Source organism: Tenrec ecaudatus, chromosome 1, assembly GCF_050624435.1.
Source record: "Tenrec ecaudatus isolate mTenEca1 chromosome 1, mTenEca1.hap1, whole genome shotgun sequence".
NCBI lineage: Eukaryota > Metazoa > Chordata > Mammalia > Afrosoricida > Tenrecidae > Tenrec > Tenrec ecaudatus.
This window is the reverse complement of record NC_134530.1, coordinates 64,076,202-64,146,646: the sequence shown is the minus strand read 5'-3', so window position 1 is coordinate 64,146,646 and position 70,445 is coordinate 64,076,202. Positions and strand designations below refer to the sequence as shown.

Here is a 70,445-nt window from a genome sequence, read left to right as displayed (position 1 = left end):
TGTGTGTGCGTGTGTGTTTCAATATGGTGGCTTATCTCTGACGCATTTTGTCACTGTGGGTTTCCCTCCTGAATATTTGTTATGGTTTTCAGTATATGAAACCCAGGAGGGATGAACTTGTAGAGATTACAAGTAGAATACGAGTTCCTGGGGCGCAGTGGGGGAGGGTGGCAAAGGGAAGCTGACATCAAGGAATTCAAGAAGGAAGAAAATGTTTTGAAAATGATTGTGGTAGTAAAAACTGTACATTGCCGCTCAGTGTGATCGAACTATGGAATGATATGATATCTGTATTAGTTCCCAATAAAATGGGTTTGAGGGGGGAAACCCCCCAAATTGTAAGGTTAACCCCCAGAAAAGTCTGCATAACCTTAAAAGGGAAGACAGAAAGAAAGAAGTAAATAGTTAGCATATGGCCATTGGGCATTAATTAAATATACAGTTATAATAAACAAGGGGGGAAATATGTGTAGCTACTACAGCCCTTGCTTGTTTCTCTAACCGAGCAGGGAAACTGAGCTATCTAGAGACAGGTCCGTGTAGTGTAGATGGATGGATGATAGATGAAACGTTCTCCCTCCAGTACACAGCTCATGATTCCTTTGTGACGCTGTGGCTGTGGTGAGGGGCTGTGGAGCCGGTTCTGACCCACAGCGACCTTGTGCACAACAGAACAAAGCACTGCTCGGCCTCTGCCATCTGCACACTTGTTACGTTTGAGCCCATTGTTGCAGCCGCTGTGTCAATCCGTCTCCTTGAGGGCTGTCCTCTCTTTCGCCGTCCTTCTACTTGGCCAAACAGCATGTCCTTCTCCAGGGACTGGTCTCACATGACAACCTCTAAGGGGCATCTGGCCTTACGTTTTCCAAGGCAGATCAATTAGAGAGAGAGAGATTTATATATATAAATCTTCTTTCTTGACCCACTTTACGGTTGCTTTGTTCTCTGTCAGCCAGGGTCTTGCTTTATTCTGGTTAGTTGTGCATGAGCTGCACTCCTGGGCATGCAGTGCAAAGAGGGACCCAGAGAATGCTCTGGGTCCCAGACGTCGCCCTCGCTGTCCACTTCCTGGGGCGCCTCTCCATTTCCCCTCGGCAATCAGGATTTGTTTCATTGGCCAGAGAGTCGCCCTCTCTTTTGCTGCTTGGTTTTGTGGCTTGAGCAGTCCCCAAATAGTCAAATGGTATTTTGTGACCCCTGGTGGACACTTTCCTTCCTTGAGAACTAAGATTCCACAACAGCAGTTGATTTCTCCTATCCTGGTGATAGGAGAAATAGCACCATATATTGGTGACCAGTTCATAACCTTTACTACACACTACAGGGTCGCTATGAGTCAACATCACCTCTATGACAGTGACTATAAGGCATCCTGATGGCTCTGGCAGGTAGGTGTTGGACTGCGAACCACTTGGTGGTTCAAATCTACCTGCTGCTCCTTAGGAGAAAGGTGAGGCTACCTGTTCCCGTTCCCCAAGAAACCCTATGTTGGATTGCTATGAATTGAAATCAATTCAATGGCGCTGGGTTTGTGTTTTGGGTATTTGGGGGGTTTATAAGGTAGAATGTTATTCTCTCAGATGTCGTCTCTTAACTGGCTCACTAACTGCTTCTTCAGAAGGTTATTCAATCACTCTCTAGGCAAATGGCTTTCGGATGATGGAGATAAACCAGAGAACCAGAGAATTTTATGGGTAGGAGTCCATTGCGATGAGCCCAGCCCCGAGCGAGGGCTTCCCACTCTAAGCAGAGCTGGCTCCATTAGTCAGGGAGCACAGACGGGTTTCAGCGCCTGTGCCCGCCTCAACTAGTTCAGCTTCCATCTGGGTAGTGCTGGGGAGACGAGGAAGGGGAGTCATGTCCTCCAAGAAGCTTCCTGTGATGTGCTGTTACCCCAAAGGTTGGAGGTTCTTGTCCACCCTGAGGCCTCAGAAGAAAGTCTAGACAATCTCTCTCCCAAACCAGCCACTCAAAGCCCTACAGGGCGGAGCTCCGCATGGGGCAGAGCTCCACACGGGGCTGCCCTTAGATGGTCACTGGTGGGTCCACTAAGGGCAGAGGAAACAGAGAAGCTGCTCATGTGCCAAATGCTTGTCATTCTTGGTCTCATTTCAAATATCTGTGACATGGGCCTGACACTTAGATCTGCCCTTCCCTCCATTGGGGGACCTGAGGGAGGAGGTAGAGGTGGCTGAGACAGCTGAAGCAAGAGTACAGGTGGGGAGACGCTTGTGTGGAGTCCATTCATTTCTTCAGAAGATCGCTTTGTGCAAACTTACTAGATACCGAGAGAGCCCTGGTGGCGCCATGGTTATGAGTCGGGCCCGACCACCAGCCAGCTCCAAGGGAGAGCACAGATGGCCCTCCAGTGGCTCCTGGTAACATGAACATGTTGTAAAGCAGGGACTACCTGTACATGATTGGAAGTGACATTTTCTCGTTATTGATTGGTCATCTTTTGAGTGTGTGAAGGGGAGGGAGGTGAAACGAATGGGCCCTAGGTGACAGTCATGAGCTCTTGAGTGGACAGTGGGCCATTGGTTGATAGGTGGACACCTATAAGTCCTAGTAAGAAGCCCTGGTGGTGTAGTGGTTACATGTTGGGCCGCTAGCTTCGAGGTCAGCAGTTCGAAACCACCAGCTGCTCCAAGGGAGAAAGATAAGGCTCTCTACTGCCATAAAGAGTTATAGTCTTGTGTGTTAATCTGGGTAGACTAGAGAAACAAATCCATAGACACAGTATGTGTTTAAGGAAGAGGATTATATACAAGGGCAATTGTTCATTAAGAAAACATTCCAACTCAATCCAGTCCAAGGCCATAAGTCTAATATTAGCCCATATGTCTGATACCAATCTATAAAGTCCTCTTCAGACTCATGAAACACATGCCATGAAGCCACATGCAGCATGACCACAGCCAGTGGGTAGAAAGTCCTTGGGTCCAGTGGCATAGGAAGCATCTCAGCGCTGGCAGAGGTCTTTCTGTGGCTTCTCCGGTTGCATCCATGTGGCTTGTCCGGCTCAGGGCACTAGGGTAGTTCCATGTGTCTTGTCAGCTGCAATGTCTCCCAGGGAAGTCAGCAGAGAGAGAGAGGTGTCTCCCACCTCCAAGGAGGAAGTACCAGATTTCCCAGAATTCTCAGGAGAAGGCCATGTCCACACAGAAGTCTCATTGGCTATCTCTGGATTGACAGGCTAGATTCCACCTCTACACTCTTGCTCCTCAAATTCACACCAGATTAGGTGACTACCAGTCTTGGAAACCCCCAGAGGCAGTTCTACCTTGCCTTATGGGTCGCCATGAGTCAGAATTGACTCCATGGCAGTGAGTTTGGCTTTTGGTGAGCCCTGGTGGCAATGTCAGGGAAGTGATGCATTGCTAGCTGCTCCTCAGAAGAAAGATGATGCTATCTGCTTCCATGAAAATGTATTGCCAAACCCTATAGAGCAGTGGTTCTCAACCTGTGGGTCGTGACCCCTTCGGGGGTCAAACGACCCTTTCACATGGGTTTCCTAGACCATCCTCTATCTGTCTCCAGGTGGCTTTGCCCACATGCAGATATGCCCACATACAAGTACCCGGCATGAAGGCTGTTACCCATGCTACACCATGCTTCAAGACAAAATTTCATTGATTTGTCATTAGAAAGAAATGCTTCACAATATATAATTATATTGTTTTGTGATTGATCACTAAAATACATCCTGCATATCAGATATTTGCATTATAATTCATAACAGTAGCAAAATTAATTATGAAGCAGCAACAAAAATAATTTTATGGTTGGGGGGTCACCACAACATGAGGAACATTAGGAACTGTATTAAAGGGTCGAGGCATTAGGAAGGTTGAAAATCACTTCTATATAGGGCGGTGTAGTGAGTTAGGTGTTGGGCTACTAACCACAAGGTCAGTCAGCAGTTTGGAACCACGAGTCACTCCTCGGGGAAGAGGTGAGATGTTCTACTTCCACAAAGCTTTACAGCCTCGGAAATCCACAGGGTGCCATCACGATCGGGTCGCTAAGAGTTGAAATTGATGTGATAGCCGGGAGTGAGAGTTGTGAGTCAGAATCGACTTGAGGGCAGTGGATTTTATTTGGGGGGTTGGGTGGGAAAAACAGCGTTAGAGGGATTCTTCGTGAATTCTAATTTGGACTGATTCAATTTGAGACGCCCGTGTCCAGGAGTACAATAGTGACATGGCTGTTGCTAAGGGAAAGGTGGGCTCCATGAGAGATGCAGCAGTTACTCCCCTAAAGACTTCAGCCTTGGAAAGCCTGGTGCCAGTCTCCTCTGCCTCACAGGGACACTACGGACAGGAGTGAGTCTGGTGCGGGGATTCTCTCGGCAAAGAGCAACTAAAGCGTGGCCAGTGGCTTAGAACAGATGTGTTACAGCAGCGTAACAACCAAGGAGAGCTGAACCCGTGGAGAGGCTTAAGAGGAGCAAGAGGAGCACGTTGCCATTGGGGTTGGTAAAGCGGAGGACCTTCCTCTCCTGGACCAGAGATGAGTTGGTGGATTTCTGAGGACAGAGCCAAACTGGAGTGGGATGAAGACTGATGGGAAGTGAGGAAATGGACACATCCAGCTGAAGACTCCATGGAAAAGCCTTGCTGGGAAAGCACCACAGCAAGGGTCGGCAGCGAGGGGAGGCTAGCCTATCGAGCTTGGGTGAAGCGTTCGTTTTATTTTGCTTTTTGAAGCAAGACTAACCAGAGCATGTTTGTGTGCTAATGGGAGTCCTTTGCGAGAGAAAGTGTAACAATCAGGAGAGAAAAGATAACCAGAATGAAGTCTTTCCCAAGTGTGGTAGTTACGTCATCTTGTGGCAACTTGAGGATATTAAGAGTGAAGGGGTGGGGTCTAGCCTGTCAATCAGGTCACAGCCTGATGATGTCTCCTTGTGGGCGTGGCCTTCTCCTGAGGATTCTGGGAACTTCCACTCTCTCTGACTTCGTTTTCCTGGGGACAAGCCATGTGGAGCTATGCTGAGACCTGAGCAAGCCATGGGGAGGAGACCAGCGGAGACAGTCCTGTGATGCTTCTGCTGCCACTGGATCCACTGGCCTGTGGTCTTCTTGCACTCAGCATCATTGCATGTGTTACGTGAGTCTGAAGAGGAATCTATAGACTCGTATCGGACATATGGGCTAATATCGGACTTAGGGGCTTGATCTGGACTGGGTTGGGATGTTTTCTCAATATGCAATTGCTCGATGTGAGCAACTAGAGAGAAAGAGAGAGCTCTATAAAGCTCTCTCTTATACATATGAGTGTCTCTGGATGTTTCTCTAGGCAACCTGTACTAACACATGGAAGGAAGAACTTGGGGTACACATTGAAAAGGAGCATCTTGCTTTAGCTGGGAGGGAAACACTTCATCATCGTGGGATAGGGCAACTGGATCCAGATGTGAAGAGTTTGTAGATCTGGTGAGAGACCATGGAGTCCATCTTTTATTCGTCACAGCGTGTCAACAGAATGGCCTCATGAGCTGTAGCCATGCCTTAGAGAAAGCCATGGGAGATAGTCCAAATGCCATGGACACACTCACGATCAGTGGCACCCCACCGACACATGACAGTCACCTGGGAATCATTCTTACCACCTCCTCCCCCTCATACCCCCAAGACAGTTATGGTGAGAAGAATCGCCATGAATGGTAACAGTTCCAGGTCTCACGGCAGGTCAAAATCTCTGGTCACCTGTGATGTTCAGAAACCAGGATGGTTTTCCGCCAATGGGATCAGCATTCGCTCCTGATGTAACAAACCACTCCGTTCGCTGAATGGAAGACCACTCACGGCATAGTCTGCTCACGGCCGGTGAGGACTTGGCGCCATACAGCCATCGGAGCCCCAGGCTTCCCTCACCTTCGGGCTGTGCCTTCTTCCGGGGCCTCCAAGCTCAGCAGATTGCTGGAGAAGGGGAAGGGTCATGCAGGGAAGGTGTGCATAAGTCAGGCCTGGGAGAGCAGGCCATCGATGCCCCTTGCCTTCTCTGTCAGATCTCAGACGCACATCCAAACCGCAGCATCCCCTGGGGAGGGACCAGCCGGGCACGTGAGGAAAGGAGCCTGCGCTTGATGACAGCCCTCGGCGCTCAAGTCTCCCTGGTGACGCTCCAGTCTGTGAAGGACAGAGGTCAGCGGGGTCCCCGTGCCTCCAGTACCCCCTCCACACATCAGCTCCCATCCCTACCAGAGATGCCTTTCTCTGTGTCACCATGGCCACTCTGGATGACACAAGTGTGACACGAGTGGTGCACTCTCTACCTGTCCTGACTGATGAGCCATTCACCTCACTAGCAATGCACCAGGGCTAGGGTCGCACTGAAGCCGCATGATGATAATTTTTGCTGAAATAATACATCTGCTCTTTGGTCCCAAGATCCAACGACATACAGTTCAGCATTTGGGGCTGAGAAGCAAGAGCGTCACAGTTGGATCTTTATTTTAACCTCAGAGTCAGAGTTGTCCTTCCTTATGAACATTTTCATTGAGTCGTTTCTGACTCCCGTCTTTATTTACTTGGATAAAAGTATGCTGCCTTTCATCCCGGGTGTTTAGTTAGTGAACTCTTCCCACATGCCTTGGATTTTACTACAAAACAAAACGTGCCCTTGAACACTTACTATTTACACAAGTATAATAGTATCCCGACATGAAAATCCGAACGCAAAGGCTAAACTATGTCGAAGCGCTAACACAGGAGTGCTCTGAGAGCAAAGATAAACGCACCGTCCCAGAAAGCTCCAGGAAAAAGGAGCCGGGCAGCGAGCACGGCCTGCGGTGACTTGGGGGCGAGCCAGCCGGCAGCGCTGCTAATGTTTCTCAGAAGTCACTATTTTGGGAGGCCCATTTATCAAAGTGCGTGGCAGTCTCCTCCAAAGTAATGAGTTTATATTATAATTCATATTTATAAATAATTAATCCCACTATTCATCGCAGCGACGCTTTGCAGTGTGCCATTGGCTCCGTTAGGATTTCAGCATTCCGTCGACGGTCACCACCTTGTGGGTGCAGGTGCTCAAGCAGCCCAGGGGAGCTACTGTGGGGGAGGGGGAGCTGGCTTCATCTGCCCAGGTGGACCTCCCCGCTCCTACAAGGTCTCCTTTCCCCTTCGGACGATGTATTCAGAGGACGCCTTGGGGTGTTTCTGTGGCTTCTTTTCCACAGAAAAGGCATTTCCCTGGACAGTCAAACCTGTGTTTACTCTGGCGCCCACTCTTGACCATCCAAAGCACCTCCCCTCACACAAGCCTATCTGCTAATCTGCCTTTACTTCTCCCTGCACTTGAATGAATAGGCCAATGAGTCAGTGTTCCCAAACGGCAGAGGACACAACCTGCGGGTTGCCAGGAGTCACCCCACAGCTTCTGATGTTGAGCAAACCTGAGAGGCATGGAAGATAGACACTGCGACTCTGCCCCAGGTCCCCTCTCTGCCTTCCACCCCATTCTGCATGGCCAGACTCCTGACATAACTGCTAGGCTCTGTCCCTAGACCAGGGGTGCTGAGCCAGGAACCCATCCCAGTCCAGGTCACACTGGCCCAGGTTGCCATCTAGTCTCAGTAAAAAGCCAGAGCCTAACTCCAGGCACTGGGAACCAACCAGCTTCCATGTGTTGAGCCCTTACCATGTGCTGAGGACTGGCTTTGTACTTTTTTCCGCTCATTTTCTGCTCACAACAAAGCTTTTGATCGTCAAGCCTTTAAGATAAACAAGTTGCCATCTAGCTGAGAAGTAACAAAGCCCATATGGAAGAAGCACACCAGCCTGTGTGATCACGAGGTGTCAAAGGGATCAGTTATCAGGCATCAAAGAACAAAAAATTATGTCACTGTGTGCTCATCTCCCCAATATGATCACTGTAGACAAATGGGTGAATAAGCAAATGTGGCGAAGAAAGCTGATGGTGCCCGGCTATCAAAAGATATAGCGTCTGGGGTCTTAAAGGCTTGAAGGTAAACAAGCGGTCATCTAACTCAGAAGCAACAAAGCCCACATGGAAGAAGCACACCAGTCTGTGCGATCACGAGGTGTCAAAAGGATCAGATATCAGGCATCAAAGAACAAAAAATCATATCATTGTGAAGGAGGGGGAGTGTGGAGTGGGAACCCAAAGTCCGTCTGTAGGCAACTGGATATCCCCTTATGGAAGAGTCACTGGGAGGAGACGAGCCATTCAGGGTGCAGTGTAGCAATGAGAAAGCATACAAATTTCCTCTAGTTCCTAAATGCTTCCTCCCCACCCACTATCATGATCCCAATTCTACCTTGCAAGTCTGGCTAGACCAGAGGATGTACACTGGTGCAGATAGGAACTGGAAACACAGGGAATCCAGGACGGATGATCCCTTCAGGACCAGTGGTGAGAGTGGCGATACCAGGAGGGTGGGGTAGAGATCAGTGACCGATTATAAGGATCTACATATACCTCCTCCCTAGGGGCCAGACAACAGAAAAGTGGGTGCAGGGAGATGTTGGACAGTGTAAGATATGACAAAATAATGATTTATATATTATCAAGGGTTCATGAGAGAGGGAGGAGTGGGGAGGGAGGAGGGAAAATGAGGAGCTGATGGCAGGGGCTTATGTGGAGAGCAAACGTTTTGAGAATGATGAGGGTAACAAATATACAAATGTGCTTTGTACAATTGATGTGTGTATGAATTGTGATAATAGTTTTATGAGCCCCCAATAAAATTATTTAAAAAAACCAACTTTTGATCTAGGACCGCCGATCCTTTGAGGAAAAGAGCAACCAGCAAAGGGAAAGTCTTCATGGGAGCAAGGGCGGAGTTGGGATTTGAATCTGGTGAGGACAGCCCTGTTCCCTCTCTTCTTTGGAGCCTGCCACAGAGCAAAAGCTGGACCATGAGTGGAAATCGGCCCCAGAATTCAGTCTTATCACGTTATTGTTCAAGGAGAAGAGACTCATCTCACTAAAACCAAACTCAGTGCCATCAAGTCAATTCTGACTCACAGTGACCCTACAGGATAAGAGAGAACTGCCTTGTGGGTTTCTGAGACTGTGGTTCTTAAGGGAGTAGAAAGTCATGTCTTTCCCCTACGGAGCAGCCGGTGGTTTTGATCTGCTGACCATAAGGTTAGAAGCCGAACATGTAATCACTACTCCAACAAGCCTTCCCTTTTCACTAAGTGGCTATCTGCACAGTCCCCTCACTCTGGTACCTTAATACAGTCAGTTCCTAGATGCCCCAACATAATTCAAGTTTTATCCCAGTTTTAAGAGTCCTGGGTGGTGCCAATGGTTTGTGATCTTCCACTAACCTAAAAGCTGTGGTTCAAAGCCACCCAGAGGCACCTTTGAAGTAAGGCCAGGTGATCTTCCATCAACCAAAAAAACTCTATGGAACAATTCTTCCCTGTACCACATAGAGTTGCTATGGGTTGGAATCAACTAAAGGACAATAGGTTTGGTCTCTTTGGGCTTTAGCCCAACTTTCCAAAAGAGGACACCTGGAAGTTAGGTTAAGATGTGGTCAAGACCACAAAGTGAATGAAGTATCTGTTGGAGCTGTGATCCACCTTACCATCTCCTTGTACACTGTCCTTACCCTTGCAAGAAAGAAGAGCACTTTCCAGGTTGGCTGGCCTCCTCTCCTCAAAGGCCTTCAAAATCTTCTAGTCACTCAAAGGCCACTTCAGTGTGAGCTCACAGCCCCTCTGCTGGCACCTGCTTCTCACTGCACTTCCAGTCTGACCTTGAATGGCCTCTACTAAGCAAGAGTCAATGACTACAATGCATGGAAACCACATCTGGCTAACTTCAGGGGAGAAAGGGGTGGGAAGGAGGAATGCTGGAGGAAGACATTGGGGAGGACATGTTAGAAGGCTCATAGTGGGATCTCACGGACTCAAAAGGTGGAACAATCAAGAAGTTGTTGGTAGCTGGCAGTAGCACACTGTCCGTTCTTTTCCAGAGCACAAAGAGCCCTCTCCAGAGGAGAGCCCATGTTGGGCCACAAAGCAACCCTTCATACATTTTAAAACACGGAGATATTGCAGACCATGCTCTCTGATGACAGTGCTATAAAATTGGAAATCAGCAATATGAAGAGCAAGGAAAATATTAGATCCCTGGAGAATGAACAACACCCTGAGTCATTGAAGAAATAAGGGATGGAGCTTTTAAATTCCTTGAAACAAACAAAAAAGAAAAGAAAAATACAACACAGCAAAACCTTTGGGATACAGAAAAAGCAGCATTCAGAGGGCAATTTACAGCAATAAACACACATCAAAAAAGAAGTAATTTAAACTGTTGAATACAAATTTGGTTATCTGACATGTAAGAATCCTACCTAATTAACTCAAAGAGAAGTTAGTAAAAAGAAACAAAACCAACACCTTAGTCCAATGCCTTCCACAATTAGAACAAAAACAATAAAATAAGTGTTTAGAAAAGAAATAAGGATAGAACAGGAGTGAACGAGTCAGAAACAAATGCAATAGAAGGAATCAAGAAGAGAAGAAGCAGGTTCTTTGAAAGGATTAACAAAGTGAACACACCACTTGACAAAAGTAAAGAAAGAGATACAAATTATCGTGAATAAGGAACAAAACAGACAACATCATAACAGAACCAACTGAAATGAAATAAAGAAACAATACAATGCAGTGAAGGACTGTACACCTGCAAATCTGAAAACCCAGGAGAAGTGAATAAAGTGCTAGAAACGCACTATCTACTGGATATATCACAGACTGACGTAGAACATCTTAACAGACTCATAACAAAAGAAGACATAGCTCTGCATAGGGCAAGATATGACAAAATAACAATGTATACATTACCAAGGGCACATGAGGGAGGGGGGAGCGGGGAGGGAGGGGAAAAAAAAAGAGGACCTGATGCAAAGGGCTTAAGTGGAGAGCAAGTGCTTTGAGAATGATTGGGGCAAGGAATGTGCGGATGTGCTTTATACAATTGGTGTATGTATATGTATGGATTGTGATAAGAGTTGTATGAGTCCCTAATAAAATGTAAAAAAAGAAAATGATTAGAGCAAAGAATGTACAGATGTGCTTTATACAATTGATGTATGTATATGTATGGATTGTGATAAGAGTTGTATGAGCCCCTAATAAAATGTTTTAAAAAAAAAGAAATCACAACACACACACACAAAAGACATAGATAAGGCCATTAAAAAACTCCCAACAAAAAGATATCCAGGACCTGATGGTTGCCTTCATCAGATAATTCTACCAACGATACAGAGAAGAACTGAGACCAATTGTACTCAAACTATGCCAGAATATGGTAAGGGGAGGCAAATTCCCACCATATTTTATGAAGTAAGCATAACCCTGGCACCCAAACTAGGCAAAGACATGACCTAAGCAGAAATGATTGGCCAGTATGCCTTATGAACACAGATGCAAAAATTCTCAACCAAATTCTAGCCAATAGAAACCAATGACTATATATAGATATGTATGTATGTATGTGTGTGTGTGTGTGTGTGTGTGTGTGTGTATTCACCATGATCAAGTACGGTTCATACCAAAATGGTCAAGGATGGTTCAACATGGAAAAGCAATCAATGTGATCCACCATATAAATTTACAAAAAGGAAAAAGGCATTTGACAAAATTCAACACCCATCCTAGATAAGAGCACTGAACAAAGTAGGAATAGGAGGGAAACTGCAACTTAATACTGAACATGTACAAAAAACATCTCACTCAATGAGAAATTGAATGCATTCCCCCTGTGAATTGGAACAAGACAAGGACGTGCTTTATTCCCCCGCCCCATTTATTTAGCATTATTCTGGAAACCTTAGCAAAAGCTACTAGACAACAAAAAGAAATCAAAGGTATCCAGATTGGCAGGTGAGAAGTAAAACTCTATTTGCAGATGTTATGATCCTAGCGTGGGGAGGGAGGGGATAAAGGAGAGCTGATATCAAAGAGCTCAAGAAGAAAGAAAATGTAGAGAAAAGATGATGACTGCAACTGTACAATCATACTTGATCTAATGGAACTATGGATTGTAATAGTATCTGTAAGAGTGCCTAATAAAATGTTAAAAGAAAGAAAGAAAACCCTAAAGACTCAACAAGAAAATTATTGGAAATAATTAAAGATTTGCCAATAAGTCAGGATAAAAGACCATAAAACACACAAAAATTTATCAGAGTCCTGTGTACTAATGAAGAGACCTCTGAAAAAGAATTCAAGAATACAATACCATTTACAATAGCCACCCACAAGATGAAATACTTAGGAATAAACCTACCTAGACAAACAAAAGACTTGGTCAAAGGAAACTACAAAACAACACGATTAAAAAAAACCAATAGAGACCTACATAAATGGAAGAATGTTCCATGTTCATGGATAGGAAGATTTAACATTGTGAAAATGTAGATACTACACAAAGCAATCTATAACTATAAGGCAATTCCATTCTAGCATCATTCTTTAAACAGATTGGAAAACTGATCACCAATTTTATATGGAAATGAAGGAGGCCCAGGATAAGATGAGTAGTGCTAAAGAAGAACAAAATAAGAGGTCTCTCGCTTCTCAAACCCACTACATACATCTCAAAACCTACCTCAAAACCCATTACATGGCCACAGTAGTCAGAACATATCCTCGTATGGATACAACAATAGATAACATAGACCAACAGAACAGAAAACCTAAAAGTAAATTCATCCACCTAGATAAAACTGATTTTTTTTGTCCATTAAAAAATCATTTTATGGGGGGCTCTTACAGTTCATATAACATTCCATACACATCAATTGTGTCAAGCATATTTGTACATATGTTGCCATAATCATTTTCTAAACACTTACTTTTTATTTGAGCCCTTGGTATCAGATCCTTTTCCCCTCCCTTCCCACCTCTCACCCTTGTGAATTATCCATTTATTCACTGAACTGTTGGTCTTTTTATTATTTAAGTGTTCTTTTAATTTAAAAAATCATTTAAAAAATCATTTTATTGGGGGCTTGTACAACTCATCACAACACATACATCTGTCCATTGTGTTGAGCACATCAGTACAATTGTTTTTTTTACACAGGGCTGAAACACATTAAATGAGGAAGAGATGGTCTCTTTAACAAATGGAACTGGCAAAATTGGATTTCCATTTGCAGAAGAATGAAACAGGACCCATACCTCCATATACAGAAATGAACTCAAAATGGATTAAAGACCTAAATGAAAACCCTAGAGCTATATAAAGATTAATGGGAAAAAATTAGGACAAATTTAGGGTCCCTAATCCATGCCATAAAGCATGGAACACACACACAACAGAAAAAGAGATGGCTGAGATCTCCTAAAAATAATGTGCATCAAAAGACTTCATCAAAAGAGGAAAAGAGAACCCTCAGAAGGGGGGATATCTTGGCAATGATGTTTTAGATTAGTGCTTTTCAACCTTCCTAATGCTATGACCCTTTAATACAGTTCCTCATGTTGTAGTGACACCCCCCACACACACCATAAAATTATCTTCGTTGCTACTATGGAACTGTAATTTTGCTACTGATATGAATCAGGTGACCCCCCTTGAAAGGGTCATTTGACCCCCAAAGGGGTCGCAACCCACAGGTTGAGAACTGCTGTTTTAGACAATAGATTAATCTCTAAAAATCTATAGAAAATGCCAACACCTCAATAAGAAAAGAACAAGTAATCCAATTTAAAAATGGGTAGAGGACATGAACAGGCAGTTTACCAAAGAAGACATCCAGGTGGCCAACAAACATGAAGAAATGCTTTCAATCTCTTGCCATTGGAAAGATGTAAATTAAAACAATGATGATGTCTTTGGTATCTTAAAAGTGTCCACATAAGCACAGAAGAAATAAAAATCTCTTTATTAGCATGTGACACAATCTTATACATAGAAAACCCCAAAAAGTTGATTAAACAATTGTTCAAACTAATTGAAAAATTTGACAGCATAGCAAGCTATAAGCTCAACATCTAGACATCAGTTGGATTCTTGTATATTAAGGATAATGATACTGAAAAAGATATCAAAAGAACAAAATCATTTACAATAGCTACACTAAAGACAAAATATTTAGGAATAAATCCTACCAGAAAAACAAAGAGTTATACAAAGAAAACTACAAAATACTCCTTCAAGAAACAATAAGGAAAATAAAAAAGAAGAAACATAACAAATGTAACAAGTTACCATGTTCCTGGATAGGCAAACTAAATATTGTGAAAATGTTAATATTACCAAAATTATTATGTAAATTCAATGCGATTCCGATACAAATCCCACCACAGTTTTTCAAAGAAATGGAAAAACTAATTACCAATTTTATATGGAAAGGAAAGAAGTAAGATAAATGAAAAACTATTAAAAATAAAAACAAAATAAGAATCCTTTCTCTCCCAGACCTTCAAGCCTACTATATAGCCACAGTAATCAAAAAGGTACAAAGATAGATATGAAGACCAATGGATTGGAATCGACAACACAGAACTACAACCAAGTACCTACAGACATCTACTTTATTATGAAGAACTAAAACACATTAAATGGGCAAGGGACAGCCTTTTCAACAAATGGTGCTCCAAAAACAGGATCTTCACCTGCTAAAGAATGAACTGAGATTCATACCTCACAACCATGTATATAAAAAAAACTCAAGATAGATCAAAAACCTAAATATAAATCACACAATCATTAAGACCATAAATGAAAAAATAGGAACAAACTTAAGGACCTAATACAATGCATAAACACACTACCAAACATAATGAAAAATATTCACACTATGGAAGACAAAATAAAGAACTGGGACCTACTGAAAATACAACATTTATGCACAACAAAAGACTTCATCAAAAGAGTCCACAGAGAACCCACAGATAGGGAAAATATATTCAGTAAGAATACATCAGATAAAGGGCCAAATCTCTGAAATCTATAGAAAACTAAAACAGCTTAACAAGAAAAATACAAATAATCCAATCAGAAATGGTCATGAGATGTGAAGAGACAATTTACCAAAGACCTCATACGGGTAGCCAACAACCATATGAGGAAATGCTCGCCACCATTAGCATAAGATTAATACAAATCAAAACAAAAATGAAATATCACTTCATACCAATGGTTTTGGAAAAATTCAATAAAACAAAATAACAAACACAGGGAAGGATGTGGAGAGATCGGAACATGTTTACATTGCTGGTGGGGCTGTATATTTGCACAGCCATTTTGGAAATCAGGATGACACCTCCCCAAACAAATGCAAATACAACAACCTCTACTAGGCTTATACCCTAAAGAAATCAAGAATATGTACACCTATATTTATTGCAGCAGTTTCTACAGTAGCAGAAACATGAAAACAATCAAAGATCCCAAGTATAGAGGAATGGATGAACGAGGTCTGGTACAGTCATACTATGGAATTTCATGCATCAACAAAAATTAATGCTAACTCCCTTAAACACCACAAGACACAGACAACACTAGAGAACAGTATGCAAACTCGGTCAAGCTTACAAAAATAGTATCACCGTTGCTGTAAGGAAAGACAAGAAGAAATGTGGCTTGTGCACCAACAGAAAAGACGTTGGCTGACTCTGGGAGGCTAGGGGTTGGGGTCGGATCAGGCATGGGTGAAGGATGGGGGAGGGGAGTGAAAACAGGAGGGTTCAACAGGAAAAAAGAAAATAAAAATTGCTCCATGAAGCTGATACCAAGGGCTCAAGTAGAAAACAAATGTTTTGAGAATGATGAGGTCAACAAATGTACAAATGTGCTTGACACCATGGATGGATGGATGGATTGTGATAAGAGTTGTACGAGCCCCCAATAATATTTTTAATTGCTCCATGTAAAAAATAAACCCTGCAGATTCCTTCTCCCTCAGATCTAAATATTGGTCTGAGTGGCTAAAAAAGGAGGCCACGTAACACTGAAGTGGACTTGGAGTCTTTAGTGACACACAAGTTCATGTCCAACATGTGGAGAAAACCAATGGTGAGATGCCACCTCACACATGAAGGAAGGCCCAGGCTTCCATGGAGGGAGGCCTTCACCTTTGCGCATTGGGAGTGAGGCCCACCCACATTCTCCTGTCTAAAGATCATTCCCTGCAGTCTTCCCCCATAGGGGTGCGACATTAGATGTGCCCCTTACAAGCAATGGCTCTTCACGATGACGCTGGACGCCCCTATCCACAGGAGCAGATGTGTTGCTACTGTTCTCCCCACCTGTGGGACAATCGACTCCCTCCTACTCGACCCCAGCACTGGTGTTAGATTGCTCCAGAGTGAGCTCAGGGACATCTAGGTTAGGACACTGACCTCCTTGTTAGGCATGTGGCTCTGTGTAGTTAGGGAACGGGGCGGGGCTTGCATGTCCCAAGACTATATAATTTGGTGAAAGAATACATTCCTTCACCCTCTTGATTCTGACACCATGCAGGGGATAAGGACACTATATTCTTTGTCTATCTCTTATTTCTCCTTAGAACCCATTCCATTGGGGATGGGGTGGGGAGGTGGCTGATTTCTTTTCACACAAGAATGGATAACAGAGTAAAAAAATAAGATGAAACAGAACATAAATGCTGGAGAGAATTCGGAAAGATGGGAACTCCTCATCCATTGGTGAGACTGTGAATCTGCGCAACTACTGTGGAAATTGGCATGGCGTGTCCTCAAACAGTTGGGAATAGAAATTCCATATGACCTGGAAATTGCCGAACTTGGGAATTTCCTAATATATTTTAAGGATACCCCCAAATCTCATGAATCAATTCTTGTGGGTTCTTCATCCAGTGTTTTAGGGTAAGGAACTATTTCAATATCGAATGCGTCACGAGTGTTGCTAGTAGGTTTCCCATTCATACATGCATAGGGTTATTCCAATCAACATGAGTTTCAGCATGTCTCTGGGGTCAGTGGACGGCTGCAGATGAGCTCTCTCGGGAATGCCCTTGTCTCCGTCTGATTTGGGTGCCTTCAAAGCAGTGGCTTCCCAGGGGACCTGCTGGGCCAGTGACCAGGCAGAGAGGTCAGCTCATGGTGACTGTTTTCTGGGATTCCCAAAGGGTAAGTTGGATAGATTTCATCCAAAGGCACAGGACAAACCTGGGGCTTATTCTGAAAAGCTTTCTAAGAACAATGACAGCCTCCTTGGTGAGCTGGGAAAGTTGTGCTGATGCATTGTTTTCCATCACAATAATGCCCCTGCTCCTTCCTTGGGGTTAGCAAGGGCTATCTATGAGACCTTCATTGGGAAGCCTTCTCTCAACCACCCTACAGCTCTGGTCTTGCCCCTTCCAGGTTCTTTTTGCTCCTCAAACTCAAAGAATATTGAAAAGGGAGCTGACTTGAATCCCCTGAGGATGCCATTTGAGTCCCCAGACTGCCATTTTGACAAGGAGGGAATCCGAGAATCAGAATTTCCCAGGAAGGGGGAGAGTGGAGGAAACACTCCCTTCAGAAGCGTCTGGACCTAGATGGGTGAGATGCCCAGAAACAATAGGTCCCATTTGGTGATGTTTGTCCTCTAAAGGTTTCTGTGACTTTGTAACAGTCCCTTTGACTGGCCTTCACACCCCCACAAGGAAAGAGGAGAGGAGCGAATGCCAGCACTCCTGGCGGCCCTCTGTACGGAGACTGAGTGGTGAAGGCAGAGAGACTCCTGGACCAGCAAACACTACAGGAAGCGGGCTGGAACTGCAGCTTCTTCATTTATTTCATTGTGTTGATGCCGACTCATAGAGAGCCTGTAGGAAAGGGCAGACGGCTTCTGTTGGTTTCTAAAGCTGCCACTTGTTTTTTTCCTTAATCATTTTATTGGGGGCTCATACAACTCTTATCACAATCCATACATCAATTGAATCAGGCATATTTGTACATCTGTTGCCCTCATTCTTTTCTAGACATCTACTTTCTATTGAGCCCTTGGTATCAGCTCTTTTTTTTACCCCCCACCTCCACCCCACAACAGTCACTCTACCGGAGTCTATTGCCTCATCTTTCTGTCTGGACTTTCTGCATCTGACCCTTGTCGATCCCGTCTCGGTTTTATTCCCATCCCACTAGACTGTCCCCTCTATTTCCACATGTTGGAAGTCCGCAAACTACATTTCTCCGATTCCATTACCAACAGCTTCCTGTTAGGTTTGGCCAAGGAGTGGCACTGATGGGAACTTGGGTGAAAGAATGGAGAGAGAAGCTTTTTCGTTTCTCCACGCAGGGGTATCAAGCAGCAATATGGGGAGCAGGGGTATCAAGCAGCAATATGGGGACCAGCTCCTCACTTCTGCTCAAGCAGCAGGACTGTCCCGTAGTGGGAGTGGTGACAACAGGCATGCCAGCCCCCTCAGCAGGGTGGCACTCAGGAACTCTAGCTCTGAGGGGAACAGTAACAGCAGTCGGTGACTTCAGGTTTCTGGGCTGTCGCCCCAACAAGCGTGTGCTCCTGGCTTCCTGCAGGCCGGTGCTGGTGGTGAGGGTCTCAGTGCCTACGATGAACATGGGCTCTGGGTGCCACAGATTTCGATTTTGCCCCTGCCCCCCCCCCTTAAACCTGGTTGTAGCCTCCAGCAATTAGAAATCGCTGAGTAGCATCATAGTCTGTGTTTTTGCCCCCACCAGTCCTTCCAATACTTTTGTGTCCTGTGTTTTGTATAAAAATACTAGGCCGGCTTTGGTCTGTGAAGGACAGGGATGTGTGCCTCTACCAAGCGCTGCGCCTCCCCCACTTCTGCCTTTCCTTGCCACTGGCTGGAGATCCTGGGAGATGGAGGAATGACAAGGTAAGACGCCTACATTGCCAAGTCCCCAGAAGGAGGAGAGTCACCCCGACACCCACTCTAGACTGCTGGGTAAATAAGAAATAAACTAGTTACGTCAAGGCCTTGTGTGCTTGGATCTATTTGTTGTAGCAGCTTAGCCTTTGCCCCGACTCAGCGCATGGAACAACCATGATTTACGTAGTTGTGTGAAGATGTAGCTTATTTGTGCCTTTGCTAAGCACTTTATCCTCACCGACTGTCCACACAGAAGTTCTCACTGTAATTCCTGTTGGCAGACTAGAAAACTGAACTGGAGGGAGGCTAAGCCACTTGTGCAAGGTCTATCTTGAAAGCATATCTCTGTCTGCCTGCCTGCCTCTCTCTCTCTCTCTCTGAAGGAGAGATACTCCAAACTTCAAAAAGTTTGTATGAAATGGAATGAAAAGATAATAAAAATTTCCCCAAAACTCGTTGGGCCCTTTGTGATAGTTAAGGTTTTGCGTAATCTAGCTGGGCCAGGAGTCTCAGAGCGGTGGCAGTTAAGACATAGCAGTCCCCATGAGGAGAGCTAGCACAATGCGACCGCCTCCAGGATGAGAAAGGCGCTCCGCTGGAGTAGGGATCTGCACCCTGTGCTGTAGCCCAAAGGCTAGCAGTTTAAATCCAATGGCCATTCTGCAGGAGAAAGATGGGGCCTTCTTTAGGAAAATAAAACACCCAAAGGGGCAGCTCGACTCTGTCCTATCAGATTCCTAGGAGTCATACTCCATGGCAGTGGGTTTCTGAGTCAGTTATGAAATGAGCAGACAGTCCGTTGAAAGGCTCCTCGTGCTTGAGGCCTGCTTCCAACCTCAGTGTATGCCGTGGGAAAGCTTGCTTACCCTTTTCACTGGGACTGGATCCTGCATCCGGCTTGTCAGTGATCACCTGTGTTTTGGATTGAGCTGCTCCTGAGAGTCATGAGTAGTCTATCATCTTACCTACCGACCTTAGGTGCATTCGCCCCTGTAGCCAGAAGCCTGAGAGTTGATCTGCCTAGCTGGGATTCATCAGTCCCTGCAGCTCTGAGAGTCCAGATGCCACCAACCTACATCCGATCCATGCAACTGGAACTTGCCCACTTCCTCAACTGTGAGAGGCATTTTTTTCTCCAGATACATTTGAGATAAATAGATACATTGCACGGATTGTACTTTTCTGGAGAATAGAGCCTAAGACACCCGTGTGTGTGTGTGTGTGTGTGTGTGTGTGTGTTAAAAAAAAACAACAGACCACTGCCATTGAATTAGTTCCAATTCACAGGACTTTATATGGGGTTTCTGAGATGATAAGTCTTTATAGAAGCAGACAGCTATATGCATGTTCTTAATATACATCGTGTATATATATATATATATCATGTTATGTATGTTTTCTGAGGGACTGTTAACCAAAAGGTAGGTGGTTCATACCCACCAGTCGCTCCCCCAGGGAAGGCGGTGGCAGTCCACCTTGGAGCCAGTTCTACTCTGTCCTGCAGGGTTGCTGCGAGTTGGAATCGACTCGGTGGCATGCACCGACAGTGAACGTGTGCTTTGAGCACTGTGTTTGCTTCAGCTGTCTACATGGAACCACAGCTCCAATAGCAACTAGAACGATCAGAGGGGCAGCGAGTTTATGTGACCGGGGAGGAACAACTCAGCAAAGGAAGGTGAGACTGGTTGACAACTCGATGAATGTCGTCGGGGCCACTAAATTGCTCGTGCAGACCCTGAGGAATTGGTGCAGACGCCGCTGTGTGTATCTGAAACAGCAAAAGTCAGATGAATTACCCAAAAAAGGTGTGTGTGTGTGTGTGTGTGTGTGTGTGTGTTGGGGGTGGTGGTGAAACCAATACTCAAGGGAGCAAAGCCAAGCCCTGGAGAGAGGCCAGCTATTAATCACATGGTCTAAGCCCCTGAAGCCAGCCAGCTATAAAATCCAATCTACTTTTGTTTTTCTCCCTTGACAGGAGCTCTCGAATGATCTTTTTGCCTAACCCACTGTGGGTGGGTTGGCTTTTCAGTCACTTGGAACAATGACTCATAACTGATAAAGAGAAATATGACAAACGCATGTCTTCTCAGCAAGCAAACAGAAGCCGCTTCTTGATAACTGACATCAAAAGTGCAATTGTGGGAAGGGATTGAGGGCGGCTCACAGGATCCAAGCAGAGGCAGGGGAAGCAGGTCTTGGAAAGGACATGCTCCCGAGTGTCCGGAGGAGTCCAAGTAGCAGGGACAAATAGACAGGACAGTGCCCTCAGGGCAATCAGGGCACTGTCCCGGAATAAATCAATGCTAACTGTCTGCCATCCACTTGTCACTCAAGATTCGGATGAGAAAAAGTCCATTTAGCCTTGAGTCTGGTCCAAGAGGAGACAGGATACTCGAACTAGGAGTCTCGCTAAGACACACTAGGAGCTGGGTTATTCCCCAAAGTTAATTTTTTCTAAGCACTTTGCATACATTAACTGCTTTAATCCTCAGAATAGCCCTGAGAGATGGGTATCATCCCTATGATACATATGAGGAGACCTGAGACACGGAAATGTGGAACAACTTGCTCTTGGTCACACCGCTATCAAGTGAAACACCTGTGCTGCAAACACATGCAACCTGGTCCCAGCATCTGTGCACTAAGAGGACTGTCCAGCAGACAGAGGAATGGATGCAGGGCAGGTGAAAACATCCATCCTGCCCTTTGTAGTGGGTTACCTTTCAAGGGAGGGGTTAGGGAACTGCTACTCTCTATAGACCTTTTTTTTTTAAGCCATCATGTATTAACAGATTAAAAGAGAGAGAGAGATTACAGAGAGATTTCTATTTGGGAAATTTAAAAGATTGCTATTTAGCCAATGGGGAAAGGGAGGGAACCCAGTTCTGGTGACCTCACCCTCTCCTGGCTGCAAGGAGGCTGTAGGGGTATCTAGGACCCTGGGGAATTCCAGCTGCACTGGCTGAGGCTGAGGCTCTGCAGGGAGGCAGGAAGGTGGTATCCATCTTAAAAGGAGTGCTGGAGACCAACTGGGAAAGGGATTAAGCCCAGAGCCTCAGAGTTGAGTTGCGTGAGCAGATGAAAACTATGTTTGGGAGTTCAGGGACCTCGGGGCAAGGGGACTCTCCTAGGGAATTATAGGTCAGGCTGCTGCATGAAGGATCCTGCCTGTTTAAAGAACTAGAGCAAACCCAGTATATCCAGGTGCATCACCCGCCCCTTGCCTTCCTTCCCATCTTACCTGGGATCCCTGGTTCCCATGTTTAATTCTAGGGCCAGGGGATGGGGGTGACCCCCTTGTCGTTCAAGCTCCAGGGTCTCTGAGTCAGAACTGACTCAGTGGCAGTGGGTCCTGACTGCTGTACTGCTGCTCCTGGCACCCGTGAGCTTCGTGGACTCTACAATGGAGCACCTGCTCCCACGAGGCTGGGCTTTCCTTCCTAATGGTTCTGGGGAGTCAGAAACAAAGATTCCAATCCTAGGTCCTTCTCCTGGAGAACCTTAAAGAGCTTAAGGAGAGGCAATCTGTGTGCTGGCCAAGAGGGTGGGATCTGCAGTCAGGTTGTGTGTTCAAGTCTCAGCTCTACAGCTGTACTAGCTAAGTGAACTTGGGTCAATCACACATCATTTCCTCATCTCTTACATGGGAATAATAATCCACTCCACTCCATTCTACTTCATTCCCTGCCATCAAGTCCATGCTGACTCACAGCGACTCCCAGGGGGTAGAATTGCCCCTGTGGATTTCTGAGACTGTTTAACTTCACGAGAGTAGAAAGTTCTGGCTTTCCCCTGAGTAGCAGCTGGTGGTTTTGAACTGCTGACCTGTGTAGCCACTGTGCCTCCAGGGTTCCTAATAATAGTGCCTAGATCGTGAAAAGCTCATGAGGAGTAGCATCCAACACAAAGTACCCAAACCAAACCAACTCAGATCAAGCCCACTGGTACGGAATCAATTCCAATTCCTAAGACAAACCCCTAGACTTGCTCTCAGGGTTTCTGGGACTGCACATCTTTCGGGGAACATCCGGCTTCATCTTTCTCCCTCAAAGCAACTGGTGGTTTGAACCACCAACATCTGTGTTAGCAGCCTAATGCTTAACCTACTGTGCGGCCAGGACTCCTTGACGCAAAGTCAGTAAGGGCTCAAAAATCTTCAAACCAAACCTATTGCCATTGAGTTGGCTCCATGTGCTCTGGAGTAGAACTGAAGTCCAGAGGGCTTTCTTGACTGTAACTTTCTGGGAGTATATAACTAGGTTTTTCCTCCATGATAACTCTGGGTGGGTTTGAACTGCCAACCTTTTGATTGGTAATCAAAGGCAAACCATTTTTACCACCAGTGGATCTAAGCTCTCAATAAATGTTACCCACCCATCCACTACCATCGAGCCAAATGAGATTCACACTGACCCTCTCTAGGGATTCCAAGACTGTAAGTCTTAATGGGATCTGACAGACTCCCACAGAGTGACGTGTGGGCTTAAACTGCCGACATTTTGGCTAGCAGTCCAACCCACAGCCAGCCCCATGTGGGCTCCTCAGTTGTCCTTAAGTGGGTTGTGAATCCAGTAGCGCCGATAGAGCGCAGCGGGTGATCGCGCTGCAGCTCATGTTCAACAGGACAACGTGCTGCGCCGTCCTGCGTGAGCCTGAGGATCACCAGCGCCTTCGAGTTCATCCTTGGAGCCAGTGTGCCAGTCCAGCCCATGGAAGGTCTCCCGCACCCTCGCCATCTTGCCAATTCACTGCGCACAGTGCCCACATTGACCCTTCCTGATGACATGGCCAAAGTCAGAGCCTTGGACAGTGTTCTATTGAGATGCATAAAGGTTTCAAATGGTAGATTTTCAGAAGCAGCCCAGGATGACAAGCAATCCTTGAGCATCCTCCTAGTTGAGATTCTTCCCCTGTCCCTCTAAGCCTCCTGTACCAGCACCCACCTTTTACAGACCCCCAGGGAGGTAGAGAGAGAAAGGTTGGGTCACAGTTATCTGTGGGCTTGTCGGCAAAAGTGAGACTCCATTTAAAACCTCAGGTGCCATTCTCTGGCTGTCTCCCCAAAGTTTCTCTTGCTTTCCTGCAACTCTTACAGGCGAGCAAGGAAGAGCCTTGCCTGCTCTGGGTCCCTAGAGCACAGGGAGTTCCCAGGAAGTGATCCAGTTGGAGCTTTGAAGGTACCTGTACCTACTTTGTGAGTCACCCACACCTTGGGGTTAGGGATGCCCCTCCTAGTTGGAGCCTCGGGGAGCTTGCACGCTGCTAGCTAGGGGCCCAGGCAGGAAACGGATTGCGTCAAAATCCGAGTAGGGTGGAGTAGAGCAGTTGCTAAAGAAGAGGGTCGCCCCTTCCCGCCCAGCGGACCTGGCCGGGAGTTGCTGGACCCAGCCCCAGAAGCCTGGTCTCCACTCGCCATCCCAACAGGCCCCAGGTTTCCCTTCAGGAGAAGCCCCGCCTCTTCTCCGGGGCGATTCCGCCTCCCCGCTCTCATTGGACCGGTCCCCAGACGCCCCGCCCCGCTTCAGACAGTTTCCCAGAAGCTCCGCCTCCGCACGTGGCCCAGCCAGGGGCTATCTGCTCCCCTCGCGCCCCGGGTTTGGAGTGAAGGGTGCCTTCCCACCATCAGGAGCTTTCGGCCGCTGATGCAGCCAGGACTGCCGGGCCGGGCTTTGGGGAGACCCCCAAGTGCGGGAGGTGTCCCCGGAGCCCTGAAACCTTCCAGACCCGCTCAGTGTAAACCGCCTCTAGCTTGTGTCAACATCCGAAGCCGGAGACTGGCGGCGGCCGGGGAGGGGATCCGTCTACGGGACCGAGGGCGGGGAGTGGCGGGGTCCGTGGTGTAGGTGGAGGGTCCTAGAAGAGGCCGCGAGGGGCCGGGGGAGGGAGCCGTGGGCACTAGGGAGGGCTTGCTTGGGGAGGGATGCGCCTCAGGGGTTGCAGCGGGGGCCGGAGGCAGTAGAGAGCTAGGCTGGGCCTTCAGCGTCCACACTGCGCGCCCTGCGACCACCTACCCTCCTCTCTGCCCTGGGGGGGAGGGGAGGTGTGCAGGAGGGGCTGGCAAGAAGGCGTGGGCCGCTAGACCTCCCACTCAGCAGCTCCTTTTTGCTCCCCTTCAACTTCGGGTGGGGCATGGGAGCGGGGGGCGTCCACATCTTGTGACTCATCCCCTTTCCGTCCCCACCCCCCACCCCCACCCCCGCTGAGGCCCCGGGAAGGAAGCTCAGAGATTCCACTGTGGCTCTCTAGTTTCCATAGCAACGGCGCGGTGGATTCTGCGAATCCGTTTCAAATGTTGACACTCTTCACCCGGGACTGTAGCCGGGGGTCCGAGCCTCTGGGCGGGGGTGGCGAGGACGGCCCTTCCTTTCCTCCTGAAGCGGGGAAGGTCAGCGCGGGCGGGCGGGGCTCGCTGCTGCCGCCGCTGCAGCCAGGCCTGGCCGGCCACCCATCTCCACCTGAAACCTCGCCTGTCACTCTGCCCCAGTCGAGCCAATCAACGCCCCATCTGTCCGAGATGAGGAGGGGTTTATGCAAATCGCGTCGCCTCGGCGAAGCTCTTAGTGCTACAAAAGCTGGGAGGCGGCTCCAGCGCGGACCTAAGAGAGCCAGACCGACAATCCCAGAGCCAGTCTCTGTCCCCGCGGCCCGCCCAGGCTCCGAGCCACCCCGAGACCCGGCGAGCGGCCCCAGGTAAGGTGAGTGGAGCGGGACCTCGGAGGCACCCCTCGAGGCCGAATCCTTGTCTCCAGTCCCTTGACCACCTATTCGCATCCTTATGTGTAGCCCCTACTGACTCACCTCCCTGCCCCCGGCTCCTACAGGAGCCTCAGCATCTAGAGGGCCTGCCCCAGGCGGCGGGGGGTAGGGGGGGCGCGGGGGGTGGGGGGTTGACATCGTCTCAGCCCAGGCCTGAGGTTCCAGGAAGGGAGACAGAGCTGCACACTTAGCCCACCTCCAACCACGAGCAACCACAGCTCTGGCCAGGAAAACACACACACACACACACACACACACACACACGCATGGTGGGGGTTGCTTGTGCTAGAGAAAGTACCAATTACCCTTCCTCCTGTTGCTTTGGCGATGGGTAGTCTCACAGCCCCATAGCAACCTCCCACCTCCATATAGCCCCCACCCACACCAACCAGCCCCACCAGCAGCTCAGCCAACTTCACATCCCGGAGCCCCCACATCCAACCAGTCTCCACATTGGCCTCTCTGAATGCAGCCCCCTCCCACTCCAGTTTCCCTCCTGGAAAACACTTTCTTTCAACAATCCATCTCAGGGGGGCCTTGTGTGAGGCAGAGTCCCCATGCTTTGGGCTTTTTTGATGGGAGTTTAAGTGAGGGACACTACTCCCTGAAGATCAACCTGGCCTCTCCATTTCTGCTGCTAACGCCTGCCCACTCACTCTCACCCTCAGATGGCTCTCTCATTGGCATCCGCTCTAGCTGTCCCCTCTTCCCCCATCCCAATGGGATCAGGCCAAATCACCATGTGGCCTGGGTGGTTCCTTTCCCTAATGGGGCCTCAGCGGGAGGGCAGAGCCGATTCAAATGTTGTCTTTGCCCCCAAGTTATGTTCTACTGGCCAAGTCACTTCCCTCTCTGGACCATCCCTGGGCAAGGGGGTGGGCTGGATGAGATCATCTTAGCGACCTGCCCACATTGACCTGCTCTGGTTCCGGGAGTGGGAAGGGTGCGGGGGTGTGGGAGGAGGAACAGGACCCTTCCACTCTCCCCCTGAGCCGTGAGGACTTTTAATGGACAGCCATGATAGAGGTGGCCAACATGGCCCACCTTGTGTTTAACATGACCTGCGGCATCTTAATTAGCGAGAAGTCTTGCCCAGTTGAAGCCCAAAGACCTGACTGCTGCTGCTGCTGCTTAGAGAAGAGAAAGAGGAGGAAAGAAAATCTCCTGACCAGGGAGCTGTTGTCACTATGGCAACTGCCTCAGCACCAGCTCCTCTGAAGCTGGCGAGGGTGTGGGATTATTGCCTTCCGCAGCCCCTCCCTCCCTCACTGCCACCTCCCCATTCTAAACCCACAACCCTGAGCCCTGTCCTCTGGAAATGGCCTCCGAGCCCAGAAGGGACACTGGCTCTGTCTGTGGGACAGTACTGATTCCTTCACAGCTGGAGGGCAGCCCTCAAGAGTCAAGCAAAGGGGTCTGCTCATGTTTAGCAGGGCCAGTGCACCAGAAGAAAATGCCCCCAGCTGGGTTCTGGACTTCACTTTGCTGCTTCAGAGCTCTGGGTGACCTTGGATGACCCTTTCCTTTCCTTGGGTCTAGGTTCACTTATCTCGGAAGTGGGTGTGATGATAGTCTCCCACCATCCTACCAGACATAAATAAAACCAGCCTGGAATACGTTCTTAGGAGGAAGGAGGGGTCTCTGCCCCTTCCATGTAATCCACCAAAGGGTACGCGTTCCAGGCACAGCCTTTATGTCTCTGCAGGGCAGTTCTGTACAGCCAAAGAGGGCAGTTTGGAACCAGTGATGGGAAGCTACAAGAGAGCAAACTTAGAACAAAGGCCGAAGGGCTTTCCAGTCTGTGAAAATTGCTCGGTGGGAATGAGGCCATATTGGGAGGCACTAAGCTCCTTGATGAAGAGCATAAAAGGTCTGGGAACTTTCTGGCCTGGGCAAGTGTTTAATGCAAGTAAAACCAAATCAGATCTATCCTGCAATTTTAGAACAGCACCAGGTGAGAATCCAAGAGCCCTGAAGTCTACAGTTGGGTGGTGGCTGAAGTTCATGGCCTTGCAGGGTTGACCCACGCCCAAGTGCTGAGCCTATGCCGTTGGCTGGGAGAGGTTGATCATAAGGAAGTGGACTTTAGTCAGGCTGATGAGAACCTGTATCAGCCTAGGTATGGAAAACAGCTCAACGAAAAAGCCTATCTTCAAAGGGGCATGGGGTTAGGAGGGGGAGCAGTGGGCAGTGGGGCTAGAAAGGTGGGCACCTTGAGGCAAACTGGACTTAAGGTGAAGGGAGAAAAAACGGATCCTCCAGCAGATGGAGAGATGCAGGAAGGGACCAGCTCAGGCTGAGGAGGAGTCTGATGGTGCACCTGTTGAGTCACAGGTGCTGGTTGGATCCTTTCATAGGAAGTATTTCCTGTGTATCAGAGAACCTGGCCCAGAGCACAGACAAGATGGTTCCAGTGAGGCCGAGAGGGATGCCAGAGCTCTGCTGTCCCTGGATAGGATGTGGAGGTCAGAAAGAGTCCCTGTGTGCTGGACAGGTGTCCCCTTGCACTGAAGAGGGCAGTCTGGACAGGTGGCATGGCATCGGCCTAGCTGCTGGCTCATCTGGACCCTTCCATGGACCCGCTTCATGGTCGTGAGCCAGTTATCCCCTCAGTCTGGGCTTCAGTTTTCATAAAAATAAAGAGATGATTTTAAAGAACCGTGCCAGATCTAGGAGCAAGATAGAGCTTTCTACTTCTGTAAAGAGATACAGTCTCAGAAACTTACAGGGGCAGTTCTATCCCCTCCTATAAGGTCTCTAGGAGTCACATAGACGGGAATGTTTCCTTTTTTCTTTTCGGTTGGTTTTTTGATGCCAGATTTCAGAGCTGTAGGGGGACTGAGAAATGAAGGAGAAACCACAGTCCTCAGTGGGTCTGAAGCCATATTGGGGCAGGAAATGGCTGAAGCCTCGGGAAACTGAGAATTGTGGGCAGAAAGGAAGGGGAGAAGGATGCAGGAGGTGAGACCCCCACAGCACCACGACACACTCAGAGATGTGTGCGCTCTGACAGATTCGCAGCACATGCACTGATACCCTCCCGCACACAGATCCCATCCTCACGCAGACACCCAGGCAGGTCCCACAGGAGACAGTGGGAAGAGGCTCTGCCTCCGCCCATCAGACACCTCAGCCTCTGGGCTCTCCAGCTTCTGTGACGACTTCCTGGGCCTTCCACGTCCTTTGGACTTGTGTGGGGGCGGGGAGGGGAACACCTAGAAGGGGAGCCTGCCTCTCTGTCCGTTTCCAGAGGCATCTTTGACTCTGGCCCTGATCTGGTCATGTGAAGCCCACAGCCCCAGGGAATTGGAAATACCATGCTCCCCTCCCCCTCTTCTCCTGGAGGCTGTTGCTGCCTCCACTGCACCTCCATTTTCCTTGTGGCTCAGGAGAGGAATCTGAGCTCAGAAGGGTTCTGTAACTAGCTTGGGGTCCCTCAGGCTTGGAGCAACTCAACCTCAGGCCTGGCTGTTTAGAGCACCCCCAGCAGTAAAGATCCGACTCAGAACTGGCCTGAGGTTGTGGGCTGTGGCAGCAACATTCCTTCCAGCAGCCTGAGGCTTGCTTTTTCTGAGCAGCTTGAGGTCAGGCTTCCAGGGATGAGGGACCTGGTCCCTTTCCAGTAGCTCGAAGCAGAACAAAGGCAGCTTGCAGGCCAAGTCCTGGGGCCCCAGGCTCCAGAGGAGCATTCCTACCCTGGAGGCAGAGAGGAGGTCTGGTGATGAGTGATGACCTATTGGGCTGCTGACCACAGATGAACATCTAGAAAGGACCTGCCACTCCATGGGAGAAAGATGAGACCTCTCTCATAACAATTTTCTATCTCTGGAACCCAGGGACAGTTCTAACCTTTCCTATAGGGTCGCTATGAGTTGGGATGGACTTGACAGCAGTGAGTTTAGGTTTCGTTTGACCTAGTTAGTCTTCAGGGTCTGGGAGGGTGGGGGAGGCTGGCTCGGGCCAGGCTTTGGGGAGAGGGTGTCTGCCACTCTGCAAACACTCCTCCTGGTACAGGCCACTTGAGGAGCCCCACAGTCTAGAATGGGACAGACCCTTCATTCTCCCCAAATCTGCTCCGCAGTGACAACACCCTCAACCCCTCAGCCCAATATTAGCATCTGTCTCAATACCCCCGTCCCTCCCCACTACCTCCAGTCAGCCGCCATGTCCTGCCAGTGACCCCTCCTAACCTCTCTCAGCCCATCCACATGTCTCCACCTCCCCATCACCTGTCCCCTAGTGCAAGTCTGGTCACCTCTCACAGGAGCTATGCTGCAGACCCCTCTTGCTCTCCTGACTATCCCTGGGCCCACACCCAATGGAAGAATCCAAAGCACATAAGCTCTCAAGTCCCTGGCACTTCGTTCAGGATCTGGCTGACTGAGAGCATCCATATTAGGGGAAAGGACGATCTCTTCCTCCTCAACACGCACAGCCATTGAGTCAATTCTGACTCATAGCAACCCTACAGAACTGAATAGAACGGCCCCTAGGAGTTTCCGAGACTGGGACTCTTACGGCAGTAGGAAGTCTCATCTTTCTCCCACGGAGCAGCCGGTGGTTTTGAACTGCCCTTGCAGTTAGCAGGTCAGCGTGTAACCACTACAGCACCGGGCTCCCTGATCTCTTCCTAGCACCTGCTGTCAAAGCCTCCGAGAGCTCTGTCCACTCTGGGTAGAGTCCAAAGCATGAGCTGCATGTGCACGGGTTAAGGCCCTTTGCAATCAGCCTCTCAGACCTGATTGGAACTTATTGAAGGCTGCCTCCACCTGCTTCATCTCCTTCCCGCACAGCCAGCCTCCGTAAATGCTCAGGGAATGAGTGTCCCAATGAAAACCAGCATGTCATCAGGGCCACCCATGCTGCAGGCTAGAGAGTGAGGGAGACAAGCTACCTGCTAGGGTGGCCCAGGAAAGGCTTGAGGAAGAAATTGGTCAATAGGACCAGGGGGCCCGGAAAGGACCTACCCGGGTCCCCTGGTAGAAGAGGCGGAGGCAGGAGGAGGCCCAGTGTGGGAAGGCAAGGAGAGGAGTTGAGCCTTGGTTCTGTAGGCGTGGGGAGCGCTGGGAGGAGTGAACAGGAGAGGGAGGGGGAAGGCTGGTGCCCAGCACCGGTCAGTGAGCCAGAGCTGGGGGCTTGCCAGAAGAAGGGGCAGGCCCTGCTGTGGGAAGGAGCACGCCATCCCCATGCAGTGTGCAGGAGAAGGGCCTATTGTGGAGTGAGGAGGCCCTATTATAAAGGGTGTAATGAAGGGCAGGGAGGTGGGGGATCGAGAGCTCCCCTATAGGGAAGGCCAGACCTCATTGGCAGCGCATGTGGTGATGGCAGAGCCCAGCCACAGGGATGGTTAGAGGGGTCATCTTGCGGTAGAAAGAGGGATCCTGGGAGACAGGGTGTGAGGGGAGAAAGGGGGCTCCCCGAACCAAGCAGAGAGAGCTCCTTGCCCTCCAGGCCCCGCCATGGGGAAGACCAACAGCAAGCTGGCCCCAGAGGTGCTGGAGGACCTGGTTCAGAACACGGAGTTCAGCGAGCAGGAACTGAAGCAGTGGTACAAGGGCTTCCTGAAGGACTGCCCCAGCGGCATCCTCAACCTGGAGGAGTTTCAGCAGCTCTACATCAAGGTGGGCGCCACGCGGGGCGGCGGGAGGGCGGCCTAGGACTGAGCCGGTGAGCCGGCTGGGAGCCCCAACCCCTCCAACCCTCGCCCTCAGTTCTTCCCTTATGGCGACGCCTCCAAGTTCGCGCAGCACGCTTTCCGCACCTTCGACAAGAACGGCGACGGCACCATCGACTTCCGGGAGTTCATCTGTGCCCTGTCGGTCACCTCCCGGGGCAGCTTCGAGCAGAAGCTCAACTGGGCCTTTGAGATGTACGACCTGGACGGCGACGGCCGCATCACGCGCCTGGAGATGCTGGAGATCATCGAGGTGCGCTGGGGGGCCCGGGAGGCCGTGAGGATGGCGGGTTGGTCTTCTCCAGCCTCTGGGGGGTCTCCTCTCTGTGCCCCAGCTCTCCCCCAGCCCACCTCCCACGGCTGGTCATTACCGATCCAGCACTCAGTGCAGGACAGGCTGTGAGCGAAGTGCTCAACCCAAGAATGTTTTTGGGGAACGTACTGCTGGAATCCCCGTTTTACAGATTAGAAAACCGAGGCAGGGCTCATTCACACAGCTAGCAAGTGCCAGAAGCACCGTCCAAGTCGGGGAGCCTTACTGAGTGACCCTCTACCCCACTCTTGCAAACGCTAACTCAAAGTGCCTGCTATCTCGGACTTCCTTCTGGCGAGAAACTTGTTTTCCTTTGTGTTTATTAAGCTGGCTACTAAAAAATGTTTGAGAGGCAAGAGAGTTCCCTGCAGAGTCACGGGAAGACCCTGAGGCTTCTTGTCCTTGCTTCCGTAGGGGGGGGGGGGGGGAGTGTGTGTGAGCCAGGTAAGTGGGAGAGGTGGTGGGAGAGTGCTCTGACGCCAGAAGCCAGATCTCTCAGCCAATGTCTGTCTTAATTACCTAGTGCTCGGCTCACAGAAATACCACAAGCGGACCATTTCACAGGGAAGAAATTGATTTTCTAAGTCTAAACCCAGGTCTTGGCCACATACATTCCTTCTGTGAGTCTCCCTTGCAGTTTCTGATGCCGGCCAGCGATTTCCGCTCTCCTTCATGTTCCTTGGCACCTGTCTCTCACCAGTACCCCCCTCTGCCCCCACCTTGAGGTCCCCTTCACTGGCCCCAGTCCTACCTACTCCCTTCTCTCCCCCCCAACTTTCAGGCGATCTACAAGATGGTGGGCACTGTGATCATGATGCGCATGAACCAGGATGGCCTCACACCCCAGCAGCGTGTGGACAAGATCTTCAAGAAGATGGACCAGGATAAGGATGACCAGATCACGTTGGAGGAGTTCAAAGAGGCGGCCAAGAGCGACCCATCCATTGTGCTGCTGCTGCAGTGTGACATGCAGAAGTAGGGGCTGGGCAGGGGCAGGGCCCCTGGGCTGGATGGGTGTGGCCACCTCTCGACCTGTTGACCTTCCCAACCCTCCCAGGGGGAGGAGCACTCTGCCATCACTCCCTGGCCCCACCCTTCTGTCCAAATTTTTCCTCCCCTCCATCAAGATCCTTGAGGGACCACTCCACCCTAGGAAAGAGACAGGTCCTCAGGTGTCCCGTCATCTGGTCTCACCCCCAGCCTTGGCCCAGAACCAACATTCACTGGGTGTAGGGGAGTTTGCCTTTGCCCCAAAGAGACAGGGTTAAGGAGCGGGGCTGGGGTCCTACTTTGAAGTATTATGGATTCCTGGGATCAAGCTTTATAGGATGGGCCCGAACACAAAGGTCCAATGTGGATCTGTCCTTGTTTGAGGACCAGAACCTTTAAAGGTAGCCCGACCCTGCTCCCTCAACTCTCCCTGGCCCCTCTGGTCCCAGCCTTTCCGGGTGTTCACTTAGTCCTTCATTCAGCTACTGTCGATGGAGCACCTGTTCCGTGCCAGGCACCTCGAGGTGCTAAAAATACGGTGGTTTACAAGTCACATTCCAAACCTTCCTGAAGCTCATAGGCTAGTGAGGCAGCCTCCGGGGGGCGAGACCTCAGAAGGGGCCATTGAGGGCGCCACTGAGCAGAGTGTGGGCAAGGCTGGGTCCTCTGGAAGAAGTTATCAAATCTAGTTCATCTCTGCCCAATGCTGCAGAAGGCTGAAAGGGACAGCCTTTGGGAGTTTGGGAGCCCTGTAAGTGGGGGAAGAGTAGACATTTTGAGAAAAAATGGAAACTTATTTTTGTAGCACCCTTGAAAAGAGCTGAAATCATTTTTATTAGTTTTAGGATGTTAAAATGTAGTCTCTATTACTTGGTTTCTTAGAAAATGATTCCATGAATGTTGAAAATGATCCTGTTCAGGGACTAGAGAGCTGAGGGGAAGAAAAAAGAGGGGGGAGGGTTGACTGCGCTTTCCCCACTTCTTCTGAGATCCCCCGGTGAGCAGTTCGTGCCACTTCTGCATCCTTCCATTGGCTCTCTCCTGTCAACGTCAGCTCTTTATTAAGCACCCACTATGACTTCAGAGACTTTTGCGGGGAGGGGGAGAATTCCAAAGAGATGCTCTGAGACCAGGACAAGGTGCATTTCCCATATTTGGGGCATTAATTTCAAGCACAGGCTTATTGTTGCCCCTAGAAGAAGAGGAAGACCTGGCCTCTGAGCGGCCCCCCTTTTAGGTTTCCAGACCATGTTTATGGAACAAATGCCTGGGCATGCTCCGTTGGAAAGGCTTCTTCTGCCCCCAAGTCCTCAACTCTGCCAGGCACTTCATCTGCCGGGGACACCGGCTCTGCTTTCCAATGTCTGCTTTCTGAGTTTGGTTCCCGGAGCCGCGCAGCTGCGTGCTTTGACTTCTCCCAGTCGCTTCACTTTTTTTTCGCCTGTGCTCCTGGTCAGGGACTCCCTTCGACCTGCAGTCACAGGTGGTTTCCTCTGGAAACGCCGGTGAGAACCATCCAGAGGACAGGTACTGCCAGCCAGGGTAGGAATTGGGGATGAGGAGTTGGCAGGGAGCTTGGGGCGTTGCGTCTGCAGGAAGCTAGCTCACCTCTGGGTACTCACCTATCCTGTCTTTCTGCAGGTGGAAACTCGGGGGGATGCTGACCTTCTGTCCTAGGTTTGAGTGAACCTTCCTTCTTGGCTGCTCTTGAAGGTAGTAGCCCCCCTGCCCAGCAGGGTCACTGGGTGGCCACGTGCTTTCTCTCCCTCTGCCTGGGACCAGCCTCGTGGTATGGCTGTGGCGTTCACATTCTCAGGCAGGAGCGAGCAGCTTTCCCCCCAGTCATGCCTCAAAGGACGTTCCACTGCCCCGGGCCTGGCCTTGAGGTGTGTCTTGCGCTGTCAGTCAGCACCTCAGACACGGAGAGACTCAGCGGCCTGGCTCAGCCCGGACAGCCCTTCTGGTGGCAGACATTTCCAGTGGGCTTCTTTTCCATCAAATCGTGAATCTAACTAGCCTACACTTGCACAGCTCCTTTCTGACCACCAAAGGCTTGTCAGCTGCCGCCATTGACTTGGAGTCTGAGGCTCCTCTGGGAGGGCAAGTCCTTAGTACAGAGGGATGGCCACACTGTGGTGACACCGTGCCAAGATTTGCACCCAAGACTCTTGAGAGGGTTTCTGTCCTTTAGTGTCTCTTCCCGGCCCGTGCGTCTCTGACTCTCGAGTTCTGTGGAAGTTGGTTGTAGGGTGAGTGACGCCGGATTTGGTCTTCTTTAAGCTTCCTGCTAAGGCGCTTCTGAGGCGGTTGTCTTCCAAATACGAAAAAGGAGCTGGGTGAAGTCTCACATTATCAGGCATCCTGTCTTCTGCTTCAGAGCAGTTCGCGAGCGGGGCCAGTGCTGCTCTAGGAGGCTCTGACTCAGAAGCCTGGGAGCCTCTGGCACTGCCTTTACCACCATCTTCTCCCTAAGAGGACTGTCTTTGTCTTTTCCAGGCTGGTGGACAAGTCCTACCCATGAGGGTATGTTTGATCACTCCAAGCTGCTAGACATGTGCCCCGTGGGTGACATCTACTGGTCTGGCCAAGACCTCATAGACAGCTAGCAGTGTGCATTTGTAATGCCAGGCCAGGATCTGGGCCCACCACGTGCCAATGGGAGGAGCCACAGGCAGGCTAGGTCTTGCTCCCACAAGGCCTTGGGCAGCCCAGGGCCTGTGTTCTCAGGAGCCCTTGTGGTCGAGCACTGGCCCTGCCTTGAGGAGAGAGGCAGGTCCTCTCATCCCTCCTCAGTGGAGAGGGACTTGCAACAAAACACAAGCCAGCAGAGAATTAAGTATGACTCACATAGACACGAAAATATACCATGAAAATGTTGAGGTCTCCAAATTCTCCCTTGAGGTTCTGCATCTTCTTGCGGCAACTCGGAATTGCAGTCCCTTCTCAGACTCTGCCTTCTCTGCCCTCATTCATTCTTGTGGGCTGATTGATAAGCCCATGGCTTCTTATCTCTAAAAACTACTAGCAAGGGCTACTTCAGATGGCCACTGCCAGGAGCTAGAGCCCGCCTTCTGTAACTTCCCATGAAGTCACACTTGGAGAAAAAGGAAGCCTAGAAGTAAAAACACTTAATTCTTTTCTGACAATGACAGAGCTCCAGAGGTAGGATGTAGGTAGGTTGGTAGGGAGAGAGAGAGAGAGAGAGAGAGAGAGAGAGAGAGAGAGAGAGAGAGAGAGAGAGAGAGAGAGAGAGAGAGAGAAAGGATAGAAATAAGAGAATAAGCCAAGATTTCTAGGCAGGCTAGTAAGCTGCCACTGTAAATATTTTTACACAGAGATTTATTAAGACAACAAATGTTTCCTGAAGATCCACCCTGAGTGAGGTTTTTGCTGACTTGAGAGACCATTGTGGGGGCAAGAATACATTTCTTACATAGTTTATTCATCATTCTTGAAAAATGAATTCATCCAACTATTGAAAGGTCCTGGGGTATGTGTGTGTGTCAAAAAAGTGATTTTATTTCTGAAATGATGGGGGTATTTTTCCGTTGCCAGAGGGCAGGGACAGGGCGGGTTTTCGCAGGGCCTGTGGCCCTCTCTGGGGAGGCTGCTGAGGTGCAGGACTTTCTAAGCAGGAGGCTGCAGTAGGGAGGCTGGGTGCCAGGAAGCACCCTCCCCTCACCTCACCACAAGCTCTCCAGCCTAGAGCAGTTGCCCAGGAAAGCCCCTGTGCCCCCACCCACGTCCCACCTCACCCCTCACTCCCCCCCATGTGCTGCTTCTGGCTGTGCCTGCAGCACCTGCCCTAGCCATTTGACCCCAGTGCTGTGGGGTGCTTGTTCTGTTCTGTTTCCTCACTGACCGTGAATAAAAGGTGTGGCTGTGCCCCTCCTCTTTCTTGACCTGGGACAGGAGTGGGGAGTGGAGAAATGGGAACCAGAGGCCTGAAGGACCTCACACAGCGGGGTTATCTCCCCGGCATCTCCTTGGGGCCGTGGTCTTATTCTAGCAAGGAGTCTGGTTTCCAAGAAACAGAGACCCACTCTGGCCTAGCTCAAAGAAGTGGGGGGATGGGGTCGGGGGGAGGTAACTAGGATTCCATGGGAAGACGAAGATGGAAAATCAAGACTGGCGGGGTCTCAAGAGAACTGGAGCTTGGCCTCCTCCTCCTCCTCTCTGCGCCTCACAGGCTCTCGTCTCCTTGGCAATATTTGATTTTCCCTTCGGTTTATCATCACACCCGCTCTCTGCAGACGGACCCTCCACTCTGGCCAGATCATGTGACTGACAAACACATACACACACGTTTCTCGGTGCCAATTCTCAAGCAAAATAATCCGATTAGTTCATCTTAGCTTTTGACGGGCCCCTTGGGTCAAGTGCTCTCCCTTGGCCCAATCTGCAGTTAAAATAGACCCTGCCTTGGTATATTGGGCTGCTAACTACAAGTCAGCAGTTTGAAACCGCCAATAGTGCCGTGGGAGACAGAAGAGGCTTTCTACTCACAAAGAGTTACAGTCTCAAAACCCACAAGTCTATCCTGTAGGGTCATTATGAGCTGGAATTGACTCGATAGCACTGAGTTTTGGATGTAGGCTGTGTGCACAGAGAGCAGTTGTCTATGCAACAGGCAATAAGACTTGGTTTCTCCCTCTATCCCATGGAAGGACATCCTGAGAATCCAAATGGGTGGAGAGTGGACAGTGGCGGAGAAAGGCCATGAGTGGATCCACATGGGAGCTTTTGTACAAATTTTGGGAAGGTGCCCCCCCTGAAAGGAAACAGGCCCTCAAATCCACCGTGAGATGGTACCTTTGGGATAATTAAGGAGAGTCCTTCGGGACTGTACACCCTGTCGTGCCAGGGCGCACAGCTTGGCCATTGGAGTACAGGTTGGGTGTCAGCCTCCACCTGCCCCTTCGGTCAGGAGCTATGCAGCACATAGCTCCACCCTCCACAGGAGCCCGGGCCTGAGCCCTCAGACCCCCACGCTGGTCCCACTATGGTGGGAATTGATGAAGTGTCCCTCTCAGAATACCCTCCCACCCACCCCCAGCCAAAGCCGCCCTGAGTTGGGAGAAGTGGCCGATGAGGGTGCCTGCTGCCTCTTGTAACGCTCAACTGCCTTTTACAACAGTTTCTTCAAGGACACTTGGAGGAGACCTGTCCTATTGGCAGGAAGCAATTAGGGAAGGAAGAAAGCTGACCTGGCCTCAGGGCAGCCATGAACCCCAGGGGGTGACTCAGAAGCCAGAGAATTTGGGGCTGCCAGTCCACACGTGGAGGGGTTGGGGAGTCGTGTCACGTGCCTGCTTTGGGGCACACAGTCCAGAGGGTGCTGCTTGTGAAAAACTCCCCACTCAGGCCCTCCACCACTCTATCTTGGCCATGTTAGTTCACCGACTGCCTGCCACTCCAGTCTAGCTGCCACGAAGAAGCCGGAGTGATGTTCTCTAGGCGCAGATCTGGCCATGCTAGTTTCCCCAGGGCTCTGCTCTTCCCTCAGCGGGCATTCAAGTTCTGTAAGTGGCCCTCGAGGCCCTGCAGGGCTGCTGACTCAAAAGCCTTGTTCTTACCCTACTCTCACCTCCAGTGTGCTGCTCTGAAGACGCCTGAGTGGGCCCCCCACTCTTGTAAGAGGTCTCAAGACTTTGTTTTTGTGCACACGCTATTGCCCCTCTGTGGGCCACCCAGTCCCCTGTCTCAGTCATCTCTGTGACGCCTTCTCAACTCTCAACAGTTGGCCCCTGGAGGGCACTCAGTTCATGGGCATTACTAAACACATCCCTATCAGCTGAGCCAAGCACACACTTCAACCTGTAGTTCAAGGACAAGGAATAAAGGCTCAGAGGAGGATAATGCCGAGACTAGAACTCGGCTCTCCTAAGATCCAGGCCACTGCTGGTTGTGCCATCTTGGGTGTGGAAGGGAATCCTAGTCAGAACATGGAAAGAGAGGCAACAAACCATGATCTTTGACCTCAGAGGGCAAAGGTCAGGTCTGATTAGCATGATGGATATCTACCATGTTCTCTTTCCTGACCCAGGCAAAGACAGGTGCCCAGCTCACATCATTTCAAATGACTAACCCCCAAGAAAAAAGGAGCCATGCTCGCTCATCCATGGATAAAATCATTGTACCCAGGGGACAAACTACACTACCGTAAGTCAAACCCAGGGCTGCCGACTTGATTCTGACCCAGGGACCCTATAGGGTAGAGCTTATCTGCCCTACTCAAATGAAGGCCCGCGGGCCACATGCGGCCAACAGAGGACAATTTCTCCAGACCGCTGGGTGTTTTTGCCCATTTGGTTTTTTTTACTTCAAAATAAGATATGTACAATGTGCATAGGAATTTGTTCATAGGTTTTTTAAAATTATAGTCCAGCCCTCTAATGGGTCTGAGGGACAGTGAACTAGGCCCCCTGTTTAAAAAGTTTGAGGACCCCTGCTATAGAGTTTCCAAAACCACAATCTTTCAAGTATCTGCTTGCTTTACCTTGCACCTGTGGTTAGAACTGCTGACCTTTCCGTTACCAAGCCAGTGCTTAACCACTGTGCCACCAGGGATCCTTCCAGGGGGTCAGTGTTCTACAATTGATCAGTTCTGCCTACTCCTTGGTCTAGGAGGGTTGGAAAGATTGCTCCTCCAGCAAAGCCCTCTTTGGGTTACTTGTTGAAGAGATGCGAAGAATCTCGTGGAAACAGGGATGGAGCACAGAAGCCATAATTAGGCTGCTTCCTCTCAGAGCATGCTTGCTCTCTCCCTCCTGGATTTGCCAAAGGGCTCACAGAGAGCTTCTGTTAGCTTTACTTTTCACATAACCAGTTTGTGATGGAGATTTCAGGTCTCTTGGGAGTCAACTGTCTTTCACAACATCCTCAGCTTGTATCACTGTGGTTGACTACCCAGCCCTTGTTTCCTAATTCCACATTCCTGAGAAAGAAGGAATCTGATTGGTCCAGACCATCTTATCAAGTCAGGCCACACAGGTCACTGAACAGTAAGTGGATTGCTCACCTCTGGGTGTTCACCCTCATTCAAAGAAGTATTCTACAGTCTTCCTACTGACCTCATCCTTTTCCTCCAGAAAGCACCTGGGAATAATTGACCTCTTGGAGTTTCAATTGTCTATTGCTGTGTAACAAGCCACCCCCAAACTTCATGCTTAAAACAACCATTTATTGGTTTTTCATGATTCCGTGGGTTGGCTGGGCTCGTCTGGGAGGTTTTATTGCTTCGTGTGGCAACAAATGGGGTGACTCACACAACTACATTTTCTTAGCAACTTGGCACTGGGCTGAGGCTGGAGCAACCAAGTTGACCTCACTTACATGTCTACCAATTGATGTTGGCAGTCACCTAGGACATCTCAGCTCTCCACTGGCTCTTCTGCTCTCTCCCATGTGGCTTTTCTGGTCAGGTAATTCAGACTTCCCAAGAGGACAGAAACAGAAACTGCAAGGTCTCAGAAGGTTTGATTTTGGAAGCCCTATAACATCACTTCTTTGACATTCCATTAATTAAAGTAACTCATGGAGCTTGCTCACATTCAAGAGAAGGGAGCTAGACTTATCTCTGGATGGCCAAAGTGTCAAGGTCACATCGCCAGTGGGCAAGCAGAGGGGAAAGAGTGTGAAGTCATCTCTGGAAACAACCTATGGTGCCCAGAGAAGAGCAGGCTTAAATATACACGCCCCCATCCTAAAACTTAAAGAAAACAAGATTATTTCTGCCCATCTACAGAACGTGGGCATGGTAGAGGCTGCCAGATTTGGCCTTCCCATTAGACCCCCTGGGGTTAAGCCAGGATTTTCCCTTGAGACCCCCACCCACTCTGTGTGCTCCTCCGGGCTGACGGCCATCACTCAATGACGCTGTCCGTCGACTTCCTCGCTTATGCCTTTGGGATAAGCGCACAACTCCAGGGTGGTGGTCCAAGAAGGCTCTCTCGCTGGAGGGTCCCTCATGTACCCTCCCTTCTTCCAGCCCTTCCAAACCTTCCAGCACCATCCCAGGCTGGGCAGGTGGAACCTGGGAGCGCGCGCCCCCTGCTGTCCACCCAGGGAGCAAGCACTGGGGCGGGGGAGCGGGGGTAGGGGGCGTCCAGTCTGGGTCTTTCCAGTCCAGTCCCCTGCCAGGCAGAGGGAAGCCCTGTCTCACCACAGACTTCAGGGCTCCCTTTGCATGGGCGTGGAAGAGCTGCCCGCCTGCGGTGAATGGAGCTGGGCGACCACCACCTCTTCCCCATCCACGAGGGGGGCCCCAAGCTCCCCGCATCTGAGGGGGCAGAGGAGAGGCTAGTTTTTCAATTTGCTCCCTTGTGGATCACCAGCCTGGGGAGAAAGTTGCCAAACCCTCGGCTGAATGCCCTTGAAGGCCTGTGAAGAAACATCTCGAATCCGAAGCAGCCCCTCCACTGGAGCGCGCTGGAGGTGGGGGACAGGCGGGGTGGGGGTGGGGGCCGATGGAGGAAGAAAAGCTCAGCTGTCCTCAAAGTAGCTCACAACATCCAGGCAGCCGAGGGCGAGTAGATCACCCCACCGCCCCCTCCCCCCCAACTTGCATCCTGGCAGGCGGGGCGGCCCGCACCCCGCCCTCGCGGCCGGCGGGCTCTCGCACGCACACTCCCCCGCCCGGCCCTTGTCGCGGCCGGACGCGCCTCCCTCCTGCCGGGCCCCGCGGCCCCGTGGCCCCAGCACCCTCCGGGCCGGCTCAGCGCCCCAACATGGAACCTCGGGACCCCCGCGAGCCCCGGCCGGGAGCAGAGACCGCGGCGGCCCCGCGCGGGGCAGAAGCCAAGACTGTCAACGACAAGACTGTCACGCCCAAGAAGAAACCCAAATCGGTAAAGGCAGAGCACGGGGTAGTGGGTGGGAGAGGAGAGATGCACCCCCGGGGGGGAGGGGACGTAAACCCCTGGGGAACGATCAGTGGTGCCCCTCCGGGAGGGGAGCGCAACCCTCAGCACTAGAATGGCCCAGCTTTGGCTCCGGCTCCGGTTTATTTTGGGAGCTCGGCTCTGGTGCTTTCTTCCTCAGGGCTCGGGTTCCAAGCCAGGCGCTCCCTCCCTCTCGCGCCCCAGCCCCGGGCGCCCGCGATAGCACTTGTTGGCAACGCCGGTCAGCGATGCCTGCGGAAGAGCCCGGGGTTTTGGTAACCGAGCCCAGGCAACCCGGTTCCTGGCAGAGCGCTCCGGGCTCCGCCATCTGGGCACTTGGCTATGGACCGGAGTCTCTGCGTCGGGGCTCGGGATCGGGGTCGTGCGCCTAAGGCGAGGTGTAGGGGTGCTCGTTCCAGGCACAGGACTCCCCGCTTCAGATTCCCAGTTCCCAACGTGTGCCCGCCCAGGATCTCCTCCCCTTGCAATGACCTTCAGTATCCCCCCACCCCCGCCCATGACCCCACCCGGAGGTCTCAGCCCTCCAGGGACCCATACAGAGACATCAGTTCCTTGGCCCACCGGGCTGATTGATGACCTCCTGGTGCGCCCGGAGGATGCCTCCCAGAGTCTAACCTTCAAGCATCCTGCTGCTTCTCCCAAAGACCCCGCTGCAGGAGGGCCACCTCATCAATACTCACTCCCCGTGCACCTGCAGGCCCCTGGCACCGCGGGGGGGGGGGGGGAGATGGAGGCCCTGCCTGGGGAGCTCCGGGTGCATTGATGGAGCCCGGTAACAGGCAGGCAGGAGACCCTGCCCAGCGCGGGAGGGAGTCTAGTGCAGGCAGGGACTATGGAGCAGGGCAGCCTTGGTGGTGTCATGCCACTAGAGGTGGAGTTTGGGCTGCCGCCCAGCTGGAGTAGGAGGCATTTCCCAGGCATATCGGCATCTCTATGGAAAATAGCACCTGTGACAAGCGCTGAAGGCACGCCCCTGTCTAAACATCGGACAGCCAACTTCAATGGTTTTAAGGTTGCATTATGAATGAAAACTATGAGGTTTTCCCCCTCTTTTTTCCAAGTTTTATTGGCATATAAGTCACATATCATACAACCGAATAGTTTCATCACATCAAGAGGAGTTGTACAATCATCACCACAATCCGTTTTGAGCATTTTCTTCCTTCTTGTACTCATTACTAGCTCCCCATTTACCCCCAACCCCCTCTGCCAGACCCCCCAAGGAACCATTAATCTAGTCACTGTCCTATAGATTTACCTATCCTGCATTTCTTTCTTTCTTCTTCTTTATTTCCCCTTTGTTTTGTTCTTTATTTATTTTTTTAATTTAATTTTTATTTAATAATTTTATTGGGACTCATACAACTCTTATCACAATCCATACATCCATTCATGTGTGAAGCACATTTGTACATTTGTTGCAATCATCATTTTCAAAACATTTGCTTTCTACTTGAGCCCTTGGTGTCAGCTCCTCATTTTTCCCGTCCTTCCCCACTGCCCCCTCCCTCATGAACCCTTGTCAATTTATGAATTATTATTATTTTGTCCTTCTTTATGTTAAAGATCATTTTATTGGGGGCTCCTACAGCTCTTATAACAACCCATACATCAATTGTATCAAACATATTTGTACATTTGTTGCCATCATTAGTTTCTAAACATTTACATTCTATTTGAGCCCTTGGTATCAGCTCCTCTTTTTACCCTCTATCCTGAGTTTCATATACAGAAAAACATTTTTTAAAAACAACAAAAACTAACAACAACAAAGTAAAATAGATAAAATTCTCAATCAAAAATAAAGCAGAAAATATGAAAAACTAGAACAAATTCAATGGGATCCTAAGCGAGATCACATGATAGGGTGCACTTTTTAACCTTAACTGCATCTGCAACAATCCACTTTCCAATGCATTTATGCATGACAGCAAGACTAGTCACGTCCTTGATCCATGGCCAGAAGGGATGCACCAGGGGCTTACTCCACATGACACCCAGCTTGTAAATAGATTTAACATCATATCAGCCCAAATATACAAGTCAAGCCTATTAATCTTTTATGAGCACATTACAGCACTACATGGAAATCATCGTTAATTCGTCCCTGCTTTCATTGATGAAAAACTGGCCTACAGTGTGCTCAGTCTTTTTTCCTTCAGTTTCTTCTTTCTCTACCCAGCAGGCAAGTTCACACACTCTGCCTTGACCCCGCAGAGGCTCTCAAATACAAAAGTTTAGCTTTAACTTATTGAATGATCTCACGGAACTGGATGGAAACTGCCTGGGTAATAGAAACTGCTCAGCGATGCCCCTTCAGGTGATGCTGGAGAAACATGCTATACTCGCTGTGCTGTAAAACCCTCTGTGGGGAAGCAGCAGGCATAAAAAGCCTGAAGATAGATGCCTCTGATAGATGCTCTGGAGTCAGGCCTGAATGGGACAGTGCAGTGTCATAGGGAGAAGAGCTGGATGATTGCCCGGAAGCCCACAGAGGACCTTGAGTTCTATGTTAAGGAACCTGGACCCTGTTCAAGGGGTGGGGCTCAGGGGTTCCAAACTAGGCTCATTGGAGCCCCATCTTTAGGGGTCCATTGTATTGGCTTTCTTTTTCAAAGTAGGTTTTAAGCAAGTAAGACTTTGAGATGAAGATCAACGCAGCCCATGTGTTCGGTGGATACTTTAGGCTGTGGGAATTGTTAGGTGCCCCTTGGATGCCTGTTCTGTGGCTGGTATGTTTGAGCCGATATCTATGTGCCATGGATGGTTGGTATGCTTCGGCCACTGTGAATTGTCTTATAGCACAGAGGCTTATCTTCCAGCACTACATTTAAAATGAATAGAAAAGCACCCCACTGCCATCGAATCCATCCTGACTCATAATGACCCTCCCTAGAACTCCCCGTAGTGTATGGGGTTACCCATTGGGCTTCTAAGCACAAGGTCAGCAGTTCAAAACCACTAGACGTTCCATAGAAGAAAGGATCAGCTATCTACTTCCGTTAAGTTACAATCTGGGAAACCCACAGGCAAGTGGCAGTTCTACCCTATCCTATTGGGTTATTATGAGTCAGGCTTGACTCGATGACAGTGAGTTTAGAGTTGAGGGTTTCCTAGGCCGTAAATCTTTATGGGAGCAGTAGCCTCACTTTTCTTCCTTATAGTGGCTGGTGGGTTTGAACTGCCAATCTTGAGATCAGCCGTCCCACGCTTACCCGGCAGCAACCCCAGAGCTTCTCTCTCAGCACTATTTTGGACAATATTCTGTTGTGACGCTGAGTTTAAATAAAGGGAGCGACCATTTTCTTGGCGATGGCAGCATTGAAGTGGATCCTTAAGCATTTCATTCATTATCAAAAGAATAAAGAGACTAATACAACTGGAAGAAAAAATACAAGAGTATCTTGTTAAAGATTCCATAAAAGAACACCGATCAAAAGGGGGGAGATGTAGAAGAATTTCAAAGTCTTATGGATTCTAGACTTTCTGGAGTCCTGGAGGCTGGGTGAACCCCTAAGATTATTGCCCTAAGCTCATCTTTAAACCTTAAACCAAAAAGATCCCCTTCTTAAAACTGAACAATTTGGCTTAATGAGTTAAAAAAAAAACAAACAACAAACCATCCTTAAGCATGTGCTCTCTGAAGATCTATGTGGGATCAAACTGTCAACAGCAAGTTGAAAGATGAGGTAGGAATCTCAGGGGGAAGTGAGCTTATATGAATGGCAGCGAAACAACTCAGGAAAGGCGTGTGGCAAGGCTTGCAAAATTCAAGTAGTACCAATCAAGGTCACTAAGTTGTACCTGTGGAAACGAAATTGATGTCTCTTTTGCTGTGTATATTCTCAACAACAGTCACATATTTAATTTTTTTATTCTTGTTTATGGAAGAGAATCTTGAAAAATTGCAAGGCCTGTAGTTGAAAGCAACAAGCAAACAAATACAGCCTCTTGCTCGCCATTGGGCACTTACAGATGTGAATCGGGGCTTTCTGGATACTACGCAAGCCGAAGCAAACACACACAGGGGACTGGATGCTACGCAAGCGGAAGCAAACACACACACAGGGGACTGGATGCTCAAGCTTCAGCCTGCCACTCACACCACATGTTGTAATCCAAACATCTGTATTCTCACCAATTGACTTATGACGAGCATTCAGACGCATGCTGCATTTGATTGTGCAAACTAAATGCATAGTGATACAATAAGATAATACTTGGGTCCCGGGTTGAGGTTCCACCCAGCCGTTCACTTAGGGGAAAGGCTATGCTGCTTGGGAAGGAAAAAAAAAAAAGGTAAGAAAACGCTGTTGCAGGGAATTAACTTGGTTCTGTTTTCCTTCTAGAAAGAAAACCCTGGGGCAGTGTGGATGATGGATGGAGAGGGAGAGGCTGGCAGCAGGCAGACCTGAGAGAAGGCTGTCCCTGCCTGAGCAGGAAGCGGGACTAATGGGTGGCCTGGGGGATGGGGTGGGAGGAAGGAAGGAAAGCGTTCTGACTGGTGAGGTGAGCAGAGAATAAACATTCTCTGTCCCCCTAGACCGGGAGGCACCTGGGAGCTCAGGCCCAGTGGTTGGTGTGCCTCCTCAGACTGACCTTGGGTTTTCTGTGAGGCAGAAGCCCAGGGTTCGGGCATCTCTCCTCCTTCCTACTGTGGCCTCTCCTCCCACAGGCTATTGTAGGGGCTTTGGGCCTCATGAGCTCCATCGGGACCTGGCCTGGGTTTATTCTCCACCCCAGGGGCCCAGCGGGACCTATGTAACTCCTCAAGGCCCCAAAGGGGCCTCGCCTCATGGGAACTGAGGACTTCCTCAGTCTACAGCTAGTTCCTCTCTTCTCCAGATAAGTCCTTCTAGAAATAACAGCTTTGACTCTGTTTCTATCTTGGGCACCGCAGGCAGACTCATGCTAGTCTAAATGGGAGCTCCCTAGGCAGGCAGGGCTGGGCTTTCCTCCCCAGCCCCCACCCCCATGTTCTCCAAGCCAGAGTAATGGGCCTGCAGCCCAGCCATGGTGGGCGCAGAGAGCTGGCAGCACCCTGGCTCCCAGGATCCCAGGGTTTCCAGGCTGAGCCCTGGGATGCAGAATGTTCTTACTCAATTACCAGTCTAGGATCTGGGCTTCTCTCTGATTTCTGGAGGAGCTTCTGTCCCTAGCTGTACTTGACAACACATGACAGGTGGCGGCCCGCTGAGACTAGTCCCAGAAGGGTCTCTGAGTGCTCTGGCCTTGGTGAGCCATCTGTGCCTCTCTCAGGGGCTGGGTGACGCCCTGAGTGCAAACTTGGCACCTGCTTTTACCTTGTTGGAGGCTCCTGGCTCCTGAGCGACCCAGTGGCCGCCCCCTTGGCTCTGGCTTCTCTCTCATCTGCTTCCTTCAGCTCTGTGGAGTCTGGCCAGACCACTCACATGCCCCAGCTGGGATGCATCTTTCCTGCACGGGTGCGGTGTGGGAACAGTAGTGGGGGAGGCAAGGTTCTGCCCATAGAGCCAGCAGTCTGAAGCTGTGTGCCCCCGCCTCTGGATCACCAGAGCCTCCCTGTGAAGGCTTTCCCTGGTGTCTCTCAGTTTCCTTCTTGGGAGGGGAGAGCTAGGGAGGAAAGAAGTCATGTCCGGCTTGGCCCAAATCTACAAAGGTCATACAGAAGCTATGGCCATGTCCTAACTTGCCATTTATTGGCTGTGTTAACTTGGACAAGTCATTTGTCCTCCCTAAGCCTCAATCTCTCCATCTGTCAGATGGGATGGACGAACAATACCTGCGGGTGATTGTGAGGTTTATGGGGTTAAGTGTCTATGGCTGGCAGATTGAGCCCACCCAGAGGTGCTTTTGGAGACAGGGCTGCCCCTGGCATTGGCAGCCATGAAAACCCTAGGGCACAGTTCTACTCTGTACACGTGGGGCTGCCAGGAGGGGAAACAAACTCAACAGCAACTAACAAGACCCTGTGTAACATGCTCAGTCCTGTGTGCTACATGTAGCAAGTGTCCCCGGGGAATGAGCAGGTGGTAGTGACAAGATGTTAAACTTCACCGCTGGTACAGCAAGGGCACAAACCAACTTGAACTGACCTCCAGGTCTCAGAACTGGAACCAGGCCTAGAGCAGCAGTTCTGGACCTGTGGGTCATAACCCCTTCGGGAGTCGAACGACCCTTTCACAGAGGTCGCCCAATTCATCACAGTAGCAAAATGACAGTGATGAAGTATCAACAAAAGTAATTTTATGGTTGGGGTCACCACAACATGAGGAACTGTATGAAAGGGTCGCAGCATTAGGAAGATGGAGAACCACTATCCTAGAGACATCCTCTGGGCAGGGTATCATGGGAATGGATACGCAGAGGGGTTGTCTCGAGAGGAGCTGAGATTACAGCGTTAGGTCTTTTGGGGACTGTTCAGGGACACTCATCAGAGGGGCTGCTGTGTGAATCAGGTCTGGTCTAGAGGCCAAAGCATGGGATCTCATTCTGGCTCTGCTTTCACTTTGTTGTGTGGCCTAGGGTGATTCTCTGCCCCTCTCTATGACTCTTTCCCCAGAGACTACTAGGAAGGGCAGCCAGGCCATTTTTTTCTTAAACTGGCCCGAGGTAGGGTAGGATGGTATCTGGGTAGCTGCTGAGCCAGAGGGCCCTGGATTCAGCAATCTGGCAGGGACTGTGGGACAGAGAGTTAGGAGAGAGACCTTGGCTGGTTGCCTATCCTGCAGCAGCCAGCTTGGGAACCTGCCTGGGCTGGGTGGGAGGGAAGCTGGCTCTCTGTCCTTGAAGAGGTGATGGGTCTGTCCCCAAGGTAATCTGCTCAGGAGAGAAGACAAGCTCAGACTCTCTGTTAAAGATCCTCAGGGCTTCCTGGACTTATGAGAGTGGGTCTCTTCCCGTGACCTTCACCATCCCCAGCCATCCCTCCAGCACCTCTTTTCTTTCCCGCTTTTAACTTTACCTTCTCTTCTTCAAGGCTCTCAGTTGCCCAGGGAGTTAGGTAGTGTCCATGCTAAGCACACACACACACACACAGTGGGGTCAGCAACCAGCAGAGGCCTTTGGGCTGCACCTCAAAGGTGAGACACCTGCCCACACTGCCGCCTTACACTGACCCTGCCAGCCACAGACCCCATCCTGGCTGAGGTTAAAAGTCAAATGCAAGCTGAAGGTCACCACATGGGTTTGGAAAACGTGTTGATCTCCCGTTCCTACTTTGCAGTTGTGAAGCTGCGCTGTTCAACATGATAGCCTCTATCCACATGTGGCCATTTAAATTGAAATTAATTAAAATTAAATACAATTTTAAAATATCCATCCCCTCAATCTCACTGGCCACATTCCGAATGTTTCACAGGCAAATGTCAGGTAGTGGATATCTCTTTGCACAACACAGACTATAGAACATTTCCATTGCCACAGGAAGTTCTGTTGAGCTATGTTCTTCTGGAAAAACTCACTGCCATCGAGTCAATGCTGACTCATAGAGAACCCCTGTGGCTTTCCAAGACTGTAACTATTCACAGGAGTAGAAGTCCAGTCTTTCTCTGGCAGAGCTGCTGGTGGCTTCAAACAGCCAACCATGCAGATTACATCCCAGCTCCTAACCACTACACCGCCAAGGCTCCACCAGGGCTCCTTCTAAAGCAGTGGCTCTCAACCTTCCTAATGCCATGACCCTTTAATACAGTTCCTCATGTTGTGATGAGCCCCCAACCATAACATTATTTTCATGGCTATTTCACCATTGTAATTTTGCTACTGTTATGAATTGGGTGACTCCTGTGAAAGGGTTGTTCAACCCCCAAAGGGGTCTCGACCCACATGTTGAGAACCACTGTTCTAAAGGCTGGTATCAATCTCAAATCTCTGCCCTGGGAATAGGTCATAAGTTCCCTAGAGGCAGGGATCATTTCTGCAGCACCCCCAGCACAGTGGACAGGGGTCTTGATTGAGTCCCAGGCTTCAGCCCAGAATGGAGTTAACATCTAGTTTGAGGCTAAAAAGTTGTCTAGAAGTTAGCTGGCTAGAACCTGGGAAAGAGTGGCTCGGCAGGGAGAAGGGGAGTGAATGCATATTCAGGGAGCAGAGAGGTCCAAACACACAAAGGGGGCAAAGCGGAGGGGTGAGTGGGTGAGTGGAGTGGAGGATTCTCTTGTGAAGGGCTGCCAAAGGTGGGCTAAAAGCTGCCCATAAGCGTGGGCACTGTGGAAAGGTTTCAAGCAGAGGTGAGCTATGCTCAGATCTGGGTTTTAGAAATTCCCCTCTTGCCACAATTGGAGGAGAGACTGAGGGTGGGTGAGACAGAATGAGGCCCTGGACTGTGGTAGTGGCCATATGTGTTAGTCCAGGTAGACTAGAGAAACAAATCCATAGACACTCATATGTGTACAGAAAGAGTTTTATATAAAGAGCAATTGTATATTGAGAAAACAGCCCAGTCCAGATCAAGTCCATAAGTTCAATATTAGCCCATATGTGCAATACCAGTCTATAATTTCCTCTTCAGACTCATGCAGCACATGCAATAATGTTGAGTACAGGAAGATCCCAGGCCGGTGGGTGGAAAGCCTTGTGGATCCAGTAGCAGAGGAAGTATCTCAGCATTGGTGTGGGTCTCCACGAGGCTCCTCTAGCCCCAAGGCTCTGGCTCCCATTAGTATAGGCCCCATGTGGCTTGTCAACAGGAAGACAAAGCAGAGTCTGTAACTGGCCTCCAATCGGCTATTTATCTCTGTGCCTCCAAATGAGGTCATCCTCCACCCCTTCACAAGTTGACACGAGATTATGTAACTGCCACCCCATAGAAGTGGATGGGGTCTAGAAGTCCAATGGATGGGTTTTGGTGGTTCATTGGTTAGGCAACAGCGCCGGGCTGACTCCTGGGCATCTATCTTGGGCAATGGGGTGGATGGTGGTGCTGAGCACTGAGGTGATGAAAAGGGGTGGGACTTTTACTTTGAGCATGTCAAGCTTGACTGGAGCCGTGAGTTCGGATGTCTGGTGTTCAGGAGTAAGCTATGGGGTGGAGGTCAATGTTCTTATGCAGCTGTCATGTTCCAGCACCATTTCTTACTAAGGGCATGTCTGGAGATCTTTGGCTACATGCTTGGCATTCGGGTTTCTATTGTGTAATGGGTTTGCATGTCCATCGCATCCGATTGTGCTCCTCCCAAGGTTTCCCCAGTCCCTAGCTCTGCCCTGCCCAGAGGGTGGCCTGACCTAGGTCTGCTCCTACCTGAGTCTCCTTAGGGCAAGGACTGGGACTGGCCTTCTCCCTGGAGGGGCCTGACAAGGCGCCCCTGCCAGTGCTCCGGGAGTGTGAACAGCCTTCTTCCCTCCTGCATCCCGGCAGCCCAAGCCCCAGAACGCAGTCACCATCGCCGTGTCCTCGCGAGCCTTGTTCCGAATGGACGAGGAGCAGCGGATCTACACGGAGCAGGGCGTGGAGGAGTACGTGCGCTACCAGCTGGAACACGAGAACGAGCCCTTCAGCCCGGGGCCCGCCTTCGCCTTCGTGAAGGTGAGGGTGCAGTCCCACCACTAGTTCCTAGGGGCCGAGTACCCGAGGGAGAGACGGAAAGGGGGTCCCCGCTGGGCCGCGTTCCCATGGGGTGGTTCCCCCCTGTCTTAGAGGGTCGCTCTGAGTGGGCATCGACGATCACAGCGGTCCTATCCCATTGTGCATGGGGTTTTGCCATGCCTTGGGGGTGACTCAATGGCAGCTAACATCCACAACCGTGCCAGGTCACCAGTTTGAGCAATGGAGCACGGGCTGGATTTTGACGCCCACGCATCCATTTGTGTGCCTCTGTGGGATCCAAGTGAGAGAGAACAGCTTGACGAGAAGGTAGCACCCGCTCACTGATGCCATCCTGAACCTGGCCACCGACGCCCTGCCCCAGGGGATCTCAGCTCCCCCCGCCCCCGCGTGCTCTGGGGCTGAGCCCCCTGTGCCCTCGCCCACGCAGGCTCTGGAGGCTGTGAACAGGAGGCTGCGGGAGCTGTACCCCGACAGTGAGGACCTTTTCGACATCGTCCTCATGACCAACAACCACGCGCAAGTGGGAGTGCGTCTCATCAACAGTATCAACCACTACGGTGAGCAGGAGGGGCCGCGCGCTGCCACCCCTCGCCAGGCCTCTGGGCTCGGGGCCACAGCAGGCAGGGTGAGGCCACACGGGCTGGTAACCCCAGACCCTCGCTGACTTTCTGAGTGTGGATAGATAGTCACCCGAGACTGACGGCAAGCTACCATGGGCTAACCTCCTGACCGGCTGCAAAAACACCCTGGCTGCCTAACAGTTGGACTCTAGCCAGCCGCTGCAGCCCAGCTAGAACACAGCGCTGCACAGGCAGGCACTGACCCAGCAAGCTACTGGCTGCCTCTGTGCCTCGGTTTCCCCCTCTGTAATGCGCTGCTGGGGGCAGCAAGTGCTGTCGTCTCAGATAGGTTTGTCTAAACCCTTTTTCATCCCCTTGTTGTACCTAGGTGTTTTCTTTTAACAGTTTTATTGGCATTTAATCCACGTATCACACAATTCGACAGTTCAATTATATCAAGAACTGTACAATCATTACAATTTCAGAACACCCCCCCACCATGATTCAATTGCCTTTAAAATGAGTTGGTGAGTGTGTTATCACCTTCAGTTCTAGTGCTCACTCCCTCTCCCACCTTCATGGTTTATGCCCCAAATCCCCTCACGTTTGTCTAAACCAGTGCTTCTCCGCCTTCCTAATGCCAAGACCCTTTATTTTTTTTATTTTTTTTTTTCATTTTTTTTTCAAGACCCTTTAATACAGTTCCTCATGTTGTGGTGACCCCCAACCATAAAATTATTTTCGTTGCTACTGCATAACTAATTTTGCTACTGTCTTGAATCGGGCGACCCCAGTGAAAGGGTCGCTCGACCCCCAAAGGGGTCTCGACCCATAGGTTGAGAACTACTGGAACTCTTGAATGAAAGCAACAGACCTTCCAAACCTAGCTCAAGGCGAAGAAGACTCCTTTATTAGATTTCCAGAGGGTGTGTGTGTGTCTGAGGGAGCCCTGGTGGTGTTGTGGTTACTTGTTAGACTGCTAACCATAGGTCAGCAGTTCGAAACCACCAGCTGCTCACGAGAGAAAGATGAGGCTTTCTTCTCCCATTACAGTCTCAGAAACTCACAAGGGCAGTTTCTACCCTGTCCTGTAGGGTCACTCATTGTGAGTTAGTTTGGTTTGTTGTGGAGCGAGGAGGGGCAACTTTGAGGGCTGTTTGCCCCAGTGCTGTGGTCATGGTCCGGGCTACTTGATCCCGTCCACTGCTCTGCAGAGGGGACAAAGTGGCCGTCTGCTTCCGTAGAGATTACAGCTTCAGAAGTCCCGCTGGGTTATTCTTCCTTGTCCTATGGCGCCCCCCCCGTGAGTCAGAATCAACTAGAAGGTTGGGTCAATGGGTTAATTTAGACCACAGACAGGAAGTCAACAGGGCCTCAAAAAGCCTGAATACGAGGAAGGTAAACTGGGTTTTTATCTCTGAGTGGCATGAGCCCTTTCTTCTGCTTTCCTTTGCAAGTCTGTTCCTTGTTTCTCTTTTTTTAAAACCCTGTCTTTCTCCCCATAGTAAGCTTCTTTGCTTTCCTGAACATGGCTGCAACTGACGAGTTGGCGGGTTCTTGCTTTAAGCAACCAAGGGCACGCAGTAGGACATTTTCCCATTGTAATTTCCAGTCGCTGGGAATGGGAGTGACAAATGGAAACATTTCCATGTGGCATAGTCACAACGGAATCAGAAGAGCGCCCAGCTGGTGGTGGAGCGGGGTCCTGAGTCACCCCCGCTGGGCCTCGCATGTCCCCTACCAGTGACAGAGTAACTCAGTAGGCTCCGACCAACAGCCATTTAAACACCCCCCACCCCCGGCAAATATTTGCACCACCCTGGCAGCTGCGTGTGCGGTTCAAACCAAGCCAGTTGCCATGGAGTTGATTATAGCCCACGGTGACGTCAGGCCTGTCAGGGAAGGGCTATGCTCTGTGGAATAGAAGTGTGTGGAAGTCGATTGCCAGGGCTTTCTGCCGAGGTGCCTCTGGGTGGACTCAAACCACTGACCTTTTGGTTAGAGCCAAGCTCTTAACTGTTTGTGTCACCTGGGTAGTAGCTGCCTATCAATCCAGGCAAGGAAAAAGAGCCCACTTGAGTAGTGGCTCACGTGTTTTCCTCTCACCCAATCAGCTTTAACCAGAAAGGCAAGGTCCCATATCAGTCGTGGCTGGGGGCCCCACCTCCTGAGTTTTATGACTCACTGACAAGAGCCTGCTGCTCTGAGCCAGGCAATGGCTAGAGAAGGGTGATTTCATGGATGAAGAAGGATGGAGAGGGGCGCAGAGAGGAGGGACGCTGGCCTACAATTACACGAAGAATCAGGATGCCCACCTCCCATCCCCACTACTGGACCGAGTGACCCCTCTGAAGTCCTTGGGGCTGGCCCTGCCCTCAACTCGGAACTCTGCTTCCTCTGCAGACCTGTTCATCGAGCGGTTCTGCATGACAGGTGGGAACAGCCCCATCTGCTATCTCAAGGCCTATCACACCAACCTCTACTTGTCAGCGGATGCGGAAAAGGTGCAGGAAGCCATCGATGAAGGTGAGTTGGACTGAGGAGGGGGAGACCGAGAGTCTAAGGAAGAGAGCCCCAGGGTGGAGGGCTGGTCCGAGAGCTCCAAGCAGGTGCTGGAGGGTGCCCTGCTAACTGGAAGGGACAGCTGCACAGTGTCCCCTAATTCCTGACACCTGCCTTGTAAACTGAGAGCAAAGCCCTACCTATCGCATTTTCATACGAGCCCTGGCAGCTGGTGTTTTCCCTGACGTGGGTGGTCTGGGGGGACACACTGCCTGTGGCTTCCAGGATGGTTTAAAGACGTGGAAACCCTGAGGGTTGTTAGGGGCTAGAATCGGCTAGGAGACGGTGGGTTTGGTTTGGGGTCTCTCCCTCTCCTGCCTGTTGTCCTACCATGTTAAGGGAGCTTGAACTCGTAAGCAACTCCCAGCTTCCCGTTTCCATGGAAACCCTTCTTATGGCCCAGGCAACCAACTGCTGCCTTCTAAAACGCCTCCAGGTCGGCTCAGGTGGGATGATTCCTGTGTGACTCTGGGCACCTTCTGCCCCTCTCTGGGGAAGAAAGTCTGTATCCAGTTCAGCCTGGGCAGTGGGCCTGGGAACTGCCCAGCTTCTCCAGCAATGGAGCTAGCTGCCCAGTGCTGGGGGGTGGGGGTGGGGTTAGGAGACCCAATTTCAAATGCTGGCAAAGAGATTCCAACTCCCACCTGACCCCACCCCATGTGCCTCTTGTGACCCCCACCCATGTGTCTCTTGTGGGGCAGTTCTATGTGGGATCGTACCTTGTCTCAGGCCTCCCGGGAGGCTGTGAATCCCCTTGCACTTGGAAGAGAACAGGCCACAGAGGAGGAAGTGCTGCCTGTAGATCTACCGGAGAGGGCTTCTCAAGCCAAACACTGGTGGTGGGGTCTTTAGCCACCAACAAAAGAATCCTGTCTCTTCCTCTTGCATGCTGTCTCCCGGCTGGGTGCCCAGCTTCTCTCCCCCTGAGCTGCTGGGGAGCTCCAAGAGCCTTGCTTAACCAAAAGCCGGTTCCTTGGGTGGCACACCCTCCAGGGCCCTGGCACTAGTGTACATCTGTATCTGTACTTTGACCCTGGGCTAGGGAGCAGGGGAGTGGTCAGGAAGGGAGCCTGCTTAGGGCGGGCTTTCTCTTGGCTCCAGCAATGGCTGAGCTGAGCAGGTGTCTGACCTGTAAGCAAGGGCCTGCTCTTGCTTACAGCAGCCTGCTGTAAGGAACTCCCAAGCTGGTACTGCCCACTCCCCACAGAGATCTGTCAGACCTGTCCCTGTGATCCAAAGACAGGGTGGAAGTGGAGTTTGAATTGATCAAGAATAGGGAGCGACTGAGCTGGCTGCCCAAGGGTCTGGCCTCTGAGAACTCTCTCTGTGTTGTCTGGTGCAGCTCCAGCCCGGGGGAAACCCAGGGCTGAAGGGAGTCTGCAGAGACAGACATGTCTGGTGCCGTCAGCCTGGGGGCCTTCGTGATGGTAGACTGAGAGTTCCTCCACTCCACCCTACCCCATCAGAGACTGCAGCCTAGGATCTCTGTCCCAGACCGAGTTGAGCAGGCCATTCATTCTCAGACTGCCTTGAGGAGGTGAAGATGTGTGAGAACCAGGAGAGAGAGCTGAGGCTAAACCAGTCAGGGCTCCTTCCCAGTGCCCTGTGTGTCTCCAGGGAGCCATTAGTGAACCCCTGTGTAGGTCTGTTAAAATTTAAAGCCAAACTCCGCTCACAGTGGATTCCGGCACACAGCAGCCCTGTAGGACAGAGTAGAGCTGCCCTGTGAGTTTCCGAGACTGTGAATCTTTACAGGAGCAGAAAACCTCTTCTTTCTCCCACGGAGTGACTGGTGGTTTTGAATGACTGACCTTGGGGTTAGCGGAGTCACCAGGGCTCCTCGTACAGGTCTCTCCATTCTGCTCTCTTTACAGCTCAGATGGGACTGGGTGTGGGACCCACCCTACCCTGACATGGTGTCATTAACATAACGAAAAGAAAATTCTAATGTCCAACCAGGCTTGTATTTAAAGGTATAAAAACCACTGCCATTTAATCGACTCTGACCCACAACGACCCTGTAGGACAGAGCAGAACTGCTCCCCGGAGCTTCTGAGGCTGGACATCTTTACAGGAGCAGGCAGCTGTCTTCCCAGGGTGTGGATAGAGGGCTTGAACAGCTGACCTTGAGGTTGGCAGCCCAGTGCTTAATCCACTACACCATCAAAACTCATTATTGACAGACCTAAGGGTTAGAATTTTGACAATTTAGGGGAGGACACGACTCAAGCCATGGAATCGATCTATCCCAAATCTTAGTTGAGAGAGATGGGGTAAGGATCACCTGGGATAGCCATTTCCTGCACCCCACGGGCAGCTCGGGGTTTTCAAGAGGGTCCTCAATGCCTAGCTGGGGACCATTTCATGGTGACCTCTCTCTGCCTAGGGATTGCAGCCGCCACCATCTTCAGCCCCAGCAAGGATGTGATGGTGTCCCAGAGCCAGCTGCGTGTGGCCTTCGACGGGGACGCTGTGCTCTTCTCAGATGAGTCAGAGCGCATTGTCAAGGCCCATGGGCTGGACAGGTTCTTTGAGCATGAGAAAGCCCACGAGAACAAGCCTCTGGCCCAGGTACTCCAGATAGTCCCGGGAACCAAGTGGAGAAAGCCGCACCCCACAACTTGCCCTTGGACTGAGCCCCAATACCAGGCTCAGCCCAGAATTGAGTCAAGGCCCCTCTCCCAACCTCCAACCCTCACCCCTCTTGACTGGCTTCTGATGAGCTTCAACCCACGCGCTGATGCCCTCCTTCAAGTCCCCACCCCCTCGCTAAGCTCCTCTCTGAAGCCCCTACCACTTTTACACAGCTCCAATCCCCTTTCTGAAGTCCCTCCAAAGCCCCTTCCCTCTCACGAAAGCTCTTTCATCTCTCCGAAGCCCCCCACCCCTCTTTGTACCACTAGTCCCAATGTGAGGTCCCGCTTTCCCCTCTGAAGCCTGTCACCTCGCTGAAGCCTCCATCCTCTGCCTGAGCTCCCCATTCTCTTTCAGGGAACCTCAGCCCTTCTTGAGCACTCCGACTCTCTCTGGGCGTCTCCACCCCCTTGAATAAGCTTCCAGCCACTCAATAAGCCCCTCTTCCCCTCCCTGGAAGAAAGGAAGAGCTGGACTGGTGTAGGGAGACCCAACCGCCTCCCACCCATCCCTCCCTCGGGGACCTTCACTCAGCCTTACACTGCTCAGCATCTTGAGGAGAGCTTGGGAGAAACTCCCTGGGGTCAGAGCTGTTGGGACTCCCAGGCTTCCTGGGAGCTGTGATTGGTGCTTGGATCAAAACTTGGTGTGCATGCGCAGTACTCCCAGAGGCCCTCTCTGCCCTCCCAGCAGGTCCCAGGACTTCACTGTGGCTCCGGAGCAGTCAATTCACCCCCATTCCCCTCGGTTCCCTTGGCGATCCTTGGGAAGCCAGAGTAGGATCGTTTTACCACTGTGAAGTGGGCAGAGGCCCTGGAGACCACTGTGTGCTGCAGGTCACCCGGTGTGTTAGTCTGGGGAGACTAGAGAAACAAATTCATAAACACACATATGTATATAAGGGAGAGGTTTATATGCAAGAGGAATTGGACATTGAGAAAACATCCCAACCCAGTTCAGTCCAAGGCCATAAGTCCAATATTAGCCCATATATCCAATACCAATCTATAAGGTCTTCTTCAGACTCACGAAACACATGCAATGAAGCCAAATGCAGGACAATCGCAAACCAGTGGGTAGAAAGTCTTTGGATCCAGTGGCACTGTAAGCATCTCAGTGCTGGCAGGGGTCTCTCTCTGTGGCTTCTCCAGCTTCTGAGGTCTGGTTGCGTCCATGTGGCTTGTCTTCTGCAATGTCTCCCAGGGAGTAGCAAAGAGAGCGGTGTCTTTGCCTCCAAGGAGGAAGTACCAGATTTCCCAGAATCCTCAGAAGGCCATGCCCACACAGAAGTCTCATTGGCTATCTCCAGATTGACAGCCTAGACTCCACCCCTACACTCTTAATCCTTAAATTGACACCAGATTAGGTGACTACCACACCCGGCAAGTGAGGTGCCTCCAAGGTTAGAACTTTTCCCTGTTTCCAGCTGCGATTACAGAACTTCTTTTTCTTCTTCTTCCTCCTCCTCCTCCTTCTTCTTCTTCGCGCTCTTTTTTTCTCTACAAGTCCTCACTATACTTCACTGTTCTCAACATGGTGTGAATGAATCCTTCCCCCTGTGCCAGCGTGCTTGAGCCTGACACCCTGGGACACCCATGTGCCCGGTTGGCAAGGCTGACATTCAGCAGCTCTTTGCAGGTGGAGTCTGTTCAGACTGGAGGGTGGGTGCCGATGCCCTGCTGTTGTTGTGAGGTGCCATCGAGTCAGTTCTGACCCACGGTGCCCCTGTGTCTAACAGGAAGAAACCCTGCCCAGGTCTGCACCGTCCTCACGATCATTCCTGTGCCTGAGCCCATGGTCAACCCGTCTCACCGAGGGCTTTTCCCTCCTTTGTTGCCCCTCTACATTACCAAGCATCACGTCCTCCTGCAGGGACCGGTCTCTGTGGATAACATGTCAAACGTATGTGAGACAAAATCTCACCATTCATGCCTCTAAGGAGCACACTGGCCATACTTCCTCCAAACATCTGTTTGTCCTTTTGGCAGTCCAGGATCCTTTCCATATTCTTCGCCGGCACCACGATTCAAACGCACGAGTCTTTCTTCAGCCTTCATTATGCACTGTCCAATAGCCAGGTCGTAGCTGCCAAGTATTTTTAATATCCTCCCCGCTGATGGGCACCGAAGGCCACCCTGACAGAGCTCCGGGGAAGACCCCGTGTCCCTGGTGCACACATGGCTTGACCTGCCGTTACAGTTACCTTGGCACAGCTGCCCTGACCCAGATGACCACAGTCGCAATGACACAGCCACCCAGATGCACACAGTTGCCTACAGTCGAGCACACAGTAGCCCTGGCAGGGGGTGTGTTGTCATTGCTGTTAGCTGCTGTCAGGTCAACCCCCAGCTCACAACGCCCCGTGCACAGCGGGAGGAGACACTGCTGCCTGCTCCTGGGTCATCCCCATGCTCGGTGGTGCCGGTTGTGATCCACAGGGGCCGTGGTGCCGGTTGTGATCCACAGGGGGTGTTCACTGGCTGGCTTTCAGAAGTAGTTCACCAGGCTGTTCTTCCTTATCTGAATCTGAAAGTCTTGCTAAAACCTGTTCAGCATCTCCACCATCCACAAGCTTCCACTGATAGATGGGGGGAATTGCAGGTGCCCAGGCCAGGAGTTGAACACGGGGCTTGCACATGGAAGGCGAGAAACCTCCCACTGTGCTTCCAGATGCAGCAAAAGTAAAAGGTTTAGGGAGCCTTGGAAGCTTATTTTTGTGATTATTGTTAGGTGCTATTGAGTTGGTTCCGACTCATAGTGACCCCATGTACACAGCCCCGTCCACCCGGTGACATCCTCCCAATCGTTCGTATGTTTGAGCCTGTTGCAGCCACGGTACCAATCCATCTCCCCGAGGCCTTCTTCCTTTTCTCTGCCCCTCCACTTCACCAAGCACGATGCCCTTCGCCAGGGGCTGGTCTCTCCTGATAGCATGAGACGAAGTCTCGCCATCTTGGCTTCTAATAAGCATTCTTATTAGACAGATCTGTTTGTTCCTTTGGCAGTCCATGATCCTTGCAATCATCTTCGCCAACACCAGAGTTCAAGTGCATCGGTTCTTCTCTGATCCTCCTTATACAAGGTCCAACTTTCACATGCATATGAGGCGATTGAAAATACCCTGGCTTGGACCTGGCACATCTTAGTCCTCAAAGTAACAACCTTGCTTTTCAGTGCTTTGAGGAGGTCTTGTGCAAACTTACCTAATGCGGTGTGTTGTCCGATCTCTTGATTGTGGCTTCTGTGAGAGTTGATTGGGGATCTAAGCAAGAGGAAATCCTTGAAATCTGAGGATTTCTATGCTCAATGCCAAGGCATTCATACTCAAGGTGTGGTGGGGGAGCCCACCTGGTGTGGTGGCTAGTGTTCGGGTGAGTGATTCACTCACATCTTCCTTTGCCTGTTCACAGGGACCCCTAAAGGGCTTTCTGGAGGCGCTGGGTAGGCTGCAGAAGAAGTTCTACTCCAAGGGCCTGAGGCTGGAGTGCCCAATCCGCACCTACTTGGTGACTGCACGCAGTGCAGCCAGTTCTGGTGCCCGGGCTCTCAAGACCCTGCGCAGCTGGGGCCTGGAAACAGACGAGGCCCTGTTCCTGGCCGGAGCACCCAAGGGCCCCCTCCTGGAGAAGATCCGCCCACACATCTTCTTTGACGACCAGATGTTCCACGTGGCTGGGGCTCAGGAGATGGGCACAGTGGCTGCCCATGTGCCTTACGGTGTGGCACAGACACCCCGGCAACCTGCAGCGACAAAGCACGCCCCGTTTGCCCAGTAGCTGAGTATCCGGGGCCGACTTCATCCGAGCCCCATTGCTCCAGGCATGGGGCTGGATACTTCAGCACGCTGCCTAGTGGGCCCCACTAGTTCCTCAGCTTCCACCTGCAGCCTGTCTGTCCTGATCCCTGTGAGTGAGGCATTCATAGGAGTGGGCACAGATGGGACTGGTGTTCTCACCGCCCCTCCTTCTGGGTGGGCCTGGTCCTAAAGGGAATGTAAGACTGTGCAGAGCAGCTAGATGCCAGTGGGAAGTTGATGGGACTGAGGGTGGGGCGCCAGAGAAGCCTGGATGCCTGCAAAGGGGTTTAGGGGTGAAGACTAGCTCAGTGCTGTACAAAGCATACTGCTCTGAGACAGACGCTCTGCCTGGGTTTAGCTGCATGACTAGTAAGCTCCTCCCTTCCATGGACTTCAGGCTCCCCATCTTTTAGTTGGTCTTCAGAGTCTCCTTTCGCCAAAGCTTGACTCTGGAAGGTCGCCCTCTTGGAAGGAAGCCTTCGAAGCCAGGGCTGCTGCTGGACTGAGGGCCCCTCTGTGTCCCCGACAGAAAGATGCCCTCCATTAGGAAACAGCAGCTTTCCTCTGGGCGGGCCCAGGCCCATGCTGGGATGCACAGCTTGCTCAGAGGACACGAGCTAGATTTCAGCCCAGAGGACAAATTGCACCTTTGTCCACAACAGCCTTATCTATAATTTTCAGCATTTGGAAATCACTGGACAAGAGACCTATCTGCTGTTTATACCTGTGACCTATTTCTCTATAATCCAGGTCATCAGGGCTCAGCTTGCCTGGTGGGAGTTGATGGGAGTGATGGGAGCCCCTAACCTGCCTGCATATGCTCCTCCAGCCACCAGGGGGCACTGCAGATTCCTCCAGGGGAAGAGTTGGCTGTAGACACCATCTGGTGGGTACTTCCTTTGCTTTTAATCTCTGAGCCAAAGTTCCGTTGTTCCTGCCTTCCACCCCCTGGGTGTCAGGCCCTACTAGTGGTTTCCAACACGTGCCAGCCCCGTTTGTTAGGGTAGGAGTATGCTCTGTAGGGTTTTTTGATGGCCAGGCCTTTCTTCCAAGGCACTTCTAGGTGGACTCCAGCTGCTAACTCCTTGGTTGACAACCGAGCACACTGGCAGTTGGCACCCCAGGTGTACCAGCCCCTCTCCCCAGTGATCTCATCTAGCTGTGCTGTTTGGCCTAGTCTGCTGAGCCATTCTCCCCAAGGGGGAAGAAGAGGCGAGAAGGCATGTCTACTGGTGGGCGTCAAACGCAGGGGGAGAAGGTTCAATGGTGAAGTGGGAGGCTGCCCAGACTGGGGCCGAGTGAGCAGTAGCATGAGGAGGTCTTGTGTGAGACAAACAATACAGAAACCGTGACCATAGACAGGATGGAGATGTCCCCAGAGGTGAGGAGCGCTCAGCCACTGGGACACCGTGGGAAGGATTCCGGGAGGAAGCGACCTCTCTCTGGCAGGCCTGAGGACCCTTCACCCTGACACAGCCCCTTCAGCGCCACTTCCCACGCCCTGGCCGAACTCTCACTGCTTGATCAATCACTTCCTCCCTCTCTGACCGACCCCCAGGAGGCCTAACAAGGGGTGAGCAGACGATGGTGTTCGGGACCAGCCGTCCAGCTCTCTGGCCGGATCCTAGCTGTGAGGTGTGTGAAGGGGAGTTGGTGGGAAAGTCAGAGCCCGACCTCTGACCCTCTGGGGACTGAGCGCTGCATTTGAATAGACACGGTGCTGGGCAGCGGGAGGCAGCACGGTCATTGCAGAAAGATTTCTAAAATGGAGAAAAACATGAGAACACAGCAGAGGTGGTTTTCGAAGAAGCAACAGTTGGTCAGAAGAACTGTGGGGGGATTGAGCGCCCAGCCCCAGGGTTAAGGTACCCTGGGGAGGATGTGCTGAGACGCCTCATCTGGGGACACGGGCATCCTTGCACCCAGCAGGACACATGATGACGACGATGTCTTTGTTCAAGGTCTTTCCACCCCACGGTCAGGATCCTCGGGCCAACAAAGGGCTAAAAGCAAAGGGGCCTGGTTTCTGGCTTGCTCTGCTGCCAGTGCTCCAATCCCAGCTACGGACAGCCTCTCGAGAGAGGAAGTGAGAGCAGAAGCTTAGCCCCAGAGTCACCTTTGGTCTTGGCTGAACCCCAACAAGGTCAGAATCGCCCTTGGATGAACCTTGGATGAGCGCCCTTGGGCTCACAGTGTTGGTGGCCAAAGAAGCCGGCAGCGCTGCACACGCAGCTCAGGCCACAGGACCAGCGTGCGCACATGTACTGTTCGGGCTGCACCAGATGTCACCTAATTAAGATAAACTCCAGGACTGGGACCCATGTGGTCCCATCCCCAGGGCAGAGTGGTGGACAATATCAGGAAACAGGAGACTAGGACGCTGGCAGCAGCGAGTTCAGGTGCCTCAACAGCCTGGTTTTTGCTGGCGTGTCATTAATCGACATGGACAGCTGCCGTGGGCAATGGAGAGGCATTAAGGATCCAAATTCTATTACCGGTACCAGAAAGGAGCATCGCAAGTCTGGGGACAAAAATATCGTTCAGGGCTGGAAGGAAAAGCCAGTGGGTCTGGGGGCGGGCTTGAGCAGCAGGGAGACAAACCTGGGGATTGTTCCAAGGGGCAAGAAGAACCCTGCGGTGTCGAGCGATGCTTATTGTGTCACCAGGCAAGTGAGAAAGCCAGGTTCAGCCCTGGAGCTCCAGGCCCTAGCCTGGGCTGCAGCACAAGTCCCAGCGGCCACAGCTCCTGCCAAGCTGGGTTCCTTTTAGCTTCTCCAACCCGTCCTGCCGCCCCCTGGACCCAAGCAAGCCCCAGCCCCAAAGGAAACTGCCACTTAGAGACACGGAAGCCCTGTTACTAACCTCGGGAGCTGCTAAGATAATTGCAAAACTGCCCCTTCTTCCTCGGGAGAGCCCAGTCCGGTAGCAAGAAGCGGTGGCATAAGCTAGTAGAAACCGAAACCAGCGAGTTCCGGTCCGAAACGGCTCTGGCATGATAATGAGCGGTGCGGGCGAGGGGCCCTGGGTTGCCTCTGCCTCAGAGACCTTGTTTAGCACAGAACAAAATGTTGCTGGGTCTGCGCCATCTTCACAATTGTTGCTACGGTAATTCTCTGCCACAAGCAGGATTGTCCCTGTCTAGTGATCGGCTCTTCTTGAAGATGTGTCCAAACCGCGAGACTTTGCCTCTAAGGAGCATTCTGGCTGGACGTCCTCTAAGACAAACTGGTTCGTTCTTGCAGCCCGCGGGACACGAGGCTCTCGCTGCCAACGCCCGTGACTGCAGGGGCCGAGTCTTCCTTTCGCACATCCGGCTTCCACGTGTGTGTGACCTGACTGCGAACACCTTGGCTGGGCCCGGCACTCTTCAGCCACCAGAGTAGCAGCTTTGCTTTTCAGCGCTCTCACGAGCTCTTGGCCAGCTAGGGTATCCCGTACCGCAGGCACCGTTTGCTTTCTTGACTGCCACTTTGATGGGCATTGAGTGTCCGTTCAAGAGGAGTGAGATCTTTGAAAACGTCGATTTCTTCACCAGTAATAATGAGAAATAAGCTTCAATCAACTGGAATGCACCAGAGCAGCCAAGCTAGCGGAGTATTCTGGGGCCCCGGGGAAATACTGCACATCAATGGAGCCCCCTGGGTGTCTCCCCATTGCTTCAGCTGCACTGGCCCTCTGTCCTCCCATGAGCCTGCAAAAGGGGCCTCCCAAACCCTGCCCCATCCGTTTGGCCAGTGTCCACTCTACTTGAAGGTTCCCTGGCCATGCTGGTTGAGAGATCTAAAGTAACTTGCCCAAAGTCACACCGCTAGTAAGTGGTGGTACAAGACTCACATCTGTCTGATGCCTGGAGCCGGCTCGTAGGCATTAAGCCAGTCTCCTCGGGGATATGCAGAGCGGTGGCGAGAGGCTTCCTCCAAGACGCTAACCGTCACGTTAAAAATGATGATGATGCATTAAGTGGGCATATGTTCATACAGTTTCCTAACTGCCTAAAACAAAGTTAAGCCAAACATTTGCAGATGCCCCTACAGCACTTCCAGGTAGCCTGAGTTCTGTGGCAGGGCCTGGCACCTCTCGTCCGGCTGCCTGCTTTGGTAAAGAGTGTTTGGCTGGCACATGGTCATGCATGCTGTTGATGGCTGCTGTCACCCTGTCGTCGCAGGGTTATGCTGTTGCAGCGGAGACCTCAAACCCCAAAATAGTTGTTATCTGGCCATTCGTGGAACATCTATCAAGAAACAAAACACCTCACTGCCATTGAGTCATTTCCGACTCATAGTGACCATATAGGACAGAGAAGAACTGCCCCTCTGAGTTTCCAAAAATGTCACTAACTCTTTATGGGAGTAGAAAGCCTCCTCTTTCTCACAAGGAATGGCTAGTGGTTTGGAACTGCTGACCTTGCCGTTAGCAGCCCTATGCACAACCACTCCACCACCAGGTTCCACTTCAGGCTGCAGCAAAACCCCACCGTCCACTCCATCTGAAAGAAACCAGGTTCCATTCAGCTAAGTACTCACAGGCAGAGACCGGCTTCAGAGGCAGGCCATGGGGGATGGGGTGGGGGTGGGGTGCAGGCACTTCCTTGATGTTCGACTGACCCATGACCACTAGGATTCGATTTCAAGCGTGGGATTATTTTCAAGTGACCCATGGCCTGCTGTCATTTGGAACCTTGTTGGTGCTTGCATAGGACCTGAGCGTGCCTTCCCAAGGTGGAGGGGCAGGAGCAGGATTCGTGCCTGGGGGTGGGGGAGCCCGGCTGCTGTTTGGTGTGGCTTTGCTGTGCTCTACTTGTCGCTGCCCACGTGGTGCCTTTTGGAAAGTGACGAGTGCGGCGTGGATCTTAGCTAAATATAAGCTCAGGATCATTGAAGTGCCCAGGATTGACGGACAAGTCAGCCAATGCTTTCTGTGGAGGTCAGAGCAAGCTCTTCCCGAAGAAGTGCCCAGGGGCAGTCTCGGGCAGTTGAGAAGTGGCTGGTCCAATGAGAGGGACAGCTCCGATAAGCACTGGCACACAGTGTAGGGTGTGGACACCAAACAGGCATGCCCTCGTAATGGAATCGTGGCGCCCAGGAAACCTGGTTAACCGCCAACCAGGCTCTTCTGGCTCCTCGCGACCTTGTGTGGGACACAAGGAATCAGTCGCTCATCCTGGGCCAGCCTCACAGTTCTTGGTATGTTGAGCCCGTTGTTGCAGCTATGATGCCAGCCCATCTCTTCAAGAGTCTTCCTTTCTGAGTCTTCCTTTCTGAGGCGCAGGAATCTAGAATCCTGGAAACGTGGGTCCAGGATCCACTGCAGGACTGGCGAGTGTGGAAACCACATCCCTTAGAGCCGCAGAAACCGTGGTTGGTCCATCATGAGTCACCCCTCCAAGAACCCAGGGCCTGGCTTCGGAATCCTTCTCAGCCCAGCCTTCCAGGCAGCTACTCCTACCTAGCCAGTTGGAGTTGGCACAAGAGATGAAACTTGCTGGTAACTCACTATCCGTACTGCTCTCCCATGTCAATATCCGGGAGGCATTCCGGGTCCTGGGTGGGTGTTCGTTCTATGATGCCACAGTGCGGTTTTAAGGATGTGAGGGTCTCGCCCCCCGCCCCGCCCCCTTGGACGTAAATCGAAGATACGGGAGAATGGCATAGTATGTGTGGATTGGTGGCTTCCCTGACAAGCAGTGCCTAGATTTTGCATTTGGAAGCAAAGGACAAAATCTCCTCTTACCAGTAGGTGGCGCCACGAGCCAGCACTCAGCTCTTAACTGGATCTCCCCCCACCTCTGTCCTTCATAGGGACTTGGCAGAGTTATGTGGGACTCTCTTTCCCCACACTTCTGCCTCTCTCCCGACAACACACCTGCTGCTGTCGAGTTGATTCCAACTCACGGCGACCCTGTGCACAGCTCTAGCCAGTTGGGAAGGACCAGAATGGTGCTCTGAAGAGACTTGTTAAACAAACCTGTGTGACAGACGGACTCTTCTTGCCGATAACTACTGTGTTTGTGTGCACCCAGGTAATAATTGTCCTTGTGCGGGTGCTCATGTGCATGTGTGGAAGGGGTTAGGTGACTCTGCTGATGACGGTGCGTGTGTTTCTGTGATGTCGTCAGTTCCAGTTCACTGCAACCCTGAAGGACAGAGTGGCACTGTCCCCATTGGGTTCTCTAGGCCGTCATCTTTATAACCTGTATAACCTGTCTGTCGTATGGTCACCCCTTCCCTGATCATCTCGCCCAGTCCTCCCGTGGAGTGGCTGGTGGAGTGGCTGGTGGGCTCCAGTCGCTGGCCTTTCAATGAGCAGCTAGCATCACATCACCAGGCTTCCCTCGTGTGTAGAGGTGTGTGTGTGTGTGTGCAAGCGTGCCTACACACCTGAGTATGCATGGGATGTGTAAGGGATGGTTGTCTTTGTTAGCTGAGAGACCTGGGCACCACCTACTGTTCTGCATCCTAAGTCTAGTTCTGGCTCTTTTATCATCTCGTGGGCATCCAGGGCATGGCTACTAACTCTCTGCCTCACCCAGCACACCCCTGAGCCTTGGAAGAGAATGGTGTAGTCAGTACCAGGATACCTCCTTGGCTCTACCAGCCTCTCCATCTCCCCAGTTTCTTCTCTCCCCTTGATAGCTGCAGGGCCAGTACACATACTGTTCACTAAAAGTGGAAGGGAGCCATGGACTCTGTGACACAAGTAGAAGCTCCTAGGCACCTATATAATCTGCGACTGGATAGACACGGCTGCCCTGGTCATCTCATGGCCAAGCCTTTCTCCCTGGCCACTGGCCTAGCCAAGCCAGAGTTGGATTCCTTCCTCTGCTTGGGTGTTCTAGTCTGGCCCAGAGTGACTTACCCTTGGCCTTGATCAGACGGTATCTCCCTGCTGGGCCAGCCTCCAGAGGTCGCTGAGATTCTGTCTGTGAACGTGAAATATGGCTGGCAATGGAAGTTTCAGATGCTGCTCATTGCCAAATGAGAGGCCCTGGAAAACAAACCAAAGCTCTGCAGACAGGGTCCCTGGCCCCCACATCCCTGGCCTGCAGGAATATACATCTTCAGGGGCTGACTGCACAGATTGGGTCAAGTCTTCCACTCTTGGCTCATAGCTGCCACCAAGTAGAGAATCACTGAGGTCACCACAGACTGGGTGCCTGGGCCAGGGGTCACCAACCCTGGTCCCTACAAGAGCTAGACAGGAACTATAAATGAGCAAAGAGGGCCAGGCAGGAAACCAACTGGACATGCTCTGCCCTTTGATACAGTCACTGCCACTTGTGGGTGGGGGCTGCCAGAGAGCCCGCTCCATCTTTCAAGGGAAGCTAGAGGCCTGGATTTTTAAATACTGACCGTTCTTTGGAATTTTGAGAACACTGTGCTGGCCAAATAAAACACATCTGTAGCTGAAGTCCAGTCCTCGGGTCTCTAGTTTGCAACCTCTGGCCCAGGCCCAGTGAATTGGGTTTTTGTTTGTTTATTTCTTCTAGAAACTGAGCGAGGAAGGATATCATATTCAGACTCAAAAGAGTTGGGCTATTGTGGAGACCTTAGAGATAACCGACTCCAACCCTGAGTGTTGTCAACTCTGTGTGCAAACCTCTGTGAGCTTAGTGTATGGACCCAGACCTGGTTCCTACAAAAGCGCATCTGCACACCCAGTCCAGAACAAGGCTCACAAGTGAAACCTTGCTGTGCCAATCCTGTGCTTGGATCTTGACCTGGCAGCTCCCTGTTGTATAACTTGCTTTGTTGTTGCTCGACTTCCACCTTCTACCACGAGCTTCCCTGTATCCCTCATAGCCTGACCTCCCCAGGTTGCTTTTTATGGTAAACTTCTTAAGTGCCTCCCTCAGAGGCTGGAGCTTGAACTTCGGGTGTGTGACTTCCTTTGCCTGGGGAGAAGACTGCTCATGTTCTCCCAGGCGTGGCTGCCTCTTGCCTGCAGTTGGCAGTCCCCCCTCGCTCCAGCTCTGTCCACCTTGGGGCAGCACTGGCCCAGGTCACAGGGTAAAGAGTGCTGTGTTCTCGTCAGCATGGGCCCCCCTCATCCCTCATGCTTGTCCTCACCTTCATTTGACAACGTGAGCTTCTGCTTCTTAAAAGCCATTCAAATAAAGAGACATTGGTTCCATCAGTATATTGTGTTGTCTATCACCCCACCATTGTATTTACCAGCTGGCTGGTGACACCCTCAGAAATTGCTAATGGGAATGCATGCAAAGAGGAGACCCGGGATCGGGTCTATCCATCGTGATGGGCTCTCTGCCTAGATCCTCTCGCTCCACGATGGGTGGCAGCCTGAGTCTGGCAGAAGGCAAGTGCTCCTGAAATGGACTCACTGTCCCTGGAACTTTGGAGGGTGGAGATGGAGGAGGAAGAGGATGAGAAAGGATATGAGAAGGAGGAGAAAGAGAATAACTCAGACACCTGTCAGCCCTCTCAACCCAGGGCCAAGACCCTATAGGCCAAGTCTTCTCGATCTTTCCATCTACTCCCTCCACTTCGTTCTCCTGCTCTGTCCGCTGAGGTCCTGCCAAGGCTCATCTCAAACACAACTTCCTCCAGGAGGATCCCGCAAAACGTCACCTGTTTGGAGGGTAGCTCACTTTGGCTCTTGAATAAGACTTAGGTCCATAACTCTTTCTCCCAGGGGCCCCAGAAGGATCTCCAGCTTCCATTTGGTATCCCCAATCCTCAGTCGATGCCAATAAACGTGCCCGATGTAATGACCACGTTGTTAGAACTGGGCCAGTTGTTTGTGGTCGGTGTTGGGTCTGAACAAGTTGTAAAATACTTTCAATATCCCTCTTGAAAATTTACAAAGTGTTACCCAGGGCATGTTTGGGTAGAAACCAAAGGCATGGGACTCTTAGGGCCTTGATTTTCTATTGTTGCATCACAAATTCCCCTGCAATTGACCAGCTTCCAATAACATTATTTCACAGTCTATGTGGAGCTATCAGCTCAGGCCACAGTCATCTGAGGGCTTGACGGGGGCTGGAAGACCCACTCCGAGATGGAGCCTTTATGGGTGACCAGTGGATGGCCCCGGTTCCTTGCTGGCTCCAACAAAAGGCCTCCGGCCTATGCCATAGGGTTGGCTGAATGCCTTTACAGCATGACTGCTGGCTTCCCCCGGAGTGAGAGAAAAAGCACAAGCCACACACTATTCTCATGGCTAAGCCTCGGTAGTGACCTATCATCCCTTGATTCAATGGATGAGCGTGAGGCCAGGTTGTCTGGAAAACCAATCCCAGTGACACTCATCTCTGTATAAGACAGAGCTTTCTATCAAGAAGTCATCCTATGTCATGAAGGCAGCCCAGCCTCGCCCAACTCAAGTCCCAAAGTCTGATGCTAGTCCCTAAGTCCCTCTGCAGATTCACGTAGCTGCGTGCCGGGGGCCAGTGATGCAGAATGGTGAACCGGAAAGCAGGGAGATCCCTGGCCAGTGGTGCCGAGCTGCATGGATCCAAAGTTGGTGGAAATGTGGCAGGGCACCAGCAGTTCTCAGGGTCAGTGGCAGAGCCCAGCAAGCAGGAAGGCGAATTCACAGAGAGACAGAAATGTTTCCAAAGTCACAGAGAGACAGTAATGTTTCCGGTTTCCCTGCTTATAGGAAGGCCACACCCCCAAGGAGGCATCATCAGGTTGTGACCTGATTGGCAGTTTGGATTCCACCCCTACACTTTCCCACATAAAATCTCACCACCACAGGCGGGAGCTGCAGCAGGGACTGGATACCAGGAAGTGGGCATCAGCGGGGGCTGTCTTGGAAACTGACCACCATATATCGTAACAGACAGCCATACCTTGAAGATACTCGTATTGCGGGTTTGCCCCCAAACCACCCCAGCAGAACAAGTGTTGCCACCACATGAGTCACAAGACTTCTTCCCGGTGGGCGTGCTACTAAGTGTGCCGTTATGA

General features: G+C 51.0%; 2 protein-coding genes across 3 annotated transcripts; both read left to right on the top strand.

Annotated features, from left to right (window-relative positions):
- The first annotated feature begins 25,367 nt into the window (after positions 1 to 25,367).
- Positions 25,368 to 36,420, top strand: HPCAL4 (hippocalcin like 4). Of its 2 annotated transcripts, none has more exons than XM_075554308.1 (4): positions 25,368 to 25,497; positions 31,010 to 31,179; positions 31,270 to 31,485; positions 32,327 to 36,420. In XM_075554308.1, exons 2-4 carry the CDS (start codon positions 31,018 to 31,020, stop codon positions 32,522 to 32,524), a joined length of 576 nt encoding a protein of 191 aa, XP_075410423.1. In that variant the 5' UTR covers positions 25,368 to 25,497; positions 31,010 to 31,017; the 3' UTR covers positions 32,525 to 36,420. The 2 variants fall into 2 exon arrangements, with proteins under 2 accessions (XP_075410423.1, XP_075410432.1); XM_075554317.1 differs by having other exon boundaries at positions 25,391 to 25,492.
- A 4,844-nt stretch (positions 36,421 to 41,264) lies between these two features.
- NT5C1A (5'-nucleotidase, cytosolic IA) lies at positions 41,265 to 65,036 on the top strand. The gene is made up of 6 exons (XM_075539286.1): positions 41,265 to 41,384; positions 50,776 to 50,943; positions 51,392 to 51,521; positions 53,928 to 54,050; positions 56,473 to 56,657; positions 60,131 to 65,036. The coding sequence occupies exons 1-6, from the start codon at positions 41,265 to 41,267 to the stop codon at positions 60,494 to 60,496; spliced, it is 1,092 nt and encodes a 363-aa protein (XP_075395401.1). The 3' UTR covers positions 60,497 to 65,036.
- The last annotated feature ends 5,409 nt before the right edge of the window (positions 65,037 to 70,445 follow it).

Bases quoted from the DNA above. Each gene is read 5' to 3' on its own strand.
- NT5C1A (XM_075539286.1), top strand. From the start codon at position 41,265: ATGGAACCTCGGGACCCCCGCGAGCCCCGGCCGGGAGCAGAGACCGCG. The intron at 50,944-51,391 runs GTGAGGGTGCAG...TCGCCCACGCAG, and splicing joins CCGCCTTCGCCTTCGTGAAG to GCTCTGGAGGCTGTGAACAG. The intron at 54,051-56,472 runs GTGAGTTGGACT...CTCTCTGCCTAG, and splicing joins GCAGGAAGCCATCGATGAAG to GGATTGCAGCCGCCACCATC.
- HPCAL4 (XM_075554308.1), top strand. From the start codon at position 31,018: ATGGGGAAGACCAACAGCAAGCTGGCCCCAGAGGTGCTGGAGGACCTG. The intron at 31,180-31,269 runs GTGGGCGCCACG...CCTCGCCCTCAG, and splicing joins TTCAGCAGCTCTACATCAAG to TTCTTCCCTTATGGCGACGC. The intron at 31,486-32,326 runs GTGCGCTGGGGG...CCCAACTTTCAG, and splicing joins AGATGCTGGAGATCATCGAG to GCGATCTACAAGATGGTGGG.